Source organism: Thalia democratica, chromosome 8 (genome assembly GCF_965202585.1).
Source record: "Thalia democratica chromosome 8, ktThaDemo2.hap1.1, whole genome shotgun sequence".
NCBI classification, from domain to species: Eukaryota; Metazoa; Chordata; class Thaliacea; order Salpida; family Salpidae; genus Thalia; species Thalia democratica.
This window is the reverse complement of record NC_139172.1, coordinates 31,774,679-31,846,767: the sequence shown is the minus strand read 5'-3', so window position 1 is coordinate 31,846,767 and position 72,089 is coordinate 31,774,679. Positions and strand designations below refer to the sequence as shown.

The 72,089-nt window shown below is 25.6% G+C and overlaps 2 protein-coding genes and 1 long non-coding RNA gene across 3 annotated transcripts; 1 reads left to right on the top strand and 2 right to left on the bottom strand.

Moving 5' to 3' along the window:
- Nucleotides 1-21,430: 21,430 nt before the first annotated feature.
- On the bottom strand, nt 21,431-23,991 carry LOC145842635 (uncharacterized). Its single transcript, XR_014370200.1, has 3 exons — nt 23,891-23,991; nt 23,188-23,320; nt 21,431-21,847 (listed from the first exon to the last, which is right to left on the bottom strand). It is a non-coding gene; the product is annotated as an uncharacterized LOC145842635 (long non-coding RNA).
- Nucleotides 23,992-24,865: 874 nt separating this feature from the next.
- On the bottom strand, nt 24,866-26,676 carry LOC145843143 (uncharacterized). The gene is made up of 3 exons (XM_082950605.1): nt 26,648-26,676; nt 25,235-25,374; nt 24,866-25,136 (listed from the first exon to the last, which is right to left on the bottom strand). The coding sequence occupies exons 1-3, from the start codon at nt 26,674-26,676 to the stop codon at nt 24,907-24,909; spliced, it is 399 nt and encodes a 132-aa protein (XP_082806731.1). The 3' UTR covers nt 24,866-24,906.
- Nucleotides 26,677-27,066: 390 nt separating this feature from the next.
- LOC145843142 (uncharacterized) lies at nt 27,067-38,400 on the top strand. The gene is made up of 8 exons (XM_082950603.1): nt 27,067-27,106; nt 28,718-28,812; nt 28,930-29,323; nt 30,217-30,381; nt 30,586-30,753; nt 32,362-32,461; nt 32,992-33,106; nt 38,341-38,400. Exons 1-8 carry the CDS (start codon nt 27,067-27,069, stop codon nt 38,398-38,400), a joined length of 1,137 nt encoding a protein of 378 aa, XP_082806729.1.
- The last annotated feature ends 33,689 nt before the right edge of the window (nt 38,401-72,089 follow it).

The window sequence follows — 72,089 nt, the reverse complement described above, 5'->3', positions numbered from 1 at the left end:
GACTTGTCAGATCGCATTTAGGATTTTGTTAACGAGGGTTTACCCAACACTTTAAGATAAGAAGCAGCTCTAGATTGCCTTTTTAGAGTCCGAACTGCGTATGTTTGTATTTAAAAAAGTTAAATAAGGCACTTTGAAAATAACAAAAGTGTTAACTGGTATATTATAGCTTTTATTAATTAAAGAAAACTATAAGGTATTGCAAAGATGCTAAATATATTAATTGTTTTGTTTAATTATTCAGATCTACTTATAAAATACAAATAAAATAGTCAAACATTTTTTTTAAACATTTTTGTTTCAATTACAAGTCTAAAACTTCATACAGTTTACAAAAACAAACAATAACTTTTAAAGTATTACTTGTTAAACTGACTAAAAACTTACTTACAAAAATAAAGTCAGCGTAAATTTAATAAAAAAAATCAAGAAGTAGTACTGAGAGGAAAAAACTGATATAATATAGTTTATAAAAGTTTAAATGTTAACAAAATATTAAAAGTATTTAAGGAGCAAATATGTATGAAAAACGCACGGGAAATAAATATTTTTAAGTAATTAAAACTAGCCTGAGATATATATAGACATTTAAACCTGAGTTTTGCCTGAAACTGTATACAAGCATGACTATAATAAAACTATAAATACTTCAAGTTGTCTAAAATTTAAACACGTTCAAGTTATAGCATAAAGTTTGAAAAAAAAATTTAACTACCAAGGCAGAAGGATCAAATAATAAAAATAGAAAGTTAAACTAAGGATTTAAAAAAATCTATACTAAATTTTCTTAAATTTCTAAATTTTTTTAAGTAGTAGGAGAATTGGACAAAAAGTATTTAGATTAAAAACAAAAACTTAAGTAAACTTTAAAAAAATTTTTAAACATTTCAATGCAGTAAATTGATAAGTCGTTAAAGCAAAATATTTTTACACTTTTGTTGACAACTAAACATTTTTTTCTTACATAAATCTACAATAGTGTCACTTTCATAATTTATTTAAAATTTTTCATCGACAATATATTTTCTTTAACTAATTTAACTGCTCTTTTTCGTGTCATGAGTTTCACATATTTGATCCATACCGATATGTTTTATCATCAATTTCTTATTTACATTACAAAATTAGTATTAACTATGAAATTATGGAAAACACTTCCAGATTTTTGATTTATTTTAACCTTAAATTAAAGTTGAATTATTTGTTGCATTAAAGTTATAAGTTAGTCTAAACTATACTAAAAAGTTTTAATTTGTTTTTAAATGCAGGTGAAAAGTGAAAAATCTAATACTTCTGTTTTGCTTTAAATATATTATATTTAACAAATACAACTAAAAACTGAATTTTTTGCCATAATATGTTAGAAAAAAAAACTTATAATTAAGTAAATTTTGTTATAAAATTGAAATTTAAAGGAGAAAACACTTTAATTTTATTTTAAACTATAGTTAAACTACTTGTTTATAATATCATTTTTTGAATTAATTTTCTGTCTTTTCCATTTAATTCCAAAAACCTTATCACTTGTTTTTAGCCTAATTAGCAAAATTTAAAAATTACCACAATAGAAATAATGATTTTAAATTTAGTAGTAGTAAGTTTAGTCTATAGAAGTATGATGAAAATGTTAAATTGTGAATTTAGAAATATAATGGGTAAGTAATTAAGTTGACTTGGTAAGTTTTTACTGAGTTACAATATAAAAAAAACTAACTAAGTTAAATACTTTCAAAAGAAAACATGGTCAACAAGGTAATGTGGTTGTTTCATTAAAATATAACTTAAGTGGTGTATTTTAAAATAAAAACCTTACTGAAAATAAATTTGTTTTCAACGCTTAACTAAGTGTAATCAAACAATCAACACTACAAACTTAATATAAGACACTTTTAAATAAATTTGCGTTGTCGAATTGAAAACTAGTGTAGTACAGAAATTTTTAGTAGCTATATTATTGAAAAAAAAATGCAGGGTCTTCTTTTCCAATAAAACTGATTTTTTAAATAAAGTAACTTTATATTTTTAACTAGACAAAACCTTTTTAAGGTGTGTAATTAAGTTCTGTGAAACTTTTTGTGTATGTTTAAGTCTTTAAAATTTAACACCTAAAAATAGCAAGAAACTTTAAGTGATGCTGAAACTAATGTTAAATTTGCGTTTTGAAAACAAATTCAGTAAGTGATAAGCTTCCTCTTTTTTTATTTTCTCTATTTTTTAGGAATATGCTACATGAAAAAATTCATAAGCCGCCTTTTTACTTTAAATAATGGAGTATAATAAATAGGAAAATATTTGTTACAAATGAGATAAATTTATTTAATTACTTATAAACTTATAATTCATTTACATGCAGAAAAAAATACATTGGTTTTTTTTTTTTAATTCAACAACATTACATAATCAAAAAAAAAAACAGTTTAAAGTTACTAATCATAGTTAGAATTTGTTACGTTAATAGTTAGAAATTATTCATGTCATGAAGTTATTATACATACATCAGGATTACCACTCGTTTTTTCAATTATTTTTCCAGGTTTTTTAAAGTACACATTTTTGGCCTATTTTTAGTTTAAAGTTAAATTTAAAGTAAGAAACTGTGTTTAATGTTATAAAAAGGTTGAAAAGAAACTGTAAAGCTATTTAAAATATTCAAAAAAAATTTGGTGATGACAAAAATTTTTATATCTATATGATAAACTTTTTGAGTCAAACCGAAGGTTTTACTTCTGAACATGTTAAAATTCATAAAAATTCCAAGTTTTTCCAGGTTTTTTTTTAAATTTCTTAAATTCTAGGTTTATCCAGGTTTTTTTGCCTAAATTGTCAAATTCCAGGTAGAATGGCAACCCTGATATATATATATATATATTTTTTTTTTTCAACCAATATTAAGACATAAAAACTACAAAAATTTTTTTGACTATTCCAAAAAAAACTTTTACCTCAAAGAATTGCCTTAAAAATTAAATATTTTGTGTTTTAAAAGCCGCTTAAATTATCATCAACACATCATTAAGTGTGGCTTAAAGTTGCCATAATTTGAGTATGGCTTAAAATTGGCAGTTTGGATAATTTAGTGCATATTATCACTAATGTTTATAAACACTTTTTTTTAAATACTTCTTAAACTAAAATCAATTTAAAACATACATTTTAATGTCTAAAACAAATAAACTCTTATTTCGTGGTTTTTAGCTAGATTTTTATAGAAAATAAGCTTTATAAACTCAATATTATAAATAGAACCTTTATTAATATACAAAGTTTATTTGTTTTTTAGCAAATTATGAAGTGGGTTAACTTTTATAAACTACCAGTAAAAATATTGAATAAGACAAATGTAAATGCAATGTTATAATTATTATAAAAAATATTTTGAAATATCTAAATTTATTATATTTATTTAAAGTTTTGATTAAGTTAAATTCACCAATAAAAAGTATTGCAGTATGTACTAATTACTTTTAAATAATGGTATAGAAAGGACTCTTTTTAGATAAGTTTTATTGAAAAAGAATAAGAAGATTTTTTTAATAAAAATTTACAATATAGAAAACTATTGCAGATTTTAATGTAAACTACCGTATATCACATTTTATCATATAAATAGTTAATAGGAAAAAATAAAAAAAAAGTATAACTTTCAACATACCTTTAAGCTTAACATTAAATTTCCTTGATAAGTGTTAATTTTTATCTTTTTTGACATGATATCTCAAAATTTAAACAATCTTATTTGAAAATTACTAACCACTAAATGAAATTTTTTTTTTGAAATGATAACAGCAAATACTATAAGAAATTTTCAAACTAAACCAAAATGGCTTTTACGTCTTTATAGTATAAAATACAAAATGTTAAACAATTATAATCATACTTGTTGTTAAGAGTTGCTTAAATCAGAAGCTTAAATCGATTACTCAAAAGTGATATGTTGTAAAAAAAAGTTAAACGTTTTTTCAGTGTTCAGATGTCATAGAAACATTAGCATTTCGGCAAAATTAGTTGCAAAAAATGTAAATTAAGTTTATTGAAAAAGTTCTAATTAGGAATCAAATTTTTTATGTTCAGCTAGATTACAGCCAGACAAATATTTATTGTTAAAAGTTATAAATCTCAGATAACTTGGTCAATGCTAAATTCATATCAATATTTGAATGTTACCATATTGTTTTTGAGTTAGTTAAATATGGTTATTTGATTTGTCAGATGCAGTTGTGTTTAATGCAAACGACTTTTCAAACATTTTATCAAAAATTTATTCAATTTGCCTATCTGATTGAATGTTTTGAATTTTAGTTACGTTTTCAAATTTTATTACAATATTTGTTAGTTTATAAACCTAAAAGATAAAAGTAGTAATAGAATTCCTTTTTAATCTTTAATATTTAAATAGATTAAAACTATTTAAGCTTTAATAAAAATTTACTGTAGTTTAAGTTAATTTTACTTTAATTATATTTAATATTTAGTTTCGTACATAGTAGAATGTTTCACAAGTTAGATTTTCTTTTGGTGTAAACTGAAGACAAAATTTAAAACTTAAAGAAGCACTAAAATATTTTAATATCAATTAGTAATCTAAACATATAATATTTAATTAAAATCATGTTCGTTTGTGTAGTTTACATATTGAGATCAAAAAATATAAAGTTTACTAATTTAAAAACCTTAATAAAAACATATATTTACAGTAAATAAGTATGATTTACGAAATTTAAAGTTTTTGATACTTAGAATATAAATTTAGATTTACTAAAAGTATATGATATAGCTTTTGTAAAAGTTATTGTTTTAGTTTACCGTAGTTCTTGTTAATAAAACTATAAACTTCAAGTTTTAAGACATCTGTAAACATATTTTTATAAATTTATCAACAATTACTTTTTAATATGATGTGTAATACGTGTAACATATTTGAATTAATAAAATTATTATCTAAATAGTTTAGAAATTTATCAGAAAACATTAAACAAACTTCTTCTAGACGTATTTTTATTTAAAAGTTGTATACAGCAAACTAATAAAAAAGCAAATTATTGTAAAACTAAAAGCATATTTTAAACCAAAAAACACCAAATATTACTTTCCAAGTTTTCCAAAAATGAACTAATAACTTTCTTAAAGGATAAAAAACAACGAATAATAAAAGACTAATAACTAACAAATTATAACTAATGTAAAATAACATTTATCCTGAAAAATTATTTAAAAGGATTTAAGAATTTGGCAAATAACTATTTTGTATCACGAACACGCTAAAAAATGACGGCTTTTTTGTTAAAAATATATGTTACTGAAATAAATAGTTATAAAAACATTTGAGGTAGTTAGTAATAAAAGTGTAATGTTTGTAATATTTTTAAGCGAGTTTTGAAATAGTCTATCTTTAAGATTATCTACTATTTTAGCAAAAACTTTGAAAGTTTTGTTCGGACATGATTAAGATATGAAAAAGTATCAAACCTTTCAGTTTACACTTTTATATAAAGCTAGTGTTGTGGATAGCATATTAGTTAAAACCTTTAAAATATAAAATTCTTTAAACATACAATAGAAGATCAAAAAATGTATAAAAAATGTAAAACAATATTCATTTTTTAAAAGTTTTAAAAGTGTGTTAAAATCATGGCAAATATATAAGTTGCACCTCCGACAAACTATAAAATGACCATTTTTTGTTTAAACTGTAGCAACTGAAAAAAGTATTTTTGTAAACACTCTATGTAGTTCAAATAAAAGATTTATAATATTCATAAACTAACAAGTAAAGTAATCCCACTCTAAGATTATTTAGAATTTTCACAAATAGCATCAATAGTTTTTTTGTTTACACTTGACTAAAGTGAAAGTACAAAATTTTGTTAAATATTTCTAACTGCACTTTTATAATAAAGCTGTCGTTGTTGATACCACAGTGGCTTAAACTTTTGAAGGACTTAACTCTGCAGCTTAAGTGAAGTAACTAATTAACGAATAACGAAAATCTTTAAATTAAAAAAAAAATTACTCTAAGTATAATAGTGAAAATACAGCAACCAAGTAAAATTAAGGACAATATAGATTACTTTCTAAATAGACAAATATATCTAAAATTATTTTATATTTGTTTCTGATACTTTTAGCGATTTTATCAATTTAGACTACCCACAAACTTGGAGGTAAAAAGCATTTTTCTACCACATAGACAAACTTTTTTTAAAACATATCAACTTTTTCTATCTTTTTAATATGGCATTAGCTGACTAATTGGTTAATTGAACAGCTGCAATTAGTGTATTTTTCACAACAAGTCTTTTTATGTCTAAAGAGAGTAAAAGTAATACTTGAAAGGTTATTTTGTACAGTTTAAATATTCGGTCTGACTAAAGTATATAGTAAAGTTAAATTGGGGTTTTTCGCGACAAGTTAAAATAAGATTTTCTACTCTTTTTTGCAAAAAAAAAATCATTCTTAGTGAACAATATCTTGCTAGGTTACATCGAACTAGCCTTTATTAATGATAAAGTTGGAAAAAACTAAAAGAGCCAAAACTAAAAAATCAAATACTACATATAATTTAACAAAATGAAATAAGCACTTAATAAATTTAGTTAAACAAAACAGATTAAAAGTTAAGATTTGTTTTAGATTTACAACTTGAGTCTAAATTTACCAAAATGTTGCAAAAAAAAAAACTAGCCTGAGTTTTAAAAATCTTTAAATTAGTTTCAGTTGTACCTAGGATAGTGTATCAGTAATCGTGAGTTTTTGAACATTTTAAATTCAGCCTGAGTTATCTTCAATAGTCTGAGTAGCCAATGTATGTTGCAGCCATGAAAATGTTAGAGTGTAAAATATTTAATTTTAAGATCAAATAAAACTGCAAACAAACCAGTTTATGAGTTTTGAAATGGTTTATTTTATGAAAGAGTGTCGGGTGTTTGCTCTTTTGACTATTAGAATTTCTTTAAACATTAATAAATTTTTGCAGAATTGTACAGCTTTAAAGGTTCTAAACTTTACGGGTGGTAGTTTTGTTTAATACAGTAATTATCACAAACATTGCCTTCATAGGATTTTCAACACAGTTGTAAAACTCAAAGGGTAAAAAAATATTTTTATTAATAAGAAAATAATAGTGGTAGTGTTGATGCATTCTCTTTCAGTCATTATTAACAGTTTTCTTAAAAAATATTATTTTAATGGCAAATCAAGTAAAAATTCACTAAAAGTAAACTTTAATTTTAGCATTTAAATTCATAGTATTCCTATTTAGTAAGTAGTACATGTTAAAGTATTAAAAGGTAGTTTACGTTATATATTAGAAAAAAATGTCTTAGCTATCTTATTATTTTAAAATTTCAATTTAAAATATAATCAAGTTAGTGTATTCTACAGATTTGCTAATCATTAAGGGTAAAGGTATAACTGAGTGACTAAAGTATTGCTTGGTACTAGCCTGCGTTTTTCAAAAATTAAAAAAGCTTAGTTTAGCTTGAGTAGCCTACGTGTGAGGCAACACAGATTAATAAGAAACTACTTATCATAACAACAAAATGAAACTTGATAGTATAAATAAATAAAAAAGCAAAAAAAAAAATTGAATTTTTGTTATGTGGTTAATAATTTTGTGCATTCATACACATTAAAAAAAAAAGTTACACTGGAAGATTTAAAATAACTTAACTAACTAACTATTTGCCATAAAAACTAAATTAAGCACATGCAATAGTTTTTTACCCTTGTGGCTTCCTTTTATATTTATTTTTCCACGTTTTTGTATATGATTTGTTTAAAGAAATTTCAAAATAATACAACTGTATGTATGTGATAAAAACTTCAGTGAAGTTTAGATATAATCGCATATTGTATAATTTTACTTATTATTTTACTTATATGAATTCTACTTATTAATAGACTATTAAAAATATGACTTTATACTTTAAATTAAAAAGTCCAAATTTGTACTTAGTTACACTTGAGTGAGTTTAAATCACGTATTGCATTAAAAAATACAAACCATTCAGTTAGCAAATGCTGATTTGAGGTAGCAGTATAACAATTACAAGGAGTTTAAACTAGGTTTTGATCAACACTTTGTCTTGATTTTTAACAACATCCTTCTGAACAGTAATGTTATTATTTACTTGTGAACTATTGCAGTTTTATAGTTTTCAATAGGATAAATACTTAAGTAATTTTTATTAAATTAACATACCAAAAAATCTCATTAAACTTGTAGAATTTTTTCAGCTGGATTACCACAAACCTATACTTTTAGGCTACTCATGAGTCAGAATAATTTGGGAAAGATTAAAATTCAAAAATTCAAGCTGACTTAAGGTAACTCAGGCAAACTGTTGATGATTTAAACTTATTTTAAACAGTCATTTATTTGGGACTAGTTTGTACAATTTTCAGAAAGCTCAGACTTGTATTTTAAACTCCTAAAATGTTTTATATTAAAGCTGTGTTTTAATTATGCTCTTTTTTTTTCGTTTAAACTTTTTAATGTTAATAAATATTTATTGATAATTTTCCAGTTTTTATTTAGAATATTAATAATTTATTTTTAGGTTTAATGATTTGTAATCATGATTACAATTTATCTTTTTATATGTGTTTAGATTTTATTTACAATAAATAGTGGATAATTTTTGATAAATCAAAATATCATAAAAACCCTGGATTTTATTTTTCTTGCATAATTTTTGTTTTAATTTGTATTAGGATAAAAATAGTCAATTAAATTGTTTTTAGATGATCTAAAACTTTTCAACGTAACTCATAGTTATAATAATATATGTTTATGTATGTACCGAATTTTAAAACTAATGATAAAAATTTCAAAACCTTGTTCTTCCAGATTATACATTGATATTGTTAAATATAGTTTTGATTTTTTGTTATGCTTGAATCTTAAATTCTCTGATATTTGATCAGGGTTTTCTCACAGTCAGCTACTTAGATTGAACTAAACTATTTTAAATTAAAACAAACTCAGGTTCATACCAGTTTAGACTTAAGTAACTCAGATAAACCCTTTTTCCTGAATGATTGGCAAATCTATAAAATATACTAACTTATTTATATTTTTAATTTATTTGCCTAAATAAATTAGGTAGCTAAAATGTTAATGTTTTAATATATAACAAAAGTTCTTTTTTTTTGTTTAGTTTGTAGTGGTTTTACATGTATTTTATAAGAATTAAGTACTATTAATTCCATTTACAAAACAAATGTTTACTTTTTGTAATTTTTTTAATTATTGAAAAACTAAAAAAAAACATTAACAACACTATCTTAAATGAATAAAAGAGCATGTGTCCAATACTATCAATATAGTTTATTTACACTAAAATTAACTTATGCACTTTAAATTTTACACTTATGTTAGCAATGTATTGAACACTTGTGTTTATCATAATTTTTCTAATTGAAAAACTATCACCCGGAAAGTTTATAGCTGTACTCTTTAGCAAAAATTGATTAATATATCAAAAAAAAAGACCGCAAAGGTCACAAAATTATACACCCTCTGAAACTCAAACATAAACAACTTCAAAAGTTGACTATATCTTTAAAAACTCCCAAATTGTTTTTTTTTTTCGCGGCTTAGTATGATTTTGTGGTTTGTAACATCTTAGCACTTTCAAGATTGCAACATTTTTATTAGCTAATCAGGCTACTAAAGATAACTCAGGCTAATTTCAAAATATTTAAAAACTCACGATATCTTAGGCCAACTCAAACTAGTTAAAAGTTTTTGAAAAACATAGGCTTGTTTTTTTTTGCAAAACTTCGGTTATTTTAGACTATATTTGTAACTCTAAAGCTAATTACTATAGTTTTTAATCGTTTTGTTTAACTTAATTTTTATTAAGTTATCAAGCTTTTTGGCGTTATTGCTATCATATTTACGCTTAAATGTAGTATAACTTTTTTTATTTTATGGCTCATGCAAATCTTGTTTTTTAAACTTTATCATAAACTTGTCATAGGCTTGATGTAAAAAAGGCTTTGTTCACTCAAACTATTTTTTGACACAAAAAGTGGTAAATCTTATTTAAACTTTTCTCAAAAAATACCTAGTTAACTTTACCAAATACTTTGACTCTATAAAACACTTCACTTTTATATAAAATCTTTTTAAATATACAACTAAACTTTTCTAGGCAGCACTCTGTCGTAAATAAATTGCACTAAATGCAGCTGTTCAATCAAGCATATTATTTCTAGCTATTAACCTATACTAGTAAAAAGGAAGAAAAAATTGGGTTGTTTAATAAAAAATTGTCTATGTGCTAGAATAAGTCGGAAAGTATACTTATAAAGCTAGTCTGTCCAGATAAAATACTTAGTCAGAATTTTTTTAAAGTTTTTTATTTTCAATTTTTTAATCCTCATCACTAACTTACTTTACCCAAACAAACTAAAAATTAATCAAAAAAATGACTAAAAGAGTTGAGTTTAAATATATCATCAAAAAATGCTGACTCAGTTTTTTCCCCGTTTTTTTTTTAGCTGAGATTAACCTTAAAGCAACTAGCCAAATAATTATTTTTACTTTCGAGTTGAGTGTAGCCTAAATTATTAAAATTGGAAAAAAGTAAATGTTTTAAAAGTTTTACTTTAAGTCAACTAATTTAACTTACATTAAAATTTTCTTAAATTTAGTTATTTCTCAAAAAATTAATTATTTTTAAAATTTGTTTTTAAAAATAACCGTCTTTTTTTTTTTTTACATTGTAAAAAAAATTTGGTTAGAGCTACGAGAATGTTAAACATGAAATTAAAAAAAAAACTTTATACATTTTATTTTTTTTTTGTATTTTATAATCTGAAATTTTTAATTTAAAAATTTTTGCTAAATTGTTTATCATCTTTATCTATACCTTATCAAGTTTACTTTAAAATTAATAAAAGATACAGTATACCAGTAAACACTTTTTTTATTTTTTATTAAACTTTTTTAAATACAGACGTACGTAGTGCAGACTCTAAAGATTCGATCTAGAGCTGTTTCTTATGAAAATTGTTAAAGTGTCAGGTTAACACTGCTTAACAAAATCTTATAAGTAATCTGACAAGTCTTAATTCATTTTGTTCTAACCAGTTTAACTAGTAAAAGGTCTTATTAAGTTTTAAGAATGTCCTTTTTGTTGTTCTTGATTAAGAGTTATTCACTGATAATAAACATCAATTTTGTAGATTTCTATAAAATAAAAACTTGGCATAGGAACAAATAAAAACATAATGACGGTAAAACACGAGGTAATAGACACACTGGAATCGAAAGAAAAAGATCTGCTCTTGATGAACAGAGTGGTCAGCAATAATGTTAAAAATTTCAAACCTACAAACCCCGAGCTAGTATTGTTTATGACCGAACTTGAAAACTCATTAAAAGACAACAAACGTTGTGAAGTTGAAAGAAAGATACTCGTGTTGGACTTGGATGAAACGTTACTTCACACGAGACGTGTTAACAAAGATGATAAAATAATTTACAAAAACAAGGATATTGAACCTGACTTTAGTTTCAAGGTTGAAAATGTTGTATTTAATAACATGGTCATTTGCTATTGGCTTTTATCAATTTATTATATGTTACAATTTAATAAATTTCGTTCTTCTTGAACTTGAAAAAAATTAAGTTATGAAGACATATTTAAGTGTTTAAAATCAGGATTAATGCTCAAATTTATTAAGGCCAGTTTAAGAGGTGAAAATAAACTTATTATAGACTAAGACATTTCAGGTTACTTGTAAAACTCAAACTGATTAGTTTTGTTTTTTGAATTTTTCGATAGATTTATTTTAGTTTATATCATTTTTATTAACTTCAAACTAGTCTTTTTGCAATTAAAATCTACTTATTACCTTAAGAAGTGTTTATTTTCTTTTAGATATCATATGTTATTTTTTATGTTTTAAAATCTTTGAGCTAGGTCATCAGCATGATTTTCCACTTTTAGGCTCTTTATATTATTTTCATATTAGCCTCAGACTGACTTTTGCGCTTTAAAGGTAAACCTGTTGTAAATTAACTTAGTCATTGTAAGACTTTTTAGTTTTAAATTATGAATTTCTTATATCAAAAAGGCACTCTTATATAATATATTTTCGGAGTACTTTGATGTTAGTTTAGGCTAAATAAAAAAAAGAAACACGTTTTAGTTATCTATTGAAATGTGTTATATTATAAATATTTTTGATTGTATTTTAATTTAGATAAAAGAAAACGAATGGAAAGCTTACAAGAGACCTCATCTGGATTTATTTCTTGATACAGTGAGTGTTATTTTAATTAAAAGTGATATTATCTAGATATTTCTTGCTCTTTTAAATGTTTTTTATGTTAAAAAATGTTAACTCGTTATATATCATGTTAGTTTTCTCTATTGTTAATAATTTAAGTTTTAACTTACCATAAAATCAAAATTTTAACACAAAACTTAATAGTTATAATTTTTTTAGGTCAGTAAATGGTATGACGTTAACATTTTCACCGCTGCATCCGAATCTTATGCAATAGAAATATGTAAAGAACTTGACAAAGAGGGAAAAGTTTTTAAGAAAATCTTCCATAAAAAAGTTTGTTTTATTAATTAAAAGCTGTATAAAATTTATTAATTAATTTGTCAAAATTTATGAAATGTCTGTAAGTAAAAAGTCTCACTTGCTAACAGTGTAGGTATTACTTCTAGTTCGTTAAGAAATCTAGATTAACATTAATTTTATAAGCAGATTTTTCTGTTTAGAAAAAGATTTTACATTATCAAATGTTGAAGTAATTTTAAATTTAATTAAAGGAATCTTCAAACTTCCTGTTTTCATAATAAAAACTAAAACTATTGTCTTACATTCATATATTGTAAAATAATGAGTCGCTTTTCAGATGGAAATAACTTTTTTAACTAGAAAGTTTTACAATAAAATAATTATAAAACAAAATTTAAAAATACAGAAATAATATTAGAAAAAAAAACTATCTAATATATCAAGTTTTCTTTTGTTCTCATACTAGGTTTAGTTTCAGTTGTTCATTTAGTTTGCATTTTTTAACTAAGTTTATTTTGCAAATATAAAAGTACTTAAATTATAATTGTTTATTAGATTATGTATATAAATACTGGCAACTAATGTATAAAACTAGGTTTGCAAAACGAGCAAAAAATGTTTAACAACACTTTAAATTTTGTTTAGTATTTATTAAATGCTTTTATCTTTCACAATGCAAACTATCTAAACAAACATGAGAAACAGCAGAACTTTTATACAACTATTTTTTAACTTTAGAACATTGACAACTCTGGTAAGACCTACACAAAAGATTTGACAAAAGTTCACAAAGATCTCTCAAGAATTGTTCTGCTTGATAACAAACCGAGTAACTACAAACATACTCCAGGTGATTTTAAAAGTACTTTTAGACTTTTGTTGTTAGAACAAAACTTAAAATTTTTAAGTTTAAATGGTTAAAATTATTTTTTTTTAGTTTAAATAACTTTCATTATTACCTAAAACTTATAGTCTACCACAAAGTTTGAACCATTGATACTTTATTATTACTAGTATTTATTCTACAAAAACAGAAAATGGGATCCCGATAGATTCTTGGTATGAAGACCAAAACGATGAAAGTCTGAAAAATATAATTTCAATGTTCGAAAAAATGAGGTACGAAAATATTATTTTATATTAGTTCTAAAGTAAAATAAAATTCAAGTTTAGATATTGTACATTTTTTTAAAGCAATAGAAAGAGCCTAAAAATTCATACTTAGTTTAATCTAATAATAGATACTGACTAAATATAGTAGAAAGAGACAATTAAAATTTGTTAGCTTTAAAATTTTTATTTCCGTTACTTAAAAATAATAATGATCAGTTTTAAACAAAAAGAATATCAAGTTTTGAAAACTAACAAACTTTTATTAAAAATCCTTTTTTTAATACTGATTAATTACATACGTTATTATACATAACTTAAGTCAAATGTTTGTTTTGTCTTACAGTAGTATTCAAAATTTATATACATGACTAGTTAAATATATTATACGTTTAAAAATACATACGAATACTTTAGCTGTAAACAACGGTTTTTTACAGGTTTTGCAAGGATGTGAGAGATTTCTTCAAATCTTACAGCAGAAGAGCAAATTGTGATGAGATTGTAAATTAACTGATGAAAAGTGCGAATTAGTTCGTTTCTGCATTTTGTTTACAAGTTTCTGAAAGCGAGCTTGTATGGAGTAGTGCTCAATAAAATGTTACTTCTTATAAAAACTGTTTTTGAATTTTTTTATATAACTCTGCCCAAGAAGAATTTTCCTAAAAATCTGACTTGCTAACTAAACTAAGTGTCAAACTTATTTTAACCAAGTTAAAAAAGTGCTTTAACATGCTTTGTAATAAAAGAATTAGCCTTTTTTCGAATTTTATTTTAGTCTGCTTTTAAAATCTAGTAACTCTAGTATAAAAAAACTATAAAACGTCTTGATTTAACATTTAATTGCAAGAAATTTTTAATGTAATTTAACACTGATTTTAATTTGCACATATTCTTAATTAACTTTTTTCATGCTATCTCTTTTAAGTAAGATTGTTTCCGATTGTAATTGCTTTTTATAAAATAAGCTTCAGTTATAAATTTTGCAAAGCGAAATATTAAACAAAAGTTTGATTTCTAGCAGTATTATTTATACATAATAGTAATAAGTTTTTGTTGATAGCATGTATTTACGTAAGATTTTCAAAAATACATTTGTTCTATTAAATTCGACAACTACCACTACTAAATAAACATTAAACTTTGCCATATCAGGCTTTATTATTTGTTTAACATGACAACAAAAACTTTATATGAAAAAGTAAGGCTCATAATTAATAAAAGTTCTTCGAATATAAGTAGGTCTAAATAGAGATCATAAGTAAAATAAAGTACTACAATGTTTTATTCCGCGCTAAAGCGCAAAAAAAATATTTTAATTTGTTTTAAACTATCTGTTCAAAGCAGTCTAATACTTTTTTTACTAACAGTTAGTTTTACAAACTATTATTTCGTGCATCAGGTCCTAGGACCTGGTGCACGAAAAAACTTTTCGGTTATCGAGTCGCACACCACTTAGATACTTTCTAACGTCTTGTCCAGGAATTCTTAACTTCTATTAGTTAATCAATTTTATAAACTAAATACATACCAACTTTATACTATGTTTGTACTAAAGTGCTTTACATACAATAATTATAAATTTTGACATTTGTCTTTAAAAGTGTCAACGTTAAATACTAAAATTTATTTATAGAGACTTTCAACACTTTATAACTAACCAATCTTATTAATTTTTTTATATAGTAATAGTCCTACACCTCTCTTATGAATCGTTTTAGTTCTGTGTGTAACAGCAAATTTAACATATTAAAATTCCTTTGCCAAGGGTACACTGTCACTTGGCGGATTTTTGGAAACTAAGCTGCTTCTAAGAAGAAGCTGATTGCGCATTTAGTTCTCATGTAGTTAGCTCTTGTCAGCTTTGTACTCTACTGATGAGAATTGCTTGAAATATATTTATTTTCTGAACTGTGCGTCTTATTTATCTTATAATTAAATAATAAAATAAAAAATTGAATTAAATAAACCTTTATTATAAGTTATGTATTAATAAGTTATCAAAATAAATATTAAGTGGAACATACTGTATCTTTATGTGTTTTTAACTTTTTTTTATTAAAAATTATTTTTATGGTAAACTTTCAAAAAAAAAAATTAAAAACAAAGTCCTTTATTAACAATGTTTTTTTTTAAACTTCTATGTATTAGCACAATTGACAGAAAACTGTTTGTAAAAAAAAAAGCAGTTGTTCCAGATAAAAATATGAAACTGAGTTTTATTTGCAAATTAAAGTACAAAATAAGTTTTAGTTTTAATTTTGTTTATATAAAATTACCGAAACACTGTTATACTTTTATATACTGCCTTTTGTACTACAAAAAAAGTTTTAACAAAACAAAACAATGCAAATTAAATTCAGTGTTTACTTAGCTGTTTAAAAAACTAATATTAGTTAACTCTAACAATCCTTTTCTGAACTAATGAGTAGTTTAATAAGTAAAATGCTAATTTTAAAAACAATTATTTAATTTTTGCGAAAATCAGGAAAAGTAAAGAATTTCTTAGGTATATGTTTTTGTTCTAAAAATATATCATATTACAGTTATCAAAATTTTAAAAACTAAACCTACAAAATAAGTTTAAACTTTTTTCATACATTTTTCAATCGAAAAGCGCGTTCGCAAACTCCATAAAAGTTTTCCTTCCATAATATTTATGAAAACGTCGACCGCTTCTTATCCCAACACTTATATCTCCGACTCTATAGGGTTCATCTTCATCCCAACTGAATAAAAGATTGAAGTCAACCGTTTTTCTTCCGTCTAAGAGCTTAAAGTAGTAGTCTTCCATTCTTATTCCAACCCATACATTTTGATTGGAAAGTGTTTTCATTTCTCTGTGAGAGTTTATTTCGTTGTATTCTAAATCTTTACTGAGATGAGAAAGTTATAGTCGGTTCTGTTTGTATAAAGTTACTGAAAAATGCTTAAAAATTGTTAAAGGTTATAGTCTTTTTTACAGTTTTTATGAAAAACAATCTTTTAATTTTTAAACTAAGAAAAGTTTTAAGTTAACGTGCACAACATAAACATTAGTCAAAAAATTCTAAGTGTACAGGTTTCGTCAAAAAACATAAGTTAAACAGTTACTTATAAGTTGCAAACTTAGAACTGAATTTTTTTTTGGTAATTATGGATAAATTTTTACGTAAGTATGGAAAACTTTAAATCTAGTTTTAGAACCAGCTGTTGTACTAGTTAAAAAAATTCTTATCATTGATACACACCAGCTTTTTATTTATTCAGTGTGTCATAAAAATGCGTTTTCCTGTAAGATTAGTCTTAACCTCTTATCTAGTATAATTTATTTCAAGTGGCTGTATATTTTGTATCAAATTTTAACACATAAGATTTAAGCTTACTGGGAGTATGAAACACGGAACTTTTCAACGTGTCTCTAAAGTTTTTTAAATCAAATTCCCACCTGATTGTTTGCACAAATTTCTAGCATTCAACCAAGTCGCTTTACTAAAAGTTAAAAAATTTCCTAATCTACGTTTTTACAAAAAATCTTAAATCTTACACTATTATTTCAGCAGAAATTCAGCCTGTTTTTATTCTATTAAGTTTTTAGCCAAAATATAAAAGTGTTAATTGTTTATTGAAATTTTGTGTTAATAATTTTAGTTTCTTTACATGTGTTAAATGTAAGAAAACAAAGCTTTTTTCATAAAAAATTAGTTAAATTTTTTATGTTGTATTTTAAATTACATAAATGAAAAAACAATATATATAATTAAAACGCTTCACTCAGTTTTTAGTTTATAAATTTATACGACTATACTCATATTATTTGAATAAAAAAAAAAATTAATAAACTATTTTTTTAAGTTATAATTTAAAGTTTATATATTAATTAAACATTTTTTTAAATTAATCACTTATAAACACAACATCTAAAAAAGTTTTTTAAAAAATACTAAGCAGTAGTAAGAACTCTGTGCCAATGTTGACAAAAATAAAAATAAGTTATATTTTTCTACTATTCACTTATATATTTTGAAAAACACTATCTATCAAATATAATAAATTAGAAATTAAGTATTTCTTTAAACTACTAACGTGGTTCGCAGTCAACCACGGTAGCGTCAAATGCTCCATGTGACCTCTTTGTGACGTCATTATAAATATTTGTGTCATGATCGCATGTGAACCTAACCACTTAATTGTGAGTTTAAAAGTCAGAAGTGTTGTTTGCAGACGAAAACTTAGCTGGTACGTTTTCCCGTGCTGAAAATTTTCAATAACACTGAAAGTGTAGAATTAAAATATATTGTAAAAACAAACTATACTTTTTTTGGTTTGAAGTTAAATTTTGTATTTACCTCTAAACTTGTTCATTGGATCATTCTAATAAAAAAAGTTCATATTGATACATAAACATACCTCGTAGTTACCTCCAACAAAATTTAAACCAAACTTTTATCAGTACCTGCATAGCAGTTGAAAGGCGATTCGACGAGGTTCGGAACGAGAAATGAGCTCAGGCACAACCTGCTGCTGACGTCATCAGTGGTGAAACCTTCGTCGCATGCGAACTTGGCAACGCCGCCCTCCACCAAAACCGACCCGTTCTTCACTTGAACGACCGGACAGCCTAACGTCTAAAGTAAAAGTATGTCAAGCGTAAGATATTTTCTAATTTATTTATTACAAAAAAACACCAAAAATGTACCCGAGAGTAATTGAAACAAAATAAAAACAAAGAAGAGAATATTTATGCTTACAATGATAGTGATACAGTTTTTTTTGGAAATTGTTGTATAAAAAAGCTGTCGTTTTTAGAATTACAGGTAAATATTTTATAGTGATGACAACATTTAATACTTACTTTGAATAGTTACAACATAAATAATTTTTTTTTACAAATAATAAATAAAAACTTCTTGTTTTTAATAATTAGTTTAAAAGTTGTGGTTGAAAAGTTATCTGCCGCTTATTATTATTATGACTGTTTTTTTATATTACAGAGAAAACAAACCGTATACATTTTTCGTAAGATTGTTTATGAACTGTCTTTTTGTTAGTGAGTTATATTTTGTTACTAAAAATTAGTAAAGAGTAGCTTAAGTTTCCTAAACTATATTCAATTTATAAATAATATAAACACTTGATTTTTAGATAATACTAGATTACAATTTATACAATAAAACAAATACAAATAAAAAATTATAAAAAATATCCGAAAGTTATATAAAATGTCGGTATTAGATATGAAAAAAATAAAAACCAGTTTTTTTGTTATACCCTATTACTTGAAGACTTATCTGTTTATACAATGACTTTATTCAATACTTAATTATTTTGTATAAAGCAAACTCTGAATTAAAAGTTGTCTCATTGATTTTTTTTTTTTGGTTTAAGTAGAGCTCTTTCCCGTTGAATAACAACTTATCTTAAAATGATTACAAAAAAAATATTTTGTAATAATGCTTTAAAAACTTTTTTATTTTGAGTAAATATGTATTTTAAAATTTCTTACCAATTCAGAGAAGTGTAACTGTAAACAACTTTTTATACTAAAAAGCTTTACATACAAAAGTATTATGCTTCAACCATTAAAAGTTTAAAAATCTTGTTTATTTAAAAACCAATCTGAACTTGTGAATAAAAAGTTTCAAAAATTTAATGATTTTTACAACACTTTGCATATTAAAACTTTAACGTAAACTAAGTGCTACTAAAAGTTCGATACAACAAATCTAAAATAAAGTTTTATATAACTTAGGCTTTCGTTTACTGTATGACTTGTTTTTTATTTCTAGTTTTACAAAAAGAAAAAAAAACTATTTACTAAACTTTTCTAATGCTTCACAAACACTTGTAAAACCTAAAACAAAAGACATTTAAAGAATGTACTGGAAAAATTTTCTGTTTTTTCTTGATAACAGCTCTTACGTAAGTTAAAAGTCAAGTTTTAAGTTGGTTTTGGCAAAAGTACAAACAAATCGTGTGTAAAATCTTATTGGCTGAATTGAGTAAATGAAGTTAATTGGTTAGAATATTCAGCTAATTAAAAATTAGCTAACTTATTGACTTTAATAACTTTCTAGTAATATTAAAAAAAACGGTCTACTCGCAGCTTATTTGATAGATTATTAAACTAATACCAAAAAATAAAAAAAATTCACCTTTTTGAAGTTCATTTAAAAACTACATACAAAACTATTAAATATTGTTAGCTTATGCAACAAAAAGTCATCAACAAAAATTTTTCAAAAAAGTTTTCATTTAATTTGTACACGGGCTGGCATAATGGCAAACTTGATATTGAGTTTAGGGTCAAATCAGTTCTATACTCAAAGCAGAGCAACTGTAAATTAAGCTTTCGCAACTCTAGCAGCACTAAACTTTTTTTTTACTTAGTTCACAAATTTTAAAAGCAAAACAGTTTAACATTAAGAAAAAATAGCATCTACAGCTTCGCAATAAACAAAAAGTTAAATTGTATAAACTCTTCGGTCTAACAGATGAAAGTTGACATTTTATGTGTCTTAAGTATAAACTAAGCGTCCACATGTTTGTGTAAAGCTGGGTTTCTGCTTTTTACAAAAGATTTTTTTTACGAGCCATGTAAGTTTTAGTTTAGTTCTAGCTATTTTCAGAACAAAAACTACAAAAAACTTCTCTATTGTTTACATAGAAATTGATGCCTGCCACAACTGCATAAAAATACTTGAAACACTTTTACACTGCTATGTAGAAATAAATCAAAGCTGTTTTTCTGTAATTAATGTACTAAAAATCCTAATTAAATGTTAAAATTTTTACACAACATAAAAACAGGAATTCAACATTAAAATCAAAAATGTTTCTAAAAATATAATAAATTTATTTCAAATTGATATAATTAATAATTTAAACCAATGCAAAGTTTTTACGTATTAAACTTTTTTTTAAATAAATTATGATATTTCAAGTAAATACCAAAAAGTCATATCTTTCGCGAAATCGTTTTTATACTATTATTGGTTTTACGACTCTAAAACTAAATGTAAAACTTTAAGTTTGACAACCAACGCATTGTATCCTAATTTTAGTTTTATAAGTTTCACAGAGTGAAGTAAAAAAAAATAAAATATTTTCAATACCGGAAAAGTTTTTCCTTGTTGCATTTTTTACGTGTTGTTAGTTAGTACTTTAAAATCAACATTTTAAACTAAGCACAATAGGATACTAATACTAATAAAGCAAAGTCTTTTTTACCTAAAAAAACAATGCTGAAACGTACCAAGCTTAACACTTAAGCTGTTAATACATTTAACTGACAAGTTAAGTTGAAAACAAATATTGAAGAAAAAAAAACTTTTTGGCTGAACATGTGTCTTAAGTTAAAACTATATAATCTTGAGTTATCAAAACAAAAAAAGTACAACATATGTTTTTTATGTTGCTTTTAAAGTATATTTTCATAAAAAACATAACCAATTGGTTTGCAATGTTCTTTTTTATATTTTTATTAAGAAAAGTTTCGACGATTAGTATAATTTATAGAGAAATATCAGTTGAAGCAAACAGTTGTTGACAAAATGAAAACAGTTAATTAAGTTATATTTAAAGATTAAAAAACGATACAAAATTTTAATTTTATGTTTTTCAAAAAACGAATAAAAATAATACAAATTTTATCAATACTCTTTGAGTTGATATAGTTTAAAAAAATAGCATATAAACACTACATATCACGTGCTAATGTGATGCCTTTATTATTATAAAACGAAGCGTAGTTCAAGTAAAAATAAAACAATGAAAGTTAAATGAATGTCATTAATGAAAAATAAGTAAGTGTTATTTTCAACTTTGAATCAATTTTCATAAAAAAACTGATGCGTTAACGAATAAAGCAAAAAATTTTTAAAAATCAAACTAATTGTTTAAACACGTTAAGTTACGTTTATATCAAGAACTAAATCAGAACATTAGTGTATAATTTTTTTTTTAACTTTCAACAATGCGTTCGCAAACTCCATAAAAATTCTGCCTTCCGGAAAAGTCATGCAAAGTGCGACCGTATCTTATCCCAGCAACTATTTCATGGCCTCTTCCTGGCTGGCCTTGGTCCCAGTTGTACAAAAGATCGACTTCAGTCATTTTTCTACCGTCTAAGAGCGTAAAATAGTAGTCATCTGTACTTATACCGACCCATACGTCTTGATTAGAAAAAGGAGTAAGTTTTTCTTTTATTTCTCTGTAGAAATTTGTTTTTAGTTGTTGTATTATCACTATTTTAAGAGGTAGATGTCAAATTTACACGAGCGGACAAAATTGCACGAGGGGACAAAATTGCACAAAGACAAAGTTGCACAAGGGGATATTTTTGCACGAGCAGATAATTTTGCACGGGGAAATTTTTGCACAGGTTGAGTTTTTTATTTAATAAATTAAATATAAGTTTTTTTTAACATTTTTTTCTTTAAATATTTTACTATCACTATAAACCCTAAACCTTACCTTCGGTCGATAATTTTTTCTTTTTTTTTTATTATTACTGTTACCCCTAACCTTTACCCTCAGTCAGTCAGTAATTTTTTTTCAGTTTTTTTTTTATTAATAATTTTCTGTTTTTTTTTTACTCTTGTGCAAAAATGACCCTCCGTGCAAAATTTACCCTCGATGCAAAATTTTCTTTGTGCAATTTAGTCCACTCGTGCTTTTTTGTCTTCATTGAAAAGTATCTACTTGCAAATTGACCTTTTTCACAATTTTGTCTTCGTGCAATTCAGTCTCTCGTGCAATTTTATCTTCGTGCACTCTTGACCCGTTCCCATCTCAAGACGGATGTAGCTTAACAAACTTTGTATGACAACGGTGATAAATTTAATAACTACATTAAAAAACTAGTGTTTAAAAGTGTTCATATAGGACCTAATATAAAAAAATACTATAAAATATATTTAAACTACTACGTATTTAAACCGCATAAATTTTATTGTAAGATAAAAATATTTTTTTCTTACTCTTTTAATTTTAAAACAAATTCTATAAATATGATAAAAGTTAAAGATTGATAGTAAATACGCTTGTAGTACCATAATACAATACATAAACATTTTTTAGTTATTTAGCTTTTATTTTCAAAGGTATTTATTAGTTACAGTAGTAGTTGTATTTATATTAGGCTTCTTTGATTTTATATTGTAATGAAGTTTTAAATTTGAAATCTTTTACTTATTTTTTGTTTTTTTCATGACTACTAATGTTTTTGCTTATAGACATATCCGTATAATGATTTATAGCTTTACAGAGTTGAATTTGTGCATAAAGTATTTAAATCTGTAGAGCTCAACATTTTTGTGTCATTAAAGTATGTGCATACAAAAGCATTCGTTGAAATTTTTTAATGGGCTTTGCTTGTTCAGGTATCTAGAGTTAAACGCCTTATTACCTAATGTTTCATAAACTGATTTCTATAAATATGCTTAAAACACTTGTTACATGCCAGCATTTGTAACTATAAAGTATTGCCTTTAAAAAACAATTTTTTCTTACTTTTTAAAAGTTATGTCATACTGAAAGTACAAAGCTTACTCTGCATATGAAACACGAAATCTTCCAACGTGGCTTTCCAGCATTTTGTGGATCAAATCCCCACCGGACTGTTTGCACAAGTCTCTAGCGTCCCACCAAAATGCTTTGCTTGAAGTAATAAAAATTTCGTAACCTGTGTTTAAATAGACTTAAAATTAACAAAAAAAAGCTCAAAACTTGCTGGTTTATGGCTTAAAAAATAGTTTGCATTTGTGCAATCGTCATTTTTAAATAAATACTTAGTTTTTTGTTTTTAAAAAATGTTCATTTACTTTGTAGGTATTTTATATGTGTTAAAAAAAACATAAACCGTTTTGTTAAAATTTTAACTTTTTAAATTATAATTTCATCTTGCATAACAAAAAAACTGTTCAAATAAAAAATATATTGCTTTATACACAGTTTATTGTGGATAGCTTGTACGACTCTACCTTTAGTAGTTGAATGAGTTTGCTTTTTTAGTTTTAACTTATAGACTCATAAGAAATAATCTAGATTGTTTTTCATCTTTATCATTGAAAAAATTTAAAAAACAATTTAAGGACAAGAATATTAGGCAGTAAAAACGTTTAACAAATGCTAACTTTTAAATCAAAAAGTTGTTACTATCAACTTTAAATACTTTCATTACAACAATATTCTAATTGAAATAAACCTTTTGTCAAAATAATATAAAAAAGTTAATATTTTTTAAACTATTAACGTGGTTCGCAGTCAACCACGGTAGTGTCGAACGCTCTGTTGGTGCATGTGACGTCATAAAAGGTGTTTGCGTCATGGTCGCATGTGAACCTCACCACTTGGTTGTGAGGTAAAACGTCAGAAGTGTTGTTTGCAGACGAAAACTTAGCTGGTACGTTTTTGCATTCTGGAAATTATAAAGAATACTAGAAATAAGGGTTATAAAACTAAATATTATTGTAATGTTATGTTTTTTAAAGTTAACTTTGACTTTAACAGTTGTATGAGTAATTTTGCTTAATTTTGTCGTTTAATAGTGTTTTGAATACATAAAAAAATTAGTCAAAAATACTAGCTGGTGCATCTGTTTTACCTATCAAAAAAAAATCAATTAAAACTAAAATATAAACTACTTCAGCAAATCGGTATAGCGTGAATGTTTAAAACCATGGACTTGCACTTTTGAATATTTTTTTTTAACAAATGTCTTTGAAATAATAAAAAATCTCAAACTCTTACTTGGCTGTTTTTCAATACTTTTTTGTTTCAGTTAAACATCTTAAAAGGTTTTTGTACCAAAAAAATTAGTCTTGTATTCAAACTGATGCAAGTAAAGCTTTTATATGGTAATAGCGTTTACATAATTGTTTTTACGTTAAACACCTTCTGCATGACCTCGTTCAGTCTAAATGTTTAACAAGCAGAGGTATTGTGACAATTTTTTTTTAGTGCAAACTTTTATATAAATAGAGTTCTTTTACGGATTTAGTTTAAAACCAAAATACTTATTGTGTAAATTTTTTTTATTTTACAGCAACTTAAACTAGCTATCTATACTTTGATTTATATTAATCGGTAACACGTATGAAACTAGTTAATATATTTTTCAAACTAACTGTTTTAACAACTCGTATCAAAAAATTATTTCAAGCTTGTATAAGTTAATTTCGAAGAATGGACATTTCTACTTTTTAGGATAAAGGGTAACTTAAAAAAGTGATCAAAAACACACTTCTTAACAAAATAAAACATCATAATCTAATCAGATAACTCCTTCAATTTCTGCGCCATCTCATCATTTTTTTCCTTCAGCTCCTCCAGCAACCTTTCTACCCGCGTGCACCTCTCGGCAGTTAAGTTCAATTTCGTTTCCACTTCTGTCGCGCGGCTGCAGTCGCACCTTTCTCCGGGGGCGCCCTTGACGCCCTGCTCCCCCTTGTGGCCGCGGGGCCCCTGCTTTCCGGGGATCATCCGGCTCGTTCTTCGACCTTAAATATCAATAAGTTGAAAAAATTAATGGTTAATATCATAAATAACACAATTTTTTTTTGTATTTTTAAGTACAAAAAAAGTAGTTTGTTCAGACCTTCTCGTGGGCCCTCGAGATGCGAGCAGTCGACGACCCTCGTCACCTTGCACTGCTCATCTTCCGGGTAATTCCCGTACCCGAGAGTTGATTGGAAAAAATAAAAACGAGGAGCCGAACTTTCATGTTTACAAAAAGTACTGTTTGCAAGTAAATACTTTTTCGTGAGCTAGGTTAATAAACCACATACGTTCAAATTAGTTTATCATGAACTTCTATATTAAAAAACGAGAAAGAGAAACTTCATGTATAATTAAATTTGTTCAAATAATTTTTTTTTTAATCTTTTGTTCCTTGTTGTTATAACTGTGTTTTATATCATTGGAAAAAATAAACCGTTAAAACTTTACATGGAACTTATGTAAACTGTTTTTTTTTCTTGACCAGATATAAGACAGTAAGGTATTGCTTTAATATACTATCAGTTGAACAACAAAACAAACTTTTAGATAAAAAGTTTTTTTTAAATTTCGTGGTTTTTTCAACACTCTGAGCATATGAAAATTTAATGTTCAAGTTAACTAAGTACTGCTAAAAATTCAACACAACAAAACTTAAACGAAAGTGTTAAAAAACTTAGGCTTTTGTATAATTTACAACTTATGTTACTTTCTTTTTTTGTATAATGAAATTTGAACAAACAATATTCCTATTTACTAAACTTTTCTAATGCTTTCCATATACTTGTACAACCTAAAACAAAAGACATTGAAAAAATTTACTGGGAAAAAATTTCTGGTTTTTCTTGATAAATGCTTTTACGTAAGTCGAAAGTCAAGTTTTATGATGGTTTTGGCAAAAGTAAAAACAAATTGTGTGTAAAAGCTTATTAGCTTTAATTAATTAAATTAAGTAAATTGTTTTGAAGTTTGGTTTTCAGTCATTGATGTGCATAATAAAGTATGTTATTTTTGTACTATTAAGTTTTAAAATTTACTAGATACAAAAATTAAGAGTAATTATTAGTTATTTAAGATTAGCTAACTTATTGACTAATAACTTTCTAGTAATATTCAAAAACGGTTTACTTGTAATTTATTTGGTAGATTCACAAGCTACTACAAAACGAATAAAAAGGTTTCATCTTTTTGTATTTAGTGTTAAACATTACTTACAAAATTTTTAAAGATTATGCAACAAAAAATCATCAACAAGCATTTATCAACGCAATTTGTTTATTAATTGTATTAAATTTGTAAACTGGCTGGCATAATGGCAAAATTGACCTTAAGTTTAGGGTCAAATCAATTTTAAATTTAAAGCAGAGACATTGTAAATGAGTCTTTTGCAACTCTAGCAGCACTAAACACTTTTCTTAATTTAATTCACAAATATTAAAAGCAAAAGAGATTAACACTAAGAAACAATAGCATCTACAGCTTCGAAATCAACAAAAAATTAAATTATAGAAACTCTGCTGGCTGGCAGATGGAACTTGACATTTTGTGTGTCTAAAGTATAAACTAAGCTTCAATGTTTGTGTAAAGTTTTGTTTCTGCAAATTAGGTAAGCTATGTAAGTTTCAATTTCAGTTTTTCATAAAAAAATTGAAATTAAAAAAATTTATCTTGCTGATACGATCTCAATTTAGAATGGTTAAAAAAAATTAGTTTCAAATTGTAAAGCAACCAGTGTTTACAACTAAGAAACTAAATTTGCCTATATTTTGTGATTTCATATATATATATATTATAACTATGTTTTGCTCGTTTAACTTAAGTGTACCTTGTTAAGTAAGTTCACCAAACAGTAAACTAATATGCTATCATTTAATAAACTTTATTGTGAAATTTTTTTGTATAATTTAAGGTTTTTTTTTTGTTTGTCATTAGATGAAATTCGACTTGACTGCCAAGAGTCAATTTAAAATCCGTAGTTTTAAAATATAATAAAAGTATTTAAACTTATGATTAAATTTTTTTTTCTAATGCTAATTTTAATATTATTTTCGATGAAAAACCTTAGTTTAACTAGTAAGACATTAAGCTAAAAAAAACAGAACTCGTTAAATATCTTGTTTGGTAGTTAAACACTTTGTATGTTAACAATTACCATACAAAGTTATGAAAAAACTAAATTAATTATAAATTTAAAATTATAAATTTTTAACTATAGTTAAAATAAAAAGTCTCGTACATGATACTGATAAAAGTTAACTCAGCTTTAATTATTTTTAAAAATATCTTATTGAATCTGTATTAAAATTTTTTTTTAATTGAATTAATGAAATCTTGTTTTTATTTTTTAGATATTTAAGTCATACTCTTTAAAATCTACGGTTTTGAAAAGTATATTTTTTTTTGCAATATTTTACCTAGATAATTTAATTAAAACCAGTGCCAAAGTAAAACGTTCACTTAGTAAGCTTTTACACACGATTTGTTTGTACTTTTGCCAAAACCATCATAAAACTTGACTTTCAACTTACGTAAGAGCTTTCATCAAGTAGTAAAACCAGAAATTTTTTCCAATATATTTTTTCAACGTCTTTTATTTTAGGTAGTACAAGTTATGTGAAGCATAAGAAAAGTTTAGTAAACAGGAATATTGTTTTTTCAAATTTCTTTATACAAAACTAGAAAGTAACATAAGTTGTAAATTAAACAAAAGCCTAAGTTCTTTAACACTTTCGTTTAAGGTTTGTTGCATTGAATGTGTAGGAGTACTTAATTAAGGTGAACATAGCATTTTTATTGTTGGAAAAACTAAGTTATCAAAACTTTGCTTTCACTAATTCAGATTTTTTTTTTGTTTAGTAATATTTTTAAATACAAATGTTAAAACTGACAACTATCGTAAGTAAATCACTTTAGTATAAAGTTTGTTAACAGGTGTGTTTTTTGTATTAATAAAAAAATCAAAAAAAGCATACTACCTAAAAACGAATGACTTTTCTAAAATTAATACAAAATGCTTTATGCAGAAATTATAGTTTTCAAATTATTCATTGTATAAACCAATAAGTTTTTAAGTAAGAATCTGCAAAAAATAATTTTTTACTTTCATGTTTACACAAAATCAAACTGATTTTTTATTTAAATATTATTTAACTTTCTTAATTAAAAATAATTAAAATTAATGATGGTAATAATCTAAGTAATAATTATGTTACAAGTTTAAGGAATACTTTTAAATTGTCAGTTATAATCTATCATTCAGTAAAGAATTAACGATTCAAATCGTTTATAAGTTGAAAGTTAGAATACTTAAGCCATTTTTAACTCATCTCCAGCATCGAAACATATCTGATCAAGGAAAAAAAAGTTTACACGTAAAGTTTATATTACTTAAAAAAACAAGCAACATATTAAACAAAAATGTTTGAACAAACAGAAATATACATGAATTTCTCCCTTTTTTTGATCAATAGAAATAGTTCACATAAATTTTGTTTAAAGTATGTGCTTTATTATTTCTATCCATAAAAAATATTTGCTTGCACAAAAAAAAAAAGCTATAACATTATTTTTTTTTTACCAACAGGTTTTTTCGAAAACATTAAATTTCGGTTCCTCGTTTTTATTTTGTTCCAATCAGCTCTCGGGTACGGGAATTACCCGGAAGATGAGCAGTGCAAGGTGAGACTTGTTTGTTAAATTTTAAAAACGAATTGCTGCAATCAATTTCGTGAAGTTTTTAATTTTATATTAATTACTCAATTGGCAGCATTAGCTCAGACAAATAACATTAATCAGGTGAGAGTCGTGGACTGCTCGCATTTCGAAGGCCGAACCTCGAGTCGAATGATCCCCGGAAAGCAGGGACCCCGTGGCCACAAGGGGGAGCAGGGACCACAAGGAGTGCCGGGACAACGGGGATTGGAGGGGCCGCGCGGGTTGCCTGGTGACACTGGTCGTCAGGGCGTGGCAGGCCCTCCTGGAGAAAAGTGCGATATGACAGAAATGGAAAGTCGCGTGACGGAAGTAGAAATTCACGTGACGGAAGTGGAAAGTCACGTGACGGAAGTGGAAGGAAACTTGAACCTGACTGTTGAGAAGAGCGATCAACGGTTTAGGAGAATGGAAAGATTGTTGGAGAAGTTGATGGAGGAAAATGCTGAGATGGCGCAGAAGTTAAAAGAATTATCAAGTATAATTTAAAGTTTAAAAAAAAAATAGTTTAGGGATTTTTCGTATTTTCTAAAGTGTATGGTTTAGGGGTCACTATTAGATTTTGTTTTTTCGCTTGGTTATTGAAAATAACTTTTTTGAAGTTCACTTATACAATTTTGTAGCATTTTGGTTAACTTAAAATAAACTACTAGAAAGTACTTCTCCGATTAAAAAATATATCATAATTAAATAGTTTAACTTTCTTGAATTCAATATTTTGTCGTTATAAATGTCTCAACTTTACATACAATTCTTTTAGAACAGTTTTCAATTTAAAAGGTGTATATAATTAAAAACTTTATAACAAGTCTACTTTTTGTCAAACTTTTAAAATCGAGCAATTAAGAGAAATCTGTTCAATGTAAATTACTTATTTATTAGTGACCCTTAAAAGTGTATTAAATAGTTTTGTTAGCGTAAGCTTAAATAACTAGATGTTTTTTAATTTACAAAAACAGTGTTTTAGATGCTAAACTGAAACAAAAAGTAATGATAACAGCGTAGTTAATTGATTTTATTGTAAAAGATATTTAAATATCTACCCTTTACCATTTTGCAATAGCAAATTTAGCTTTAAATTTTCTTAGTCACTAAGCAAAACAGAAACTCATAACTAATACCTTTAAAGCTTTTCCTTTGATTTTATTACAAACCCATCTGGCAAAATTTACTTAAACTACAACGAAGTATTAAAGCTACCTCTAAATAAACACAGAAATAAAAAAATTATGAAAAACGTAAAAAAAAACTAAAATCTTAGCATTTTATAAAATTTTTATAATGAAAAGCAACGCACTGGCAAGCTTTAAGTGATAAGTAAAATGAAGCTTCTTTTTACACGCTTCGAATGCTTGACTAAAAAACCAACAGGCTGTCCGGTCGTTCCAGTGAAGAACGGGTCGGTTTCGGTGGAGGGCGGCGTTGCAGAGTTCGCATGCGACGAAGGTTTCACCACTGATGACGTCAGCAGCAGATTGTGCCTGAACTCGTTTCTCGTTCCGAACCTCGTCGAATCGCCTTTCAACTGCTATGCAGGTACTGATAAAAGTCTGGTTTAAATCTAATTGGACGAAACTTTTAAGTATGTTTATGTATCAAAATGAACTTTTGTTAATAGAATGATCCAATGAACAAGATTAGAGGTAAATACAAAATTTAACTTCAAACCAAAAAAAAAGTATAATTTGTTAATACAATATATTTTAATTCTAGACTTTCAGTGTTATTGAAACTTTCCAGAATGCAGAAACAACTTGTCAGCAAAGTTTTCGTCGGCAAACAACACTTCTGACGTTTTAACTCACAACCAAGTGGTAAGGTTCACATGCGACCACGACGCAAACACCTATTATGACGTCACATGCACAAACGGAGCATTCGACACTACCGTGGTTGACTGCGAACCACGTTAGTAGTTTTAAAAATCTGTATACTTTTGGTAATCTTTTTAGTATCAATAAAATGGTTTTTCAAAAAGGTATCCGAAGAAACAATAACAATTTATTTTATCTCTGCTTTTGTTAACATAGGTAATGAATTGTAATTACTGCGTATTAATTTTGTAATGATTTTTAGATCTTATGCTTATAAGTGGTTTCCTAAAGACAATTTTATTTATTTTCTAAGTTTTAAGCTATAATAAAAAAAATTTTTTGCTAATTTTTCAAACTCTTATTTAAGAAAGTTAAGTAAAGTTGCAGAAAATTATAAACTAAAAACTGAGTGTAGCGGTTCAATTATTCCTAAAAAAAAACGTTTCCCTTCAAGTAGTTTAAAATTAGTGATGTACCGGACTCACTTACCGGGTCCGGATCCGGCCGGATATTGCCATTTTGTCTGATATCCGGATCCGGTTCCGGCCGGATCCTAATTTGAAAAAAAAAGTCCGGATCCGGTTCCGGCCGGATTCTAATTTGAAAAAAAGTCCGGATCTGGGTCCGGCCGGATCCTAATTTGAAAAAAAAGTCCGGATCCGATTCCGGCCGGATCCTAACAGAGATCCGGCCGATTCGGATCTAGTTAGTAAAAAAGAACATACAGAAAAGTATTTTTAAAAAACAAACCCTTTGTAAATTAAAAAGAGTCATTTTCGTCAGTTAAAATTAAATTCCTACCGTGATTGGCTCATTTTAAACACGTGACTAATTTACATTTAAACTATGAAGTAAGCATTTCAGAAATGCAACTCTTTACCTATGATGTAAAATTAGAACTTCACTACCGAATTGTTAGGCTAGTTTTAAGATTTTTTGAAAAACTCAGGCTAGTTTTTTTTTTAGATTTTGAATGAGATTAAGCTGATCCAGTTTTCAATATTTTGTTATTTTACTAGTTAATTTTGTTCAAGAAGTTGATTTTAATTGATTTTAGATTGGTAAGGCGATAGGGGGGGGGGGTCCTTCTTGATTTTTACAAGTTGATCATATTTAAAAGATTTAAATCTTAGCTACCAGATATTGTTTCTGTGATGTACTTTATCTTTCTATCAATTTTCCTTATTCTAAACTTAAAGTTATTCATAGTTTTTATTTAGCTTTTATAGAAATTAAATTTTGAAATTACAAATGTACTTTTTATGTGAAAATTAGTGATGTACCGGACTTACTATCCGGGTCCGGATCCGGCCGGATATTCCCATTTTTGTCTGATATCCGGATCCGGCCGGATCCTAATTTGAAAAAAAAGTCCGGATCCGGGTCTGGCTGGATCCTAATTTGAATAAAAAGTCCGGATTCGGGTCCGGTACATCACTTTTTAAAATACAACTTAAAAAACCTAGCTAGTTTTTTGTTACAAATTTTTTAAAATTTATTTAACATATGTAAAACAACTGGCATAATAAACGAATAACTTTAATGAAAACATAACATTTTAAAATTTTTTCTAAAAAACTAATAAATTAAAAAACCAACTAAGTTTGTTTAAAACAATAATGTAAGACTTTAGAACGTTTTGTAAACTTTTATACTACTAAAAACATAGGTTACGAAATCTTTCTAACTTCGAGTTGAACAGACTGGTGGAATGCTAGAAACTTGTGCAAACAGTCAGGCGGGGATTTGATTCACAAGACTTTTGAGAAATACGTTGGAAAGTTCCGTGTTTCATACGCCCAGTAAGCTTTATGTGTTAAAATTTGATATAAAACAAATACAAACTGGAAGTATACTGGATATTTTTTAAAGATAATCTTAGAGGAAAAAGTATGCCATACTGAGTAAGTAATAAAGTTGGTGTGTTTCAAACATAAGAAGTGTGTTTAGTTTTGTAATTAAAAAACTGCTAGTTCTTAAATTGTTTTTAAAGTACTTTTATAACTAGGCAAAATTTTATAGTTTACTATTTACTAAAATTGGGTACTCAAATAACCTCTAAATTTATAAAAAAAATTAACTAACTAATTTGAAAGGTTTTTAAAACAAACTTTGTTGTGTATGTTTACTTAAAAATCTTTTTTATTTAAAAATTAAAAGGCTTTCTTTCATAAAAAACTGTTAAAAAATCTAAAAACTTTAACAAATTTTACGAAATTTTTGGTAACTTTATACAAAAGGACGGACTATAACTTTCTCAGTACAGTAAACATTTAGGCTACAACGAAATAAACTAAAACAGAGAAATCAAAACACTTTCTGATGGTTTTAGGTGGGTTGGGATAACAAGAGAAGGCTACAACTTTAACCTCTTAGACGGAAGAAATATGGCTGAAGTTGATCATTTGTACGATTGGGATGAAGGTCAACCCCAAAGAGGTCATGATGTAGTTGTTGGGATAAATAGCGGTCGCAATTTGCATGACTATGGTGGAAGGCTAAATTTTTATGGAGTTTGCGAACGCGTTGTTAAAAAATAAAAACTTAACACTAAAATTGTACTTTGTTATTTCGTAATAATACTTGTCAAAAACGTAACTTAACGTTTTCTACAATTAAAAGGTCTCTCTTTTTCAAAATTTACCCAAATTTTTGTTATATTTATTAATACATCGGTTTTTTTTATGAATACTGAATCAAATTAATTTTTAGTTTGTAGAAGACATTTGTGTAAAATGTTAATTAAAAACAAAGTGCATACTAAACTTAATTTTCACTGTTTGTTTTTCATTAAAACTACTGTTTTTTTTTTCATAATAATAATAATAATAATAATAATAATAAAGGCAGTACATAAACGTGAGACATGCATTAATGCATTACTTTTGTATAATTTTCTTAACTTTAGTTTTAACTTTATGATTATTGAAACAACCCTAAAAATTGTTGTTCTTATTTTGAACAAAAAATAAATAAAAAATTAGCTAGTAGAAAAATAGATAGAACTAAACTTTTATCTCTTATCAGCAAGATAAACTTTTTTTGTTATTTTCTTAGATTTTTCACATACAAAAAATATTGTAAAAAATATTTTTGCTGATGTAAGTTTGAAACAGATTATTGTTATTAAGAACTAGCATATTTTTCTAAACTTTTATTTTATTACCGTAATGTTATTATGAACTAAATAATTGTTTAAAACAGGGCTTTTTGCGGAAAAGTTAATTGATTGTATTTAATGTACTAAACTTATTTCTGTTTTGATAAAACTTTAATTCTTTACTTAAGTAAAACGGCATATACTAAAAAACATAAACACTTAAAAATGTTATTTAACGTTACGTAACTATGATTTTCAAACTTTATTTGTTACTGACGCTTTTTAAATCCGTTTTTAAAGTTTATTAATTTTGTTTGTACGTTAAAAAATTTTCCTAGATAGTTTATACCTTTAAATCGTTTGTTTATAACAAAAAACCATAAAAACTACTTAAAACAACAGGTTTAGTTAATCTAATTAGTATTTAATTACAAAACAAAACATATTAAAAAAGAGCACAAATAACCGACGCACTCAATCGAGTTTTCACTTGTTGATGACGTATTACTTGGAGAAATAGGTTCAAGCCACAATGTTCTTAAAACGCCGGGTTTAATTGTTTAATTAAAGATCTATTAGACTGTGAGATTGTAGATATCGGTATGTTTTAATATATAAGAGTTACAGTTTTAAAAAGTAATAAATAAAGATACATGTCAGAGCTTGCGAAAATAAGCTGAGTGTTTAAGAGTATTTGCGTCTACTTGAATTTGCTTTTTTTAAATAAACGAAATAATCGTAAGCTAGTTTGGTATTTATTATTAACGAAATGTAGTTGACACCTTTTAGTTAAAAAAAGTACAAGCTTTTCTTAAAAGCTTCTGTCCTACTACTTTTTAATTTTTCATAACATTGTTATAAACATACTATTGCAGTGTTTAAATATAAACAAAGTTTAAAATTATCGTATATAATTGAAAACTTAATTATTCTGTATTTAAAATAAATTGAAATGATTTAAAAAAAAGGTATATTCTTAGCATCTAAATCTAAGTGTAAATGTTTAAAGTATTTTACAATTAACTCTTGCAACAAAATTGGTTGAAATATGAACGTTTTTTAAAATAATGAACTACAATCAAAGAATCAGTACTTTTTCATGTTAAAAACTTAATTTTATTCTATTAATTACTTTTATTACCAATAATACCTTTGAGTTTATAATACTTATCGAACTTTTTTATTCCGCTCTTACAATCTAATAGTTTTATCTAATCTCAATTTTTATAACATTCACAAAATAAAAAACTGTTAGTTTATCATCATTTGTAAATTATTTAAGATTTGAAAAAGTTTTATTAACAAGTGCTAGAATAATTAATAGTGTAAGAACGAAACAAGCAAGAATAAAATATACTTAGCTTTATTTTATAACTTTATAATTTTTAGTGTTTAAAAATTGTTTATATCAAAAAATATTTGAGTTATTTATGTATATATATTTATATATGTGTGAAATTTAAACTGAGTAAATTTGTACACTGCACTTTTTTGAGTACAAAACAATGGTGATTTAAAAAAGTAAGTGAATTTTGTCTTTTATGATTTGTTGTAAATTTTCATAATCATTACAGTTTTCAGTTAGACTAAAATAACTTTTTATAATAAGCTATTTATATAGCTTATTATAAATTAAGAGTTATTAACGAGCCATTTTTGTATAAAAAACTCAGTCAAAAATATTAAACAAGTATACAAAATTAATCAAAAAAAAAACTTAAAAACCTTTGTTTTGAAAATAGTCGCCTTCTCTTTTTTTTTTTCTTATTCATGGAACAAATTTTCAACTTAAGCTTCGTTTTTTTTTAAATTGTAAGTAACAGTTTCTAGTTCTTAACCCATCCTAAAAAGCAAACGTTAGTAGTATTTTTTAAGGTAAAGCAAATTTTTATCTATACGTACAACGCTTAGCTCAACTGTAAATTATTTTAAGGGAAGTCGCTAAAATATGTTTAATATACTGGCAACGTTGAATTTTATTTTACAACATAGTTCTGTAATAATTTTCTGACCTATAGTAAGACATATTTTAAAAGGTTTATGACCACAAGCCTATAAAAGATACTCATTTTAAATTAACTCTGAGTATAATGCACCATTTCAGAGACAATCTTTACAAAAGTTTATTCATTAATTCAATCAAACAAAGAAATTTGTGTCATTATTCGCCGTACAGCAAAAAAGTTGACCATTTTAACTTAATCAAAGAAAGAATGAGACGACACAAGAGATGATAAATATTTTAGAAGTATCGACACTTTAAAAAGCTTTGGTGACTTGCTTAAGCTCAAATGTTATTATTTTGCAGCAAGTTTGACAAACTTTGATTGGACTAAAGTGCGATTAAGCTTGCAAACAAGAGATAATGATATAACACACAGCACGACATAAGTAGCTTTTGAACTACTACATCTAATTTCGCTCCCAATATTTCAAAATAGACTGTTTTGTATTAAAAGAGCAAAGCAAGGATACAAAAAACATAAATAACAACATTCTTTTCTTATAATACTTTTTGTATTTTCTATAATTGTTATCCTCTTAATTGCCACATAATTGTTTTGTTCTTGTTTTCTCGATCTTCTAGTTTTATTTCTTTGTGAATTTTACTTCACGATGATTGTTAACTATATACTGCTTTTTTTTTATCAAAAATATTTTAAAGAATTAGATAAAATCAAAAAAGTATAAATTGCATCATCAGTTTACTTGTTACTTACCATTTTATATATATAAAAACGCAACAACTAGCAAATTTTTATATAACAATATTTAGAATTTCCTTACTTCGACAATTTAGCTGTAAAAGTAATAGCTTTTGAAATATAATAAGACATTTTTCTATCTCCAATAGATCTTTAGATATTTGTAATATCCTGATTCATCCTGATACTTCCAGAAGTTTCAAAGTATCCTGAGTTTCCTAAATGCGTGGCAACCCTGGTATTGCTTGAAAAGTTGTCTTCAATAATGAGCATCAGTGTACGTACATTAACTTGTATATAAACCAACTTTTGTGCACTGACAGTTTAGTTTTAAAAGTCAAAGATGAATTCTAAATAAAGAAATTTTTTACCTTATGTCATTTTTTACTTTATTTAAAAAAAAATTGTGCACACTTAAATATAATAACCATCTGTGTACATTAGTGTGCATAAAGTTTAATTTACTGTGCACAGAAAATTTAATTAAAAAACTAAAAAAAATATTCTGAATAATAAGTATGTAATACATAAAAAAAAATTCTAAGTACTTCTAAAACTTTGTTTTAGACAACCAGTTTCTAATGTAAAATGATAGTTATTGTCTAAACATATAAAAAAACATTCTAGAAAGCTAGTCTGGCTTTTTAAAAGTTTTTAGCCTAAGCAGTAAAGCTTTTAATGGTTTCAAAATTTATTCAGGGACGAAAAACTAAATTAATTAAATTACATTAAATAACCGAAAAAAAATTTAACTTAAAAAATGTTTTTGTTCAGCGGGCCAAACTTACATGCTCATGGGGCGCAGATTTTTCTTTTGCGGGCCGCAGTTTGCCGAAATCTGATTTATACCTTATAAAATTATTTTAATTTTAAGTAATATTTTTTATAGAACATTTAAAACAGATGCAAATGGTATATACAATGTAAACTACCCAAACAAACGATTAGTACTAACTGAGTCTATATACAAATAATTTCTAACTTTAGAACATTGACTTTTCTGGTAAGGGCTACTTAAAAGATTTGACAAAAGTTCACATAGATCTCTCAAGAGTTGTTCTACTCGATAACAAACCAAGTAAGTACCAACATACTCCAGGTGATTTTTGAAATAAAAGTGTTTGATTTTTTTTCTGGAATGCAAATAAAACTTTTTAACTCGATGTGCCTAAAAATATTATTTTTTTTATTTGTCTATCTTTCATTAAAACTTAAAACTTTGAAACGTTAATGCTTTGTTATTAACAACAATAAATAAATAAATATATTAAAAATTTGATATAAAATAAATCAGAATATGGAATCCCGATAGATTCTTGGTATGAAGACCAAAATGATAAAATTTGAAAAATTTAATTACAATTTTCGTAAAAATGAGGTATAAATTTTATGAACTGTTGAGAAGAAAAAATCATATATTGGTTTAAAAGGGAAACTTGATTATGGGTTCAGATATTGAAAATTTATTTAAAAATTATTGGTAAAAGCTAAACATTTATACTAGGTATAATCTATTTATAAATACTGTCTTAATTAAGTAGTAAGAATTACTTAAAATTTGCTAGCTTTCAAGTTTTTTATTTCCTTTACTTAAAAATCGATCACATACATTTTGACACTAAGAGCTTTTTATAACTCAATTTTTAATCAACTTTTGTACTTTATTTTTCTTAATACTAACAAATAACATACGAGGTTTTAATTTAATTAAAGTGTAACTAAATTCAAATTTGCTCTTTCTGTTGTAAGAGTATTCAAAATATAACTAGCTATACTTATTTATATATCTACCAGATTTAGACGATTACATAACTATTAAATTATAAGCCTAAACAGTAACTTTACTTATAAAAAAAACAACAGTTTTTTTTTACAGGTTCTGCAAGGATGTGAGAGGTTTTCTCAAATCTTACAGCAGAAGAGCAAATTGTGGTGAGATTGTGAATTAATAAACTAATAAAAAGTGCAAATTAATTTATTTCTGCAATTTAAATGCAACTTTTATAAACCGAGATTTTCCTCTATTTAATTGTACAATACAATATTTTTTTTTGCTTGCATTTTTATTTACAAGCTTTTGTAATAAGAACTAGTATATTTAATTTATTAACATTCAAATTAGAAACAAAGTTTTTTTTTTGTTTTTTAAATTACTAAGCTTTCAGTTGATTTATATTGTTTTGAGAAAATTCAATCATTTTTAAAAAGAAGGTCAAACTTCGAGACTATTATAGGATACTTTTAAAAGATAGATTTCATTGGATAAAGTTAAAAAAATGAAAAAGACTAATTTATTAAAAATGTCTTTCTAAAACTTTTTAAATATGTTTTTACACCCTTCAAATCCATGATTTATAAAAATTAGAATACTTGCTAGATAATTGTTTTATTATTAACAAAAACCAAATCAGACATTTTATTAATTTTTTGGTGACTAAGCTTTTATTTTTTAGAAAGTTTGCTCCGAAATATGTTTTTTTTTTTATGTTCAAAAAACGCTTCTTATAAGTTTGAAGCTTTCAGCTTATAATTTTCCCAGAGTTAGGAGAAACAGACAGTGGTTTAAAATTTCAAAAATACGAAACTATGTTTTATTTGCAAATTAAAATACAGACTAAATTTTAGTTTTTATTTTTTTCGAATAAAATTAATATTGTCATGTTAACGAAAATTGGTAACAAAAAACTGACAAACTTCTATATACAGCCTTTTGTGCTACAAATGTAGTTTTAATATAACAAAACAATACAAATTAACATTAGTATGACGTAGCTTGTTTATTAATTAGTTAACTCTAATTATTCATATTTTGAACTACTGAGTAATTTAATAAATAAAAATCCAACACTAAAAAAAGTTTATCTAATTTTTACGAAAATCAGGGAAAGCAGAGAACTGTTTGTTTTTAAAACGTATAAAATTACAGTTACCAAAAGTTTTCAAAAAAATCTATGAAACAAGTTAAAACTTTTTCATATGTTTTCCAACTCAAACAATTCGTTCACACACTCCGTATTTGTTCTCGCTTCCATAAAAATCATGAAAATATCGACCGCCTCTCATCCCAAACAACTACATCTCTACCTCTTTGGGGCTGATCTCGAGCCCAGCCGTACAAAAGATCGACTCCAGTCATTTTTCTACCGTCTAAGAGCTTAAAGTAGTAGTCATTTCAGCTTATACCGACCCATACATCTTGATTAGAAACTGTTTTGGTTTCTCTGTGAAAGTTTATTTCGTTGTAGTCTAAATCTTTGCTGAGCTAAGAAATTTATAGTCGATTCTGTTTGTATAAAGTTACTGAAAAGTGCTTAAAAATTGTTAAAGTTTTTTGTTTTTCCCAGAGTTTTTTATGAAAGATATTCTTTATACTTTCTTAAGTAAGAAAAGTTTTAAATTAATGTGTGCATCAGTTAATTAGAACAATCAAAGTGAATAGGTTTTTTTGTAAAAATATAAGTTTGCAGTTTATTTATAAGTTATTTTTTTACAATTATTTACAAATGTTTACGTAGTTGTGGAAGACTTAAAAGTTAGTTTTAGAACCAGCCGTTATACTACTTAAAAGATTCTTATCTTTGAAACACACCAATTTTTTTATTTATTCAGTATGCCATAAAAATGTGTTTTTATTGAGATTAATTTTAAGTTCATATCTAGTATACTTTTTCCAGTTGATATTTATTTTAACACATGTTAAGCTCACTGGTCGTATGAAATACGGAACTTTCCAACATGTCTCTCTAAAGTCTTGTGAATCAAATCCCCGCCTGACTGTTTGCACAAATTTCTAGCATTCCACCAGTCTGTTCGACTCGAAGTAAAAAAAATTCATAACCTATGTTTTTAGTAGTATCAATTTTTTTACAATAAAGTCTAAGATAAACTTAGCTAGTTATTATTCTATTAATTTTCTATTAAAATCTTAAAGTTTTATGTTTTTTACTGAAAATTTACGTTTACTTGTTTTACATGTGGTAAACGTAAGAAACAATAAAAAAAAAATTAATAAAAAACTAGTTTAAATCTTTTCAATTTGTTTTTTAAATTGTTTAAACAAAAACTAATTTGTTTAAATATTTTTACTAAAACGCATCAATAAATATCAGTTGATAAATTTCTGCAACTCTAGTTAAATCAGTTAAACAAGAATAAAAAAGTTATTGAACTATTTTTATTTTACTTATCACTTAAAAGTTTGACATCTTAAAAACTTTTTGATTAATCACTCAGAACCATAACAATAAAATAGTCAGTACTAAAAAGAAAAAACCACATTCAGTTTAATTAAAAGAATCGTTTCTGTTTATCTAGGTACCTTTTAGTGAACAACGCTTTTATTATAATAAAAAAAAATTAAAAACATTGAAAGTTTAATATCTTTCAACTACCAACGTGGTTCGCAGTCAACTTTGCTCGTGTCAAACGCTCTGTTGGTGCATGTGACGTCATAATAGGTGTTTGCGTCATGATCGCATGTGAACCTTACCACTTGGTTGTGAGTTAAAACTTCAGAAACGTTGTTTGCAGACGAAAACTTAGCTGACAAGTTGTTTCTGCATTCTGAAAAGTTTAAATAGAACAGAAAATATAGATTTCCAAGTTATTCGAGCTGCATTTTTTTATGTTTTAAATAAACTATCAGCAGTTACCTTGCTTTTCTTTATTAGATCATTTTAAGAACGTGTATTTACTGTGCTACCTTAACACACCTGAAAGTTTCGTCTAAATTTAAATCAAACTTTTATCAGTACCTGCGTAGCAGTTAAAAGGCGATTCGACGAGGTTCGGAACGAGAAACCAGTTCAGGCACAACTTGCTGCTGACGTCATCAGTGGTGAAACCTTCGTCGCATAAGAACTTGGCAACTCAGCCCTCCACCGAAACCGACCCGTTCTTCACCGGCTCGACCGGACAGCCTAATGTCAATAAGTAAAAGTATGTTAAGCGTAAAATAGTTCTATTTAAAACTATGCTAGTGCGTTGCTTTTGCATACTTAAAAGTTCAAAACCACCAAAAATTTAGATTTTTTTTTAATTTTATAATCTTCTTTATTTAAGCGAAATTTGATACCTAGCTGAAATGAAAGCTAAATTGCTAAATAAAACCAAAAAAAAACATAAAAATATTAGTTAGAAGTTCTGTTTTAGTTTTTGACGAAAAATAACAAAACTTAATGTGCTTCAGCAAAATGGTAAACGATAAATAATTAATCATTTTTGAAATCATATAAAGTTTTAGACATTAATATTATTCTATTATGTTATAAAAACTTTTTGTTTCAGCTTGTCTCTGAAAAACTTTTTTTTTAATAATAAACAGCTAGTTTTTTAGCTTATACTAATAACAGTGTTTATTGTTCTTTAAAGGTCACTAAAAGATAAGTAGTTTATATTAAACAGATTTCTCTTAAAATCTAGATCTTAACATATTGACAAAAAATGTACTTGTTATGTAAACTTAATTCATGTAAAATTTTAAAACCGAAAAATGTTCTAAAATAATTATATGTAAGACTGAGACATTTTAAATGCCAAAACTTTGAATTCCACAAAGTTAAACTATTTAATTACTGTATAAGATGTAACGTTAAAAGGCGTAAAATCCTAGAGATCCTGATAAGCTAAGCTTATCGGAATATACACCACAGATGTTTTTTTCGGAATAAAGTTTTAATACAAAAACATCTGTGGTAATTATCATATATATTATTTTAATCAGAAGAGCGGTTTCTAGTAACTAATTTTAAGTTAATCCAAATGCTAAAAAGTAGTACAAGTGAACTTTAAAAGTTATTTTCAATAACCAAGCGAAAAACAGAATCTAATAAAATCCCTAAACAATATATTTTTTTAAAACATCAAAATTTTACCTGACAACTCTTTCAACTTCTCCGCATTTTCCTCCTTCAGTTCCTCCAACAATCTTTCCATCCTCCTAAACCGTTGATCGCTCTTCTCAACAGTCAAAGTAAAATTCTCTTCCACTTTCGTCACGTGACTTTCTACTTCAGTCACGTGACTTTTAACTTCCGTCACGTGACTTTCTACTTCTGTTCTGTGACTTCTACTTCTGTAATGTCGCACCTTTCTCCAGGAGGGCCTGCCACGCCCTGACGACCAGTGTCACCGGGCAAACCGCGCGGCCCGTCCAATCCCCGTTATCCCGGCACTCCTTTTGGTCCCTGCTCCCCCTTGTGGCCACGGGGGCCCTGCTTTCCAGGGATCATTCGATTCGAGGTTCGGCCTTCGAGATGCGAGCAGTCCACGACTCTCACCTGATTAATGTTAGTTGTCTGAGCTAATGCTGCCAATTGAGCACTCAAGCGTATACTTATATAACATCATTTATATAAAATTGAAAATTTCACGCAATTGATTGCAGCAATTCGTTTTTAAAATTTTACAAACGAGTCTCTACTTGCACTGCTCATCTTCCGGGTAATTCCCGTACCCGAGAGTTAATTGGAACAACAACATAAAAGCAAGAAAGAGTAGCTTCATGTTTTCAAAAAACTGATTAGTTTGGAGTAAATATACTTAAGAAAACAGTTGGTTATAGTCTTAAACATAGAGATAAAGAACACTTTTTTTTTCTTTTTGTAGATCAAACTTAAAAACTTTTTGCTTTAATAAAAAGAAAAAATAAATACTAAACTTTTTATATAAAGAATTTATTTTCAAATTTCTACTAAAGTATTATTAAATATTCATTTAAAAATTCTTATTAATACAAAAAGTACAACTTTTAACAGTTTTTCAAACTAAAATGCTTTACGTACAACAGTAGTTAGCTCCAACATTTGTAATTTAAAATCTTATCATTTGATTAAAAAGATCAGTATTGGTGTATTCAAAGTTTTAAGAAACTTTTGTGCATTTATCAAAACTCTGAGCTGAGGTTATAAAATATTTTTTCACTTTAATCAAGTGCTGCTGAAAGGTCATTATAACAAAACTTAAACGAAAGCGTAATACAACTTACGCTTTTGTTTACTTTACAACTTATTTTTATTTCTAGTGTTACGTAAAAAATACCCTGTTCACTAAACTTTTATAATGCTTTCATACGCACGTACATGTACAAACTAAAACAAAAGACATTGAAAAACTGCACAGTAGAAAACTTTTTTTTTCTTAATAACTCTTCTACGTAAGTTGAAAGTCAAGTTTTATGATGGTTTTGGCAAAAGTACAAACAAGTCGTTTGTAAAAGCTTATTAAGTGAACGTTTTACTTTGGCACCGGTTTTAATTAAATTATCTAGGTAAAATATATTAAAATTGCTTTTTCTGTAATTTTCGAGGCAATGGATTTTAAAAAGTGTAATTAAAAAACGAAACCATAAATTAAACTTGAGAACTTTTTTCACAGTTTCGATAAAAGATTTTAAAATCTGAATCATAGCTGTTTAAACTTATACCAATATCGTGTAATAGACTTTTGAACTTAAATATATTTAAAAAAATTAAATACAGTTTTAATTAACTTTTTTTTTTCAATAATGTATGGTAATTGTTTTTTACATTTATATTCTTAAATTAACCAAGAAGGATAATTAACAAATTGTTGTTTTAGATTAACGTTTTACTATTTAAACTATTTTTTTTATCGAAAGCTTTATTAACTTAAGTATAAACAAAAGTTATTTTAATTATAGTTTTAATTTTCAATTTTATAAAATTTTAAAACTAGCGAACTCAAGTTGATTTTAGGCAGCCAAAATTTTATTTTGTTAAATGACAAATAAAAATTAACTTTATCTAGTGATAGAAATTTTTCGTAATTGAAATTTATTAGAAGGTAGAATCTTAGTTCATGGTTTGGTCAGCTTACTAAATAACGTACTCTTAAGTTAAACAAACAAAACAAAATTATAAAATATATGAAATTACATGAAATAGATGTTTTTAATTTCTTAATTGTAAACAAAAGTTACTTTATATTTTAAAACTAACTTTTTTTTAACCATTCTAAATTGAGATCGTATCATCAAGAGAAACTTTTGTTGGTATGTCCTTCGTTTTTTTACGTGCAAAAAATATTGTAAAAAAATTTTTAGCTAATGTAAGTTTGACACCGTTTATTGTTATTAATAACTGGCATCGTTTTCTGAACTTTTTTCTATTAACCTAATAATGATATGAACTAAACAGTTGTTTAAAACAGAGCTTTTTACAAAAAATTAAATCAACTCTATTAATCACCAAAATGTAATAAGTTTGTTTCTGTTTTTATAAAACTTGAATTCTTTATTGAAGCAAAAGGGCTTATATTAAAAAATGAACCAACCTAAAATGATATTTAACTTTATTTAACTGTGAGTTTTTAACTATATTTGTTACTAACGCTTTTTAACTCAGTTTTTAAATTTTAGTAATTTTGTCTGTATGCAAAAAAAAACTTCTCCTAGAAACTTTAATAACTTTAAATTGTTTGTTAACAACGGAGGATGTTTTTAAGCTATAAAACTACTTGAAACTATTGATTTAGTTAATCTAATCAGTATTTGAAAACAAAACAAAATATTTTCTCAAAAGAACACAACTAACCATAAACCGACGCACTCGATCAGATTTTCACTTGTTGATGACGTATTACTTGGAGAAATAGGCCAAAGCCACAATGTTCAGCAGCACAAGTAGAAACGCCGGGTTGAAGCCTCATTGGTTAAATTCAAACTCTACATGACTGTGAGATTACTGGTGCCGGTGAATTTGTAAACACAATCAGTTGTAGCGTTAAAAATAACATAGTTTGAAGAAATTTTTACGATTTTGCTAAGGTTTATTGATTATTTGCGTCTTAATAAGTTTGCATTTTAACCATAAACGAAAAAAGCGTAAATTAGTTTGGTATTATTGGCGGAAAGTAGTTGACACATGCTTGTTTCAAATGAGCCAAAGGTATTTTCTGATAAGGTTATGTTTTAGAGTGTTTATTAAAATATTTAATAACATTGTAACATTGTTATAAATGTACTAATGCAATGTTTAATCAACAAAATATATTACAAACTTATTCATAAATAATTGATAAATTAGTTTTCTATACTTGTAACTAATTGCAACTATTCGAAAATTACATGTTCATGAAACCGAGTCAAAGTATAACCTTGTTTTATTTTTGTATATTTATGACTAATACTTGTAACAAAGTGCTTTGAAGTATTAATATTTTTTAATAAACAAATACAAACAAAATACGCATTACTATTTTAATTAAGATTTTATTTTCAATTGAATTTATTTACTTTTGACAATAAGTGTGAGTTTATAATATTCGTGAACTTTTTTTTTGTATTTTAATCTAATTTCTATGTATGACCGAACTTAATCAAATCAATTAATTTTACAAATTTAAACAAATACTAAAAATAAGTAATATTTTATAAGACTTACAAAAAAAGTCTTACTTTAGCGTTTACTAAATAAAAAAACTTAATCAGCTTTTAGTTTTTTCTCAACTAGATTTATAAATCATATTACAGTATTTTTTAAAACTAATATAACTAAAATTGTAAAAAAAATAGTAGTGAAAACTCTATAGCAATACACACTAAATGGTTTTATTTTAGTCTATTTTTAATTCTGTGTTTATTTGTGCTTTAGAATAAATTGAAATAAATCGTAGGATTCTATTTCAAAAGAAAATAAAAAACTAACTGCATACTACCACATTTCTCATAAAAAACATCAGGTGTTAAAAAAATATCTAGCTAATTAAACTATAAATATTAAAATGCCCATATTTTAATAGTTATAATTTAATTAGCTAGATATTTCTTAGCTAAACAAAATTTAGTTTTGTTTACAAATATTTTATTAAAAGTTATGAATTTTTTTTTTAAATAATAATAAAATTTTAAAACGCACACATAAACTAATTAAACAAAATTGTAAGAAACCACAGCATCGAAAACATTTTAATTTGCTTTTTCTATATTTTCGCCTCTTCGTTGGATAGAGGTCCAACTCAAGCTTTGCGTTTTTTTCTGAGTTGTAAGTACAGATACAAGTTTTTATAATCAGGCCTGTTTGACTAAGAAGCAAATGTCAGTGCTAGTTTCTGACGCTGAAAGTATTTTTTATCCAACTGGAATTATAACGCCAAACTCAACTATAAAAAAATTTAAGTAGCAATTGCACACATACTTTAAATAATTCTTTCATGTTACTCAATTATTTTTACACATCACGAGTTGCATTAAAAATCATTTCATATTATGTTATAAGACTTCTTTTTCAACCTGTATATAATCTTAATCAACAGTATTCCGTTGTTAATTATTTGTTAAAATTTAAATAGCGACTTGTACAAAAATACAGCCAAATGTATACAAGACCGACTTTAATTTTCCTGCTAAATTTGTTCTTTTTTTTTTTATACTTGATATTCAAATTTTTTGTAATATTGGTGCTGCAAGCTCAATCTGTGTTAGCTGCATTTTAAACTTATCAAAATTTCTAATACAAAAAATAGTTGAATTGCTTAAGGCTTGAGCTGCATGAGCTTTCAGCACCATGTGAATTGAAATCATGATCGTGCGTTGTTGAAAATTAACAACAACTTGAGAACAGTAAGACAGGTAACGAAAAGTTGAGCTCGAGCAGAAGCAACTCGAGCAGGGACAACTCGAGCAGAGGCAACTCGTGCAGGGGCAACATAAGCAGGACCAAAATATTTTTTATTTGATAAAAATCAGTTGCATATATCAATACAATGTAGATTTTAGCATTCAATATTCTTTTATAGCTATTTTGGTTATTTAGCAAACGATTTTTTGTTACACTTAGTAATTTATGTAGTTTTAATATAATAAGATCTCAAATGTTTTCAAAATAAAAATATTAAGCTTTGGGATTATTTTCCGCACCTCCCTAACAAAAACACCACGCGTCGCCAGTAGAACGAAGTAAGTAAAATTAAAATAAGATTTACACACATCAGAGCGCCACATTAATAATATTTTTGTACAACTTTGATAAGAAAATTAAAATTAATATAATACTGGTTTATTTATTTAGGCTGCAACATTAAGAGCATTCAAACATAAAAAGGCAATTTTTATATCGCCAGTTGCTTTTATTAAAAACTGTTTATCAACTGTACAAGATCAAAAACAACAAGATAAATTTAAGAAATATTACAGCTGACTTATAAAATTAATTAATTAGTTTTTTAGCAATGGAGTGATTATTTTGTTGACCTTAAATAAAGTCATAAGCAATAGTATTATAGCTTTTATAAAACAATCAATTTAAAATAACTTTGACATGATAAACTTTAGGTTAAAAAATGTTAATATTTAATTCAAACCGCTTTTTTTATTTTTCTGGAACTCATGCGATTCAGGTAGTTAGATTTTTGTAAACTTTTTTACTCTTCTAAACATATCTAAAACGACATTAGTTGTTCTGCTAAACATTACCTACATAAATAATCAAGAGTTTATTTTTTTTAACGTAATAGCTTTTTAAATTGTATACTTCTAAGTTATCTTTATATTTTATAACTAATTAAAAACTTTAGTTTTTGCATTAATTTGTCGTGTACATATAAAAACAAACTAAATTTAAATGAAAAACTTATTTGTTTTTTTATCCTACCGATTTTTTTTGCTCTCGATATCTTTGCACTGTGTTTTATTTATAAAATCTATCCATTCTTTTAATCTCATTTATTTTTGAAATCGAAGCAAGATTTTTTTATTGTTTTATATATTTTTTTGTACACATAAACGGTGTTCAAATTACTTCAATACTGTTTCAGTCGCTCTGTTTCGATCGTATCGAAATATTCACAAGTAGTGCGAAATATGATATATGTGTCTTTAGAATATTTCAAAACAAAATACTGCTACTAGCAGATTTTACAACAGAAAGCAGCAAAAGTAGTAGAGGTAACAGCAAATAAAAAAAGCTAAAAAACAGATAATAGGACAGTTTATTGAGATTTTTTCGATTATCTATTAAGATGTGTTAGTTTTTTGTTGTTGAAAAGGACAGTTTTTAGTAATGTAGCTGATGTTATAGTTTTTTGTACTTATTGAGTTAGTTTTATGTTAAGATAGTTGTATATGGTACAGCGCCAATAACACTTTTAAAAAGAAAACCTCTACTCTTAGTCTTTTAAGTAAGAATATATGTTATAAATAGTTAAAAATGTATACCTAAATTACAAAGCACATTATATTGTATATTATTATATATACATATATCATCTTAAAATCATTTACTTCATATTTACTGACATTGGTTAAGATATGTTACTTCCTTGTAGCAGGCTGGTATAACTAAAAAAAACTTATTATATTTTATCATAATATCAATTTAAATAAGTTTTGTGTAAACATCAAAACTTGTAGAAAAGTTAAAGTAGCTACATTTTATAAAAAAATGATGTTAAGAGCTAAGTAGCGCACACAAAAGATCAACAAACAACCTTATTTTGTTGAAAAACTAAAAAACACTTCTTGTTTCAGTTATAAGATGGTTATAAAACAAACTACAGATTTTGAAAACATAAACCATTAAAAGTTTGTAAGACAGTTTTATTACAGAGACAGTTAACTTTGAAACCAAAATTGAAAACAGTAACTTGGCTATTAATAGTAATTACAAAAAGTATAAAACTTTAGTTTGTTCATACTTTAACAGACTAGGCTTTTTATTTAGTTTCAATGTGTTAGTTTGTTTGATACATAAATGTAGTAGATAACGAAGAAATTTCCACAGAAAACACTCAGTAGCAAACTTTTAATCGACACCCGAAAAATTTTTGTCCACAAAATCTTATGACCAAATATTTTGAGCGCTTTTATGTCGCCCAATAAACTGTATAATGGGTGTGGCCGTTACTGTACATTTGTAACTGAGTAAAACTTTGTTGTTTTCATTATTTTCCTGTTTTAGGGTTAAAAGTAAACTTAAAAATAAGATTTATAAGCATTACCCACTTGCTTAGCTATTTCATTGCCGTCAACTTTTTTCTTTCTTTGTTTTTTGTCTATTTGTAAGCTATTAGTTTTCAGTAAGCAACATTCAACTTAGAGAGTCTTTTTTGACTTCAATGCCTCCATGTCTCACATCAAACTATTATGTGATCAGGATTAAATAGATAAGTTGTTGTAAGAAGCAGACAATAAAGTAGCTTCTTAGGATGAAAATCTGCTAAAAAAATAAAAAAAATAGTGAATCATTGAGCACATGTGGTAGACCAGCAGGCAGAACACAACCTTAAAGTACGCAGTTTCTTTTTTTTTTATTGTTTTTTTTTTAACACTTAACAGCAAGTTTGAGGAACATTTTACAAAGGCTGCATTTTATTGCTAAATTTAAAATTAGTGGCTGTAAAATACTATGTGATTTTGGATAAAATTAAAAAAATGGGTAATGAAATGTATTTTTACTCTTACCAGCAAACTCAGTATATTCTGCTTGGGGCAAAATCTTCTTCATTTAAAGAGCAATGTGGTTTTTATAAACAAAAACCACGCCTTAATTATATATTACTCAACTTCCTTGAATATCTAAACCTCTATAATTAAGTATTCACAAATTACTTTATGCCACGTACAATTTAAACTAATTACAACCTAACTAGAGCTTCCATTCTTTTAACTAACGTAATTACAAGCAAAAGTTGACTTATTTACTTACAAGTATTGATTTATTTTTTATCATAACAAAAACAACTTACCATAAGTGTACAAAAAACCTGTACAACTTTTCAGAACCCATTTTCAACTGTACATCACATCAATTATAAAACCTAACAAAATTTAATTTTTAAATCTTAGTTTTATTTTTTTTTTAACTACAGTCAAAATAATTGAAAAGCTAAGCAAATAAATTAAAGTTTTCAATAAACTCACAGATTTTTAAATTTAAAAAATCAAAAACATCTGAAATGTCCGCAACATCATCGAGCAGCGTAATAAAAACTCTGATGAAATTTTTTGGTAAGAAGAAGAAAGATGACGTTGGAGATGTCTTTGATGACACGATTGACGTCATGATGGTAAACGGGACAGGCGAAGACCGCTCTGACAACAGTGTCAGCTCAAATCTTGTCTCGGGAGCCGCTTCTCAGAGGATTGTTGCGAGAGAGCCCCGACAGGTCTCGCAGCCGATCAATATCAAGAGGCCAGTCGTGGAAAAGACGGAGTATGAGTCTTTAGAATTGCCTCGCGAGAACCTTCCGAACACGGAAGCGAAGTTAAAGGAGATCGTCCGGATCTCTGACGTGTGGACCCGTCAGCTCAGCAACCATCCCTTTCAGCACGTCAGGTATGACGTGGACAAGGAATTCGATTCCGTGTGAAGCTTCCAGTTTATAAACTTTCAGCTGCCCATAGACATTCTAACTTTTTTATTAGTTTGTACTTTACACTAAGCATTGAGCATGAATTTAATGTACGAAATTTTTTTAAACACAATCTTACTTGTTTTTTACTTGTCTAGTGTAAAAATTGAATCATTGTGTTTTTTAGTTCTATCATCAGTATTTTGTTGTTCTAATCATGCTTTTTCTAAGCTTTTTTAAATTTGAAAAAAAAAATCCATCAAGTTTTAACAAACTTTATATTTAATATTTTAAAGTTCTGTAAATTAATTTAATAAGTTATTTACTTTGCTGAAAGTTTAGCTGAAAGTAACATGTGTTTTTCTAAATAACATATACTCTACTTTAATTTAAAACAAAATTTTCTGAAAAAAGTATACCACAGGTTAACATTAAAAAATTAAGATTATAAAAAAAGAGGTTCAAAGCAAAAGTTGAAAACATTCATCACGATTACGGCAATACAAAGGTTGGGGTTAAATATGTTATGATATAAAGTTTGATTTAAATTATAATTTTTCAACAAAAAGGTATACAAAAAGTGTTCATGAACTCAACTAATTAGCTATCAACATTACAAATTATGACCAATAACTAATCATAACATACAGAGAGGACAACTGTTGTTACAATTTATACCAGAAAATTTTACAAGTAAGTAACTTAGTTTGTTATTCACTTACTATTTTATTCTTTACAGTTAGTTTTAGACTTTTTTACAGTTTTATTTTAGGTTTTGTTAACATAGCCGTATTAACTTTCATGTGGGCGACTTGGAACATACAAAAGTTAATTCATTGGGTTCATGCGACGCCGAAAAGTTTTGAAGTTGAAGAAGAGAAACCCAGATGACAAAGAAGATTTTAAGGCAGCTTGGAATTCCCAACCTAGGTTCCGCGGACCGAAAAATGGGGATTTCCCTTTAATTAGTGAGAAACATGACTTCAAAACAGTGGTATGTTGATAAATATTGTTTGTACTGTGTTTCTGAAAACAAACTAAAATTGAAGTTTAAACATTTGATTTCAAGTTTCAATTCAGCTTATTTAAAGGTTTTAGTATTAACTTTGAAACAAAAGTTTTTGAAATACGCTCGTGTTGCACTTTTTAAAAGTGGATTTTAATAGTTGAAACTCAAGGGTTCATGCAATCTTGAACTGGCAGATAAATAAATTGTTAGAAGCAAGATGATTGATCTTGTTATATATTATTTTGTATTTTCAGCCGGAATGTTAACCAGTCAGCAAATTTGTCAGCAAATTCCAAGGTGACGAACAAGATTTGAAAGTTGTTGGGGATTTTCCTTCCGTGTGCCGCGGATTACAGAACAGAGTTTTCCTCTTTAGTAAGTTTTAAAAACAACTACACCAATGCCGCATATAAATAATTAACGTTTTTATTTCACTTCTGATGATAAGCTAATACCGAATTTAAAGCACTTGATTTTAGTTTATTCAATTAAAATTATTATGAGGCTTCATGCAGTATTTTCGATGAAATAGGTTTTTTGTATGCTTATCTTGTAAATTTCAAAAGTTTTTTTATTTACTCCAAAAAAAAATGTTGATGCAATTTTTAATGAAAAATTTCCAGATAAAAAGTTTAATTAGCAATGAGATTGATAATCTTATCTATTTTATTAGTTCTTTAAAACCAGTTCATTGTTTTTAGCCAGTAGGGTGTTTACTCTAAAGTCGTTTTTGGACCTTGTGATACGTATAAATTAATAACTACTTGAAAATATTTTTACAGTTTCAGTGCAAGAAGAATATAATTTAACTTCCTAAGCATTTGGTACAACAACAGGGTTTTTCCCCTTAAGTACGCATGACCAGCGCTGGAACATATCAAGGGGACTGTTCTGGTAAGTGAAATACATAACAAAGTTTATTTCAATTGTACATTTGCTAATAAGTTTATCTAAATGTTAAACAACTTTTAATGTTTAATTCAAACATTTTTTGTAAACGTTCTTTAACTTGGGTTATTGAAAAGACTCGTGCAACATTTTTTTTAAAACTAAGTGCCACGTTATTTAAAGTAAGGTGCACACGCGTACAAAAAACAATAATAAAACTTTACATGTGACTTTTTGTAAGTTTATTTTTTGTAAGTAATTTGTTTAACAGGATTATTTGGCTTCTGAAAGAATGAGAAGGAAGATTACTAGTTTATATGGATAGAAAGAGAACATCCCTCTTCCGATTGTGGATCACATTCGAGAGGATTTCTACTAAGTAAGTCAAACACTTGTGGTTAGTTCAAAGTATATTTCTTAGTTTAGCAACAATTCTATAAACTTATAGAGTTACAACTTTATCTAAAACCTTATTGTTATTTAACACGGCTGGGCAGTTTAATAAGTTTGAAGTTTTTGAAAACAATGTATTTTACTTTGTTAAAAAGATTTGAAAAGATTAAAGTGAAAAGACTTAAACAATTTTTCATAGCTACCAGTTTTAAGATTGTTAACAAACTAAATGTAATAAAGCTAAAATTTGTTAAATTACTAGGATGCTTGTTCTATGATGTTTCAATGTAAGTTAACATGTACTTACGAATATAAACATTTGAACAGTGTTAATTTTGCTATTACAACATTGTAATTGTTTTTAAGATTTCATGTAAAAACTTTTCAATTTAAAAAATACGCATCTTATTGTTATTTTACATACTACATAATTTAGTACATGAAAATTTTATTTAACATTCTACATAATTTAGTACACGGAAATATTTTATAATATTTTATAACTTAAAACTTAGTACTTAAATTTTTGCACAAAAACAAACCTTTTGTTTTCATTAATACTTAATTTTGCGCAAAACTTATTTGTTGTGAGTTTTATTATATCATTCTTTTGTGTTATTATATTAGTCTAAGCAACGAGATAAGAACAAAAAATATACAAATGAACTTAATAACTTATCATAAGTAAAAAAAAATGTTTATTATACAAAACTAACAAACATATAGTACTAACGTTTTTAAAAACTCGTTTTCGCTTTATATAATGGTATTATTAAATTTTAAACTACCAAGTGTATGTTTTTAACAATATCTTTCTGTTAAACTGTAAATTAATTTAGTAACTTAAAAGTTACATGGCTTTATTGTTTTAAGACTTTGTATTTACTTATTTTTCACATAGTGTGAATAATACGGTATGTATAAAAGCTTAATTAACAAGTTTAAGTAGCATAGCAAACTAAATGTTTTATAAATAATATGTTTTCATCATGGTAGGTTATAATGTGAATTCAACTAAATTCTTAAACTAAAATGCATAAGTATTAAACTTTTTTATATTTGGAACACTAAAGTATGGTTTTTTAGTACTTACTACTTAATTCTTAACAGTTAATTTTAAATTTTTTTATAGTTTTATTTAAGGTCAGAATAACACAGCCGTATTAACTTTCATGTAAGCGACTTGGAACATACAAAAATTAATTCATTGGGTTCATGCGACGCCGAAAAGATTTGAAGTTGAAGAAGAGAAACCCAGATGACAAAGAAGATTTTAAGGCAGCTTGGAATTCCCAACCTAGGTTCCGCGGACCGAAAAATGGGGATTTCCCTTTAATCAGTGAGAAACATGACTTCAAAACAGTGGTATGCTGATAAATATTGTTTGTACTGTGTTTCTGAAAACAAACTAAAGTTGAAGTGTTAACATTTGGTTTCAAGTTCCAATGCAGTTTGATTAAAGGTTTTATACAATACTAACTTTCTAACAAAAACATGAGTTTTTGAAAATAAGCTCATTTTGCACTTTTTAAAATTCAATTTTGATAGTTGAAACTCAAGGGTTCATGCAATCTTGAATTGGCTGATAAATAATCTTTTTTAAAGCAAGATGATTGATCTTATTATTTTGTATTTACAGCCGGAATGTCAACCAGTCAGCAAATTCCAAGGTGACGAACGAGGTTTAAAGGCAGTTGGGTGTTTTCCTTCCGTGTGTCGCGGACCACAGAACAGAGTTTCCTTCTTTAGTAAGTTTTAAAAATAACTACACCAATGCGGCGTATAAATAAATATTGTTTTGATTTTACTTCTGATGATAGACTAATACCGAATTTTAAGCATTTGATTTCAGTTTATTCAATTAAAATTATTATGAGGCTTCATGCAGTATTTTCAATGAAATAGGTTTTATGTATGCTTATCTTGTAATTTTTAATATTTTTTTATTTGCTTTAAAATAAAATTTTGATGCGATTTTCAATGAAAAATTTCCAGATAAAAAGTTTAATTATCAAGGAGATTGATAATGTTATCTTTTTTTATTAGTTTTTTGTAACCAATTCATTGTTTTTAGCCAGCAGGGTGTTTACTCTAAAGTCGTTTCTTGACCTTATAAAACATATAAGTTAAAACTACTTGAAAATATTTATACAGTTTCAATGCAAGAAGAATATGATTTAACTTCCAAAGCATTTGGTACAACAACAGGGTTTTTCCCCTTAAGTACGCATGACCAGCGCTGGAACATATCAAAGGGACTTTCTGGTAAGTGAAATACATAACAAAGTATATTTGAGTTGTTCATTTGCTAATAAGTTTATCTAATTTTTAAACAACTTTTAATGTTTAATATAAACATTTTTTGTCAACATTCTTTAATTTGGGTTATTAAAAAGACTCGTGCACCATTCTTTTTAGAATTAAGTGCCGCGTTTTCTGAAGTAAGGTGCACACACGCACAAAAACCATAATCAAACTTTACATGTGGCTTTTTGTAAGTTTTTTTTTTTTTAATAATTTTTTTAACAGGATTATTTGGCTTTTGAAAGAATGATAAGGAAGATTACTAGTTTATATGGATAGAATGAGAACATCCCTCTTCAAATTGTTGACCACATTCGAGAGGATTTCTACTTAGTAAGTTTAATACTTGTGGTTTATTCAAAGTAGAACTCTTATTTTAGCAGCAATTTTATAAACTTATAAAATTACAATTTCACTTGAAAACTTATTTTTATTTAACACGACTGGGCAGTTTAATAAGTTTGAAGTTTTTGAGACAAATGTAATTTACTTTGTTTAAAGATTAAAGTGAAAAGACTTATACAATTTTTCATAGCTACCAGTTTTAAGATTGTTAACAAACTAAATATAATAGAGCTAAAATTTGTGAGAATAATAGGATACATGTTCTATGATGTTTCAATGTAAGTTAACATGTACTTCTGAATATAAACATTCTATTAGTGTTAATTTTGTTATTAAAATATTAAAACTGCTTTTGATATTTCACAAAAAAAAACATTTCAATTTAAAAAAATCTCTTACTGTTACTGTACATACTACATAATTAAGTACACGGAAATTTTATTTTACATACTACATAATTTAGTACACGGAAATTTTATTTTACATACTACATAATTTAGTACACGGAAATATTTTGTAATATTTTATAACTTAAAATTTAATACTTAAATGTCTGCACAAAAACAAACCTTTTGTTTTCATTAATACTTAATTTTGCGCAAAACTTATTTGTTTTGAGTTTTATTATATCATTCTTTTGTGTAATTATATTAGTCTAAGCAACGAGATAAGAACAAAAATATACAAAATGAACTCTATAACTTATCATAAGTAAAAAAAATGTTTATTATACAAAACAAACAAACAAATAGTACTAACGTTTTTAAAAACTCGTTTTCTTTATATGATAGCAATATTATGTTATTAACTACCGAATGTTGAATTTTGTAGTTTTAAAGCTTGTTTTTAATAATATCTTTTCTGTTAAACTGTGAATTATTTGATTAATTTAAAAGTTACTTGGCTTTAAAGTTTTAAAACCTTGTATTTACTTATTTTTTATAAAGTTTGAATAATACTATATGTACAAAATATTAATTAACAAACTTTAATAGCATAACAAACTAAATCTTTTATAAATAATATATTTTCCTCATGGTAGGTTAAATTATGAACTCAACTAAATGGTTAACTAAAATGCATAAACATTAAACTTCTTTATATTTGGAACACTAAAGTCGTTATAAATTACATCAAGCTGCCGGAATCAAAAGGTTGTTTTTTTAAATTCCATTAGTTTAAAGTAGAAGTAAGAACATTATAAACAAACACTTTAATATTATAGGAAATTTTCAAGTATTAGAAGGTAATATATGAAAAAATATTCTGTTTATAATATAAAGTGTTTGATTTAATAACCTTCTTATTTTAAGTACTTAAAATGGTATCTCAAAAATAATTATTTTGCTTTATTTTCTTTAATAATTTTATTTGAGTTTTTATGAGATTTTGATTTTATTTGTACAAATGAGAGTGTTAAAAATTTTTACGTTATTCCCACCTATTTCTTCCTGAGTTCTTCCTGATTAATCACAATATAATCTAAATTACAAAGCCTCATTATTTTCTTTTTTTGTAGACTTAATGTGGATGAAAAAATAATGGTCTGAAATTTTCCATCTATATATTCATATTGAAAATTAATGGACCAGTGGTGGACCATGGGAATTTACTTTTGGTAAGTTAAAAATATAACTGTAAAACTGTGGTTTTAAAATATTGATTTAGTTGTACTTTTAAAGTTAAACTTTTTCAAGCGTGTAATTTTTAACTTTGTACTAAAATGTTTTAAAGAATATTGTTTAGCTGTGGTTATTTTAGTAAACGAATGTTACAGTTAAAAAAAACTTAAGCTTGTTAAGAAAATCTTAATTTTAAGTTATTTTAAAGCTACACCCATCACCCACGTTTCCGCAACTATTTTTAAACATGGTGTCGCACTGTATACTATCAAAATCCACCCACGTTCAAAATCCACCCGATTTCTTTTTACATTTTCCTTATTTACTAATTTATTTTGTATATTTTTTGAATTTTTATTATTTTTTTTTTGTTTTTCACTATCACTGTTACCCTTAACCCTTACCCTCGTTCGGTAAGCGGTTCTCAAATTTGACTGGGTGGATTTTGAACGCGGGTGGATTTTTAACGTGTCCCGTTCACACATCGAAGTATATTAAACTTTCTTTCTAGTTTTTTAAGCTCATGCTGTATTTTTTAGCAATAATTAATTCTACAGGTTAGCACGACTGCGGTGTGGACAACTCAATAAAGCTAGATGACAACGTTTGTTGGATACTGGTCACCATAGGATAGTGGTGGACTACGTCAGGAAATTTTCATTTGTTAGTGAATAAAACTTTACTATTTTGCTAAAAACTTTCCAGACTTTTATCAGCATGTAGGTACAAACATTTTAAGTCAAATTTTTTTAAGTTAGACGTTTTTCAGTATTCAGAACTCTTTATTACTTATTAAATTTTAGCTGTATTTAACGTAACAATACAACTACAAGCAATTTTACCAAATTTTAAGTTAAGTTTGTTTTTTATGCTGAAATACGCATAGTTAAAAAGTTATTCTGTTTTTTAACATAAGATGTGGGTGTTAATCTATTGACTGATATCTCAAATTTGTACATAGAGATCCTCAAATTTTTATGTTAGGGTTGACAAGTAATTTTATAATTGTCACCTGTTTTGTTCTAGTTTATAAAAGTTAATCAAGTTTTATTTTCACATTTTCCGAAAAAAAATTGTTTTTCTAGAATGTATATTTAAATGTTGAAATGTTCATAGACATAGTAATAAATTAATTTCAAGGTTTTAAACAAGACTTTCAACAAATTTACAAAAACTTTTAACTAACATTTGAAACTAAATGTAATGAAAATATCTTACGTTGTTGTACACAAAAGTTATTTTTTAAACTTTTTGATTTAAACTTTAATCTATTAATTATTTGCACAAAATATAACCTATTGTTATCGTGATTAGTTTTTTATACGCAAAACTATTTAATTGTTTATAAATCAAAACACTTGTCCTGCGAATCATACAAAAATATACGTAATTAATTTCAACCCGTTTTCGCTTTATCCAGCAAATATACTCTGTTTTATCTACCTTTTGTAAAATATTTGGTTTTGCAATTGATTAAAAACTATTTTTATACGATTAAGCTATAAGTTAATTTAGTAAATTTACGTACTTAATGTAATTAATTTTTTGTAACTGCATGACCTTTATTCAGATAGTTTCACAACAACAAAAATTATTTCAATCTATACTTCATTATTGACAAAAAAAATACATAATTAATTCACCATACTTAAAATAATACGATAAGTTTTTATTTGAATGGTTAAAATTTTATAAGGGTATAATATTTGCAGAATTAGTCCAAAAACCTACTGAAAAAATTTTCGAAATAATTCTTTTATTTACGGTTCTTATAAAGTTTAAATTTTGTAAACAAAAACATTTTGGCTAGGCCTATGAGAAATTTACACTCTTTGTTATTTTTAGTGTACATAAATAATATTAAAAAAAAAATTAACTTTGATATTAAAGTTTGAAATTGTTAATATCAAGTGTAATAAAGGCTTAAAATATAAAAAATTACATACATTGTGCTGCTTATGTGTAAGAAAATCTATTACAAGTTATAAGATATTTAATGAAACTTAAAGCTTTTATTTTAATTTTTGGCTAGTTTTTATGGTTTAAAATATTCATAGTAGTAAAAACTGTAAATATTTTTTAAATATAATGTCATTTTAACAATGTCAATTTTCAGGCACTTCTGCTTAAATAAGAGTAATTTTTATCAGTTTTTAGCTTTTACTAAATATTTTTTCATTATTTTTATAAACTTATGCTGTTTTGATATATTTCTGGCTTGTTTTTGGTCACTCATCCTGTAAAGACTGGAAATAATGTAAAAAAAAATATTTTAAATAGTTTAGTCTGTCATATGAAAACTACTAATTTTGTATTATTTTTAATTTTTGCAGCAAAACTTGAAAATCATTTTTGTTTAAGTTAACTTTTTATTGAAACTCATAATGTATTACTTTTTAAACTATGGGTTGAAGAAAAGTTTGAACTAGTTTAACATACATAATGGGTTTCAATATTTTATTGCATAATTTCATAGAAATTATAATAATTAAAACTTTTTTTTTTGAATAAAAGTTATAATTTTTATATAATTTAGTTGGATGTCTTTTAAAAATTAAACAGTCACTTAAATATTTTTCACACATACTGATCACAATTTTATTACAAAGTTATAATTATCTATAATTTTATAAAAAGATATATTTCTTAACTTATTTCTTATATTTTATTGCCATAAAATTGTTCTTATACAAATTTTACATGCTTACTTAAACTTAAATGTTTTAAAGTTCTGTATTATGTACATAATGATATAAGAGTATCTAAAAATTTTTTTGCAAAAAAAAAAGTTTAGGACTTCCTCTACTCCCAGTATTATAAAAGTAAAAGAGAACCATGTTTATCAGTTTTTTTTTAAATAAAATTAATACAAATACACAATACAACATTTAAAAAATTAGTTTATTCAATTTAGGTTAAGTAATTTCTTTAAATGCAGTTTAAACTTGAAATTAGTTGTTTTATAAAACTTCATATCTTTAAGAAACTTTATTAATTTATTACAAAGTTATTATATAAAATGCTATGCACTAAAAGCACTACTAACAGGAAGATTTGATATGGAATCTATATAAGTAATTTTTCAAAGTATGAAATTGAAAACAACAATAGTTTACAACAATTATAGTAAAAGTATAGAAATTTAAAATAAACCTATGAATAAATACAGGGTTGCCAAAAAACCAGCAATCTTGAAAAAACTAGGAACTTGAAAATTTAGGCAAAAAACCATGAACTTCGAACAAAATCTACATAAACATGGAATTTAAAAAATCTTAAAGCATAATAATGATATTCTGACTAATACAATAAAACTTTTCAAATAAACTTTCTGATCTATAAAAAAAATGTAAGATTATAAGAAAAAAAGATCTCAAAAAATACATATAGTTTAGTATAACTCATAAAAATGTTAAACTTTTGTTATTGGTACCTTTTAAAACTGAAACAAAAGTAATATTTTTGAAACTACTATATATAAATAGAATTTAACACAAAATTTTATATTTGTTATTACACTCTATTATATTTTTCCGAGTTAATAAAATAAATAAAATATTTTTTTTTGATTATATTTTTTTATAAAATTAAAGTTTTAAAAAGTACCCATAATAAAATAAACATCAATATTACATTATTAAAACTATATTATTTATATTTCAGGGACATATTTCAGGGATAACTCAGGATATTTTGATTTTTTTTGCAATCAGGCTAACTCGGGTTAATTTTTTTTATTAAAAATCAAGGATGATTTTAACATTTTTTTCAAACTTAAAGGACAAGTTTTTTAGGTTTTGAATGTGATTAAGTTGCAACATTTTGTTTTTTTATACCCAATTTTGATTAAGAACTTAATTTTTAACACTTTATTTAAATCAAAATATTTTTTAAGCATTTGAAAATAGTAAGGATAGCTTAGGAGAGTTAAAGGTCACTCAGGACAGATTTTGGTCACTCGAGAATTTTTTTTTTGACTCAAAGAATGGAAACACTGATACTTCCAAACCTACTGCAACTATTATACTCTTCCTACTTAAAGCCTTAAAAACAAAATGTACATAAAAAGATAAGAGAAGCTAAAAGAGTGCCAACAAATTAAACTAATTAAATAACATGCTTAAAATTATTAATAAAAACTAGTTTTACTCTTTTTTATATAGGTTGCAAGCTAAGAGGCATGGTTGGCAGTTAACATTCTTGTCTATAGACGTGCGAAAATTTCTTGCAACTCTGATAAGAGGTTAACTAAAAGTTTTTCTTATATCTTAACAAACATTTTTTATTCTGCTATGATTTAATATAGTTTAAATATATTTAAAAAACACAACTTTTTACGGTTATAAATCATTCTATATCAAGCCTTTAGGATTTGTTAATTCATATTTTTTTGTTTCTTTTAATTAGCTGTAAAGTTTAAGAATACTTTATCGTTCAAAGCAGCATTAAAATACTAAAAATTAAGTTAATGTAAATTTGAAATGCAAACTTAAATGAACTTTATTATGCTTTGAACATAATTTTAGCATTTTGAACTTAAATATAACTTTTTTAAGTTTTGTTTCGACACTGTATGTCTAGTATTTTTAATATTTAGTTCAAGATGTTTAAAAACTTATATTTATATTACCAGCTTCTTTTACCATAGTATACGTACAATGTATCTGAAATGAAATATGTTAAATAGACTTCTAAATGTTCAATAACACTTATTGTTTTATGGTCAATTATTCTTATCAATAACTTTAAATTTAAACTTATGTTATCTATTAAGTTTTAAAACCTTGAAGCAGTGGTTCCTAATTTTTTTAAAATTAGTTTTGATTCTCACTAAAACAAACTGTTTAAAGGCAAAACCTCTGTTTTACTTTTTTGATAAATTAGCTGTCTTTAGTCATGTAGAATGTGTATATAATAAGTAAAAAGTAAAAAAAAACTTTACAAATTATTGTTACAACACTTTAACTTTTTTCTGTTGTTTCAAAAAACTGTTTTTGTATTAAGTTTAATTAAATGTTCACTGGCACTCACTTTGTGAATTTTTGCTCTTATTTTTTAGTGTGCACCTTTCCACACAACAAAGTACGGTAAAAATTTTTACTCGGTACATAAGTTCAGAGGTGTACATAAAATGTTTTTAAACTGAATGTTCACTAGACCCCATTTAGTTTTTAAAAGCCGATTTCGGTTATTGTTTACTGGTTCAGTGTTAAATAAATAAAAAATAAACTGGTACCATAATAAAATAAGTTTCAGTTATAAAAAAGTATTCACAAAACTTGTCTTCTGTGCACAAAAAAAAAGTTCTGTTTACTAACTTTACTATGAACGATTTTTAGTCGTCTATTTTTAATCGTTGATTAAATTTAAATTCTCAAAACCGAGTTTTTGATTAAGATTTCCGTAAATTGGATCAAATGATTGATTGGGACTTTGAAAAACAAGTAATTCATAAAGTTTTCAACTTTATAGGGTACTTACAAATAATAAGCAATTAAACTAAAGTTTAAGATGGTTCTACTAGAATATTTCAGATTTTTTTTTTGCACAAAACATAATTGTTTTCATAATATACTTAGTTTTAAATTAGAAACAATTAAGTAACTTTAAACCTATTGTTTCATAATCGCATTGTTATTATTAGCTTCTATAAATTAATCTAAATTTATACTTCCTTGTTATACAGTGATTTATGCAATGTAATTAAATTGAACAACAACAGATTTTTGTGCAAAAAAAATTAAATAGTTTTAGCTTTTGTGATTTATTAATTACAAACAATTTTTTGCCTGGGCAAAAATCTAAGCTTAATTAATGGGTATCATTGGTTTAACCAGGCTTACTTTAATGTTTTAAATTTATCGTTAGTAAAGTGCTTTAAACCATCGTATCTCAAGATTTTAAAAGCTGTCTAACTACAAATAAAAGCTCTGTGCACAATTGAAAATTAGGTGTTTAATTTTGTTAAAGGTCCCAACCTACTGTTTTTTGTACATTTTACTTGAAAATAAAATAAACTCAAGCTTGTAAAAACTATCAGCGCTTGATTTTAAATAATCTTAAGATGTACATACATTTTTCAAGCTTAATTGGAAATATTCTTAATAGTGCTCATCATAATTGTGAGTGGTATAAATTCTTTGCACACTGCATGTACTAATAAACACTGTCTTCGCGGTGTAAAATTACATTCTGGTGTTAATTATACTTGCAACCGACATATACTCTAAAAACCAACGCTTAACGAGTATTCGGAAATACGCAAAAATTTTTCATAAAAAACTAGCAAACCTTACTAAAAGTTTACGTGTTTTATTGGTATTTTTTTCAATAATTTTTAATGACTAACTTAATTTTGATGAATTTAATGCTTGAGGTTTGTTTTATCTCAAACGAAATGTGAAGGGGTAAAGGGGCTACAGGGGGCCATGAGGCCACAAACTGAAACTTATTTTTAGATATTTTGGAGTTGATGATGAAAATCAAAAAAAAAATCTTGGGCGTTTTTAATAGTAGATTTTTAAGAAATCTTGTTGAGGTGGGTCATAAATTTTTTGATTTCTTTAAAGAGGGCCTTTTGAAAAAAAAGTTTCGGAAACCCTGCTTAAGACTCACTGAAACTTATTATTTTCATAATTAATTGAATACATTTAAAGTTAAATTAATAATTGAAACTTGAAAGATATACTATGATAATAAACTTCTGTTTAAGTATCTCATATCAGTAATAAATAATTATAAAGCTTATAGTTTTGTTCTTACTGATTTTACATTGATTATAGTTATAAAATATTAACTTTGTATGGTTTTACTAACTTATTTTAAAACTAATAATGTTTATCATAGAAGTAAATCTTTAAAACAATTATTTTTAGTCTTTTTAATAAAAAAATTGATAACTTTAAGTTTCGGTTGAATTACTGTGTTGAGTTAGGTAACTTATAAACCTAAAGTAAAAATATAAAGCAGAAAGCAACTCGTCTTAAAATATTCTTTACCAATAATTTTGTTTATTGTAATTACATTGTTTACAATAAATATTCAATTTTTAGCTTTTAATAGAAATACTCGATGCTAACAAAAATTCTACTTTAACAAGTACCTGCCTCCTTAATTTTTACAAAAAAAATAGTCGATAAAAAGGTTCTTAGTCTGAAAAAACTAGATTAAAAAAAGATTTTGTGCTTTTCTACTTTTTTTTCCTTTTGTTCATTATAAAATGTTCTCACAAATATAATTTTTACGAAACTTTGCTTCATTTTCATATTATTGAATAGATTTTCACAGAACTTTGCTTTCATTTGTGTTGTAAGCTTCTTAACTTTTGTTGAACATAAAAATGTTCTTGCGAGTATAATTTTAAAAACCTATTGCTTCATTCGTGTTGGTAAACTTGTGCATAGAACTTTTGCACACATTATTAGTGTTTATTGTGGTCTTGCGAAAGTTATAAATAGATTTCGGTAAAAATAGTTTAAACTTTTGTTTTTTTGCTCAAGGCAGTTTTAAAAAGTAGAGTTAACTTGTGGTGCAACGTCAGTTATGAAAATTTAATAAAAGTTTAGAAAATAACTAATATTAAATAAAATATTTTAAGTTAAATTTAGGCACTTAAGGTTTAAGATATAAATAAGTTGTAAAACTTTGCGGAAGTATTCTTACAATAAGAGCATCTACTAATGTAAAATCTAGTTAAAATTAATTTATGACATTTTATCAATCATAAAAAGACTAGTTTATAATTTTAATAACAATTTATAATAAATTGCTTTATTACTGAAAATTTTTATAAAAAATTAAATTAAATGATCTTCTTAAAACGATTAAGATTTCTGATACTTTTGTTATTGTATTTTATATTTATTGATAATTTTTCATAGTTTACAAAGTTTTAACTTTTAACAGCAAATTTATATTAAGATGTAGCTTTGTATTTTATCACAATTAAAAATTCAGCATCCTAAGCAATATAGAAATATCTGTTATTTCACCATTAAAATGCTACCTTTAAATTTAAAAGAATTTAGTACAAATTTTGTTATCAGTTCAAGTATAACTAATAATACTTTAATCTCGGATCACATCATACAAGGCATAACTTTGAACTCCCTAAAAAATGTTTTTTTGCGTTTAATTGTTTATACTAAGTAAAAAGAAATTTTTGATGAAGTTTTAAGTGCAAAAAAAAGACTTACAAAATCAGTGTATTAGTTAAGCACAGTAAGAGTATTACCGTGTAAAAGATACAAGGTTTAAGAGTATTTTTTCAGTTTAAATTTATTAGTTTCTTTTATTTAATCGCATTTTTTTTACTTTTAATTTAAAATATCTTTTAACTCACGTTTTCTTTAACATACAAACTTACAATCTGTAGATGGTTCTTACTAAAAATATTAAACTAAAATTTTCATGCGCAACTCAGAAAAATTCAATAACTTTTAATTGCTTTTATTAACTTTGTTCTTCATTGTTATGGAAAACAAAAACAATTACAAAAAAAGCTTATAATTAAAAAATGTTGTTGTATGGACAATTTTTAATAAATACCCACTACTGTTTATAGGTTTTGTTAGAATTTAAGATTCCTAGTTTTTTAATTAATTTTGTTATAGTTTTATATGTTAAGGAAGTTTATAGTTGCGTGATCGAAAACTCTAGTAAATTATTGCCTTAAAAAAAGAACTTTTGTAGCTGTTTAATAGTAAAAAAAATTATAATTGATATCCAAAATTTTTGTAAGCAGTTAAATGTTAAAAACGAGTCCTAAATTAATCTAAAATAAAAAGTTTAAAGTTAGAGAAACTTTTTACATTTGAAACTTTTCCGCTTTCTTCACCAAAAAACCACGTGTTGCCACTTGTTGATTTTATATTGAAAAATAATAACTTGTTTAGGTTTTATTTAGCTTAGCATACTTAAATATACTTATGTTTTTTTTTAAGTAGACATGTACTTAAATACTTTTTGAAATGATTATTGCATTTATTAGTAACTGTAGTAGTTAGGATTTTTTATAAGAAATACTAAGCATAATTACAAACAGTAAGTTTGACGAATTAATAAAGTTTTAATTAGTTGTTTCTAAGTAATAAATAGTCTTTACAAAGTATTAATTAACACCTTTTAATCAAAACAGCCGTACTAAATTAAAAACTCAAAAGCTTTACCTGAACTAAATTAATTACGCTTTTGATTCCATTTAATTTTTATACCATTTAAAAACTTTTAGTTTATGTTGGTTACTAAATAAAGTTTTTATATTGGTAAAATATTCTTTTTTTTTTTTTTGTAAAGGAGTTTTACGTGAAAATATTCCACTAAAATAATTGTAATTTTATATAAATTTGAACAGGACACTAACTTCGTTGCTGAAGTTGAAATTTTATATATCAACACAAAACAGTTCAACAAGAAAGACTGCGTTAAAATTCGCTTGTTTATTGCGAACATGCACAGTTACATGGGTTATTACTGTCTCTCTGATTTGTTAAACTCAATAAGCTGTCAAAACTAATTTGACAAATTAGTTTAAGTTATGTTGTAGTAAATTATGTTCTTTAAATATTTTGAGTATGCTTTTTTCAAAATTAACTTTAATTTTGTGATTTTCTATAAAGATAATTTTAAATCAATTTTAATTTGGATAATTATTGCTAAAAAACTTCGCTGACTAGCAGAATAAATTTTTCCATTAATATCTAAAACCAGTTTTATAATTTTTTTTTCTTTTGTGCTTTTATTAAACAAAATTTAACACTTTACACTTAACACAAGCTTTTTGATAAACGGTATGATACAAATTTTTCTATAAAGTGGTTTTATAATAAGTTTATATAAATTTTTAGATTAACAAACCTTATTCTTTATATATAAAAAAGTTTAGCAAACTGTTAGTTACAGAGTAAATTTTTAAAATAAATAATTGTCGAATTTAGCAAAACATATTACTTTCAATTTTTATATAAAAAACGTTTGACTTAACTTAGTAAATTTTATGTTTTTATTCTTTTTGTATTCAATCAATAAATATTTAATATTCAGAATACACTTTTATGAATTTATTTTTAAGATATTTCTACGCAAATTTTTGTTAAAACCGACAACAATCTACTTGTTTCAGCATTTGTTTTTATTACGTTAGAGTTATTTTTCCTAACAACATGGTAGACCTTTTTATTGTTAGTTTTTAACAAAGTTTTGCTAGTTTAGTTTTAATTGTTTTGATATTAAATAGAAAAATAAACGATTAAAATAATCAACTTTTACTTTTTTTTATGAATTTAAATGAGTTTCTTTAAAGTTTTGTTTTAATCTGGCAGTTTCATGAAAAAACCAACCACTGTATTACACATAACGTTATTATACTATGTTTAAATTTAAAGACCTTATACACAAAGCGAGATGATTTTTCAGAAAATTGCTAATATTAAAAACTTATTGTAAAAACATGTTCATAAAGTATAACTTAAATGACAAAATATTTCAGCACAAATTAGTTAAACAATTTATCTACTCTGAAACCAACTTCTTGAAAAACTCAATCTTTGTGAAAAACTAGATGTGAGGTGCAACTTAATTGTCTTGCGTTTTCATTAACTAAAATTTTCTCGTGAGTGTAAACTAATATAAGCTTTTGTTTAATTTTTTTTCTTTTCTTTAACTTGTTTACAAAACATAAACATTCGCATATGCATGTAAATTAACTACCATTGACGCGAACAACTTGTTATTTTGATAAATGAGCCGACTGTGAGAGCAGTATTGTTTTTGAAAACAAAAATGTTCAACTGATTTTGCTTCTGGCGATGTAAAACAATAAAACTTTTAGAATGTTTTTATTGTATGAGTTTAGCAGGTGTTCAAAACAAAAGAATCTTTTAGCGATTGTTTTAGACTTCTTTAATTAAAAATATGTTTTTTTCTGAGTAGCATTTTAAATGTAAAATTTTGTGTTATAAACATTTTTGTATAATTTTTCTTAAAAAAGTTAAAATAATTCGTTGTTATTATTCCTAATTAAGTTTTTCAGTGTTATAAATTTTAATTAAGTTATATATTTAATAGATAAAAAAAATATTAAACATACACACGTGTAATTTTTTCATAGTTTGGAAAAACTTCTAAACATTAATTTTTTTTATATTTAAGTTGTTGATAAGTTTAAAAGTTTTTCAAAAATTATACTTTTTTAAAAACTTGACATAGGTTTTTTGGGAAAAATGACAAATCATATTTAAACAGTTTAAATTATTCTTTTTTAGAATTATAAGGGTTATATATCAAAGTATCTTGAAGTTATGAAAATTAAAGTATATACTTAAAAGTCTAATTAATAAGAGTTTGATAGTAAAAAAAACTTTGAAAAAAAATTACAAGAAGAAAAAAATAAATAACAAAAATAGTTATATTATCATATTTTTCAAAACTTTTTATATTTATCGTTATAACTAGTATGATTATTATAATTCAACTATATTTCAAAAATATTAAGCTTATGAAAACCAAAAACGAATCTTTAGGTCTAATGAACAAGACTATAATAATGAAAAGTGTATTGTTTTTTAAAGGTAGTTTACAATAGTTTAGTATTATGTTAACTTTAAATGTCGTAATTTAAATTGCGCCCGGCTTGCGGTATGTCTTTGTTTATCCGCATAACGGTTTATGGGATTAAATTTTGCAGTCGCTTGTTGTAAGTATGTAGGTGTGCTCGACCCTAATTAAGTTTTTAATGCATCCCATACACATATTTGCATGCCACAAAAGCTTCATAAAGGTATCAAGTAAAGTTATAATTTTTCAATAACAACAAAATACTAATTAACTTAAACAGCGCTCTTCAGGTAATTTTGAATTGTTTTATGTTTGAAAATACTCGTAAAAGTGTTGAAGCTGCATCATGCAATCTGAGTGTATTGAATTAGCTGAAAGCGCTTTAATGACTTTAGAATAGAAATGTAATCCAAGCAAGTATTAGTCCTACAAACTACATACGATAAACTGTTTTTAACTTAAATAGTTATACTTTGTATTTTAATCATGCCCGCTTTATTAAGTTTTTAATTGATGAAAAGTAGTAACTAAGTCGTAGTAGTAACTAAGTAGTAACTAAAATGTTGTTCATTCAAATTGTTTTTAAATCTTAGTTTTACGATTCTGTTTGACTCCATTGTAAAATACTAGTAAAATGTTTGAAATAAAAAACATTTTAAACTATGCGGTAGGAACATCGATATGGTTATCTTAAATCCAGTCAAACATACGTACCTTAAGTTATTAGACAATTTAACTCTTTTCAAGCTGAATAAACGGTAATACCTACCTGTTATAATACAAATACGTTGTTTTTTAAAAAATAATTGCCTTGTTTTCTTGTTTTCGTATTTTTTTTCATCTGTTTTATAAGGAACTATGGCATTTATTTTTTTTAATTAATGTTAATCACAATTTTTTGAGATTGTGTTATCTTACGAACTTTTTTTGTAAAACAAAATCGTAGAGTTATTTAAATTGAAATTGAAGAAAAAATAGTTAAAACTATGTTCTCAGTTTTAATTTAAACAACGGTTAAATTTAATAAGATGTTTTTGTTTTTAAAAACAAATGTTCTTATCTCAAAATTTCAACATAAAAATGACAAAAAATTATTTATGACGTTTTTATTCTTGTTTTAATTACGTTTCTTTGTTTTTTAATACAAAAGGAAGTACAAAAGATTAATTTAATATTTTTTTGTTTCATTTATTTTTGTTTATTACTTACAAAAAAAATCAAATAATAGTATAGCAAACTTATTTTCTAAATTGTAAACAGCAATTGTAAACAAAGGAATGTTATAAAATATTGTGTTTAAACAAACTTTCCACAATATCAAAAAAATATAAAGTAAAATTCAACCTTAGGCACTAACATTTTAGTTTAAACATTTTTAACGTACACCCAAGTATTTAGAATAAAAATTATTAGGTGATACTAAGTTTCATATCACAAATAATGTTTTCAAATTAACATTATAAAGTTGGACTTGTTTACATAAAGATTTGTAATTAAAATGTTTAGATTTTAAGTTTAAAATAATATAATTTCGACTTTTGTAGACTCTAAAAACTTAATTGAACAAAAAAAGTGTTAAACTACTTTGTACGCATTAGTTTTATCTTTGAATCATAAAAAATACAGTTTTACATTTATAGGTGAGTAAAACCTTTAAAAAGACTATTATGAATACAAACAACTTTAAAATACATTTCAAAAATATGTAATAAAAAAGATTATTCATGTCAATATTGGTTTTCAAGCCTCTTTACAAGCTTGTTATTATCCCATACACATATTTATATGCCACAAAAGCTCATAAAGGTATCAAGTGAAGTTATGATTTTTCAATAACAACAAAATACTAATTAACTTATATACCGCTCTTCGGGTAATCTTGAATTGTTTTATGTTTGAAAATACTCGTAAAAGTGTTGAAGTTGCTTCATGCAATCTGAGTGTATTGAATTAGCAGAAAGCGCTTTAATGACTTTAGAATAGGAATATAATCCTAGCAAGTATTAGCACTACAAACTACATACGATAATCTATTTTTAACTTAATTATTTATACTTTGTATTTTAATCATGACCGCTTTATTAAGTTTTTAATTGATAAAAAGTAATAACTAAGTCGTAGACTTCATAAATTGTTGTTCATTCAAATTGTTTTTAAATCTTAGTTTTACGATTCTGTTTAACTCCATTGTAAAATACTAGTAAAATGTTTTAAATAAAAAAACATTTTAAACTATGCAGTAGGGATATCGATATGGTAATCTTAAACCCAGTTGAACATACGTACCTAAATGTATTGCGTATCTTACGTTATTAGACAATTTAACTCTTTTCACACTAGATAAACGATAATATCTATCTGCTTTAAATACAAATGCGTTGTTTTCTAAAAAAAAAAAATGCATTGTTTTCTTGTTTTCGTAAATTTGTTTTCATTTGTTTTATAAAGTACCTTGGCTTTTTTTTTTTTTTGATTGATGTTAATCACAATTTTTTAAGATTGAATTATCTTTAATTTGTGAGTTATTTAAATTGATATTGAAGAAAAAAATAGTTAAAAACATTTTCTCAGTTTTAATTATAACAACGCTTAAATTTGATAAGATGTTTTTGTATTTAAAAACAAACGTTCTTACGTCAAACTTTCAATATAAAAATAGACAAAAAACTATTTATGACATTTTTGTTCTTGTTTTTAATTACGTTTCCTTGTTTTTAAATACAAAAGGAAGTACAAAAGATTAATTTAATATTTTTTGTTTCATTTATTTTTGTTTATTACTTACGAAAAAAATCAAATAATAGTATAGCAAACTTATTTTCTAAATTGTAAACAGCAATTGTAAACAAAGGAATGTTTATAAAATATTGTGTTTAAACAAATTTTCCACAATATCAAAAAAAAGATAAAGTAAAATTCAACCTTAGGCACTAACATTTTAGTTTAAACATTGTTAACGTACACCCAAGTATTTAAAATAAACATTATTAGGTGATACTAAGTTTCATATCGCAAATAATATTATTAAATTAACATTATAAATATTGGTGTTGTTTACATAAAGGTTTTTAGTTTATATTTTTAGATTTTTAAGTTTAAGTTAGTATAATTTCGACTTTTGTAGACTCTAAAAACGTATATTAAGCAACAAAACGTGTTAAACTACTTTGTACGCCTTAGTTGTATTTTTGAATCATAAAAAAA

Excerpts from the sequence above, each read along its gene's own strand:
- LOC145843142 (XM_082950603.1), top strand. The coding sequence starts at position 27,067 with ATGAAATTCGACTTGACTGCCAAGAGTCAATTTAAAATCC. Across the intron at positions 32,462-32,991 it reads TTCCGTGTTTCATACGCCCA|GTGGGTTGGGATAACAAGAG; the intron begins GTAAGCTTTATG and ends TGATGGTTTTAG. Across the intron at positions 33,107-38,340 it reads AACCCCAAAGAGGTCATGAT|GTTCTGCAAGGATGTGAGAG; the intron begins GTAGTTGTTGGG and ends TTTTTTTTACAG.
- LOC145843143 (XM_082950605.1), bottom strand. The coding sequence starts at position 26,676 with ATGTCAAGTTCCATCTGCCAGCCAGCAGA. Across the intron at positions 25,375-26,647 it reads TCCATCTGCCAGCCAGCAGA|TACTTTTTGTAAACATGAAA; the intron begins GTTTCTATAATT and ends ACTTGCAAACAG. Across the intron at positions 25,137-25,234 it reads TCTCGAGGGCCCACGAGAAG|GTCGAAGAACGAGCCGGATG; the intron begins GTCTGAACAAAC and ends TTGATATTTAAG.